This window comes from Cynocephalus volans, chromosome 2, assembly GCF_027409185.1.
Source record: "Cynocephalus volans isolate mCynVol1 chromosome 2, mCynVol1.pri, whole genome shotgun sequence".
In the NCBI taxonomy this organism is placed as follows: domain Eukaryota; kingdom Metazoa; phylum Chordata; class Mammalia; order Dermoptera; family Cynocephalidae; genus Cynocephalus; species Cynocephalus volans.
The window spans coordinates 16354514-16426602 of record NC_084461.1 but is presented as its reverse complement, the minus strand read 5'-3'; positions in this window follow the sequence as shown (position 1 = coordinate 16426602).

Genomic DNA, 72089 nt, shown 5'->3' with positions numbered 1-72089 from the left:
ACCATACTGTTTTGGTTATTATAGCTTTGTAGTATAGCTTAAAGTCAGGTAGTGTTATGCCTCCAGCTTTATTTTTTTTGCTGAGCATTGCTTTGGCTATTCGTGGTCTTTTATTGTTCCATATAAATGTCTGAATAGTTTTTTCCATTTCTGAGAAAAATGTCTTTGGAATTTTGATGGGGATTGCATTGAATTTGTATATCACTTTGGGTAGTATGGACATTTTCACTATGTTGATTCTTCCAATCCAAGAGCATGGGATATCTTTCCATCTTCTTGTATCCTCTCTAATTTCTCTCAGCAGTGGTTTGTAGTTCTCATTATAGAGATTTTTCACCTCCTTGGTTAAGTCAATTCCTAAGTATTTTATTTTTTTGGTGGCTATTGTAAATGGGCAGGCTTTCTTGATTTCTCCTTCTGCATGTTCACTATTGGAGAAAAGAAATGCTACTGATTTTTGTGTGTTGATTTTGTATCCTGCTACTGTGCTGAAATCATTTATCAATTCCAACAGTTTTTTTGTAGAGGTTTTAGGCTGTTCGATATATAGGATCATGTCATCTGCAAACAGGGACAGTTTGACTTCATCTTTTCCAATCTGGATGCCCTTTATTTCCTTCTCTTCTCTGATTGCTCTGGCTAGTACTTCCAACACTATGTTGAATAGGAGTGGTGAGAGTGGGCATCCTTGTCTAGTGCCTGTTCTTAAAGGAAAAGCTTTCAGCTTTTCCCCATTCAGGATGATATTGGCAGTGGGTTTGGCATATATGGCTTTAATTATGTTGAGATACTTTCCCTCTATACCTAACTTATAGAGGGTCTTTGTCATGAATGAGTGCTGAACTTTATCAAATGCTTTTTCAGCATCTATAGAGATGATCATATGGTCCTTGTGTTTGAGTTTATTAATATGGTGTATCACATTTATTGATTTGCGTATGTTGAACCAACCTTGCATCCCTGGGATGAATCCCACTTGATCGTGATGAATAATTTTTCGTATGTGTTGCTGTATTCTGTTTGCTAGTATTTTAGTGAGGATTTTTGCATCTATATTCATCAAGGATATCGGCCTGTAGTTTTCTTTTTTGGTTATATCTTTACCTGGTTTTGGTATCAGGATGATGTTTGCTTCATAGAATGAGTTTGGGAGATTTGCGTCCGTTTCAATCTTTTGGAATAGTTTGTAAAGAATCGGTGTCAATTCCTCTTTGAATGTTTGGTAAAATTCTGCTGTGAATCCATCTGGTCCTGGGCTTTTCTTTGTTGGGAGCCTTCTGATAACAGCTTCAATCTCCTTTATTGTTATTGGTCTGTTCAAATTTTCTACGTCTTCACGGTTCAGTTTTGGGAGCTTGTGTGTGTCCAGAAATTTATCCATTTCCTCCAGATTTTCAAATTTGTTGGCGTATAGTTGTTTATAGTAGTCTCGAATGATTCCTTGTATTTCAGATGAATCAGTTGTAATATCGCCTTTTTCATTTCTAATTTTTGTTATTTGAGTCTTCTCTCTTCTTTTTTTTGTTAGCCATGCTAATGGTTTGTCAATTTTATTTATCTTTTCAAAAAACCAACTTTTTGATTCGTTGATCTTTTGAATTGTTTTTTGGTTTTCAATTTCATTCAGTTCTGCTCTGATCTTAATGATTTCTTTCCGTCTGCTAACTTTAGGATTGGATTGTTCTTGTTTTTCTAGTTCTTTAAGGTGAAGTGTTAGGTTGTTCACTTGCCATCTTTCCATTCTTCTGAAGTGAGCATTTAATGCAATAAATTTTCCCTTCAATACTGCTTTTGCAGTATCCCACAGGTTTTGGTATGATGTATCATTGTTTTCATTAGTTTCAATAAACTTTTTGATTTCCTGCTTGATTTCTTCTTGGACCCATATGTCATTAAGTAGAATGCTGTTTAATTTCCATGTGTTTGTATAGTTTCCAGAGTTTTGTTTGTTATTAATTTCTAGTTTTAATCCATTGTGGTCTGAGAAGATACATGGGATAATTCCAATTTTTTTGAATTTATTGAGACTTGATTTGTGACCTAATATGTGATCTATCTTGGAGAATGATCCATGTGCTGATGAGAAGAATGAATATTCTGAGGTTGTTGGGTGGAATGTTCTGTAGATATCTGCCAATTCCAATTGGTCTAGAGTCTTGTTTAGATCTTGTGTTTCTCTACTGATTCTTTGCCTAGATGATCTGTCTAATATTGACAGTGGAGTGTTCAGGTCCCCTGCTATTATGGTATTAGTGTCTATTTCCTTCTTTAGGTCTAATAGAGTTTGTTTTATAAATCTGGCTGCTCCAACATTGGGTGCGTACATATTTATGATTGTTATGTCTTCTTGATGGATCAGTCCTTTTATCATTAAGTAGTGTCCCTCATTGTCTCTTTTTATGGTTTTTAGTTTAAAGTCTATTTTGTCAGATATAAGAATAGCCACTCCAGCTCGTTTTTCTTTTCTGTTTGCATGGTAAATCTTTTTCCATCCTTTCACTCTTAGTCTGTGTGAATCTTTATGGGTGAGGTGGGTCTCTTGTAGGCAGCATATAGTTGGGTCCTGCTTTTTGATCCAGTCAGCCAGTCTGTGTCTTTTAATTGGGGAATTTAAGCCTTTAACATTAAGAGTTGTTATTGAAAGGTGTTGATTTATTCTTAGCATTTTATTGGTTGTTTGGTTGTCTTAGGTGTCTTTTGTTCCTTGCTTTCTGATTTACTGTTTGGTTTCTTTGTTTGTTGGTTCCTTAAGTTGTAGATAGTGTTTTTGTTAGCTTGTTTTCTCTTCATGAATGCCATTTTTATTGTACTAGCGGGTTTAGATTTTTCTTAGGTTTTTATGGCAGTGGTAGTTATTTTTCAGGAACCAAACCCAGTACTCCCTTGAGGATTTCTTGTAAGGGTGGTCTTGTGGTAGTGAACTCCCGCAGTTTTTGTTTGTCTGAGAAATATACTATTTGCCCCTCATTTCGGAAGGATAGCCTTGCAGGGTAGAGTATTCTTGGCTGGCAATCTTTGTCTTTTAGTATTTTGAAAATATCATCCCATTCCTTTCTAGCTTTTAGGGTTTGTGATGAAAAGTCTGATGTTAACCTGATTGGGGCTCCCTTATAGGTGATTTGACGCTTCTCTCTTGCAGCTTTTAAGATTCTCTCTTTGTCTCTGAGTTTTGCCAATTTGACTATGACATGTCTTGGAGAAGGCCTTTTTGGGTTGAATACGTTTGGAGATCGTTGAGCTTCCTGGATCTGAAGATCTGTGATTTTTCCTATACCTGGGAAGTTTTCTGCCACTATTTTGTTGAATATGTTTTCAATGGAATCTCCATTTTCCTCCCCTTCTGGAATACCCATGACTCGGATATTTGAGCGCTTGAGGTTGTCTGATATCTCTCTCAGATTTTCTTCAATGTCCTTGATTCTTTTTTCTTTCTTTTTGTCTGCTTGTGTTATTTCAAACAGCCCATCTTCAAGTTCAGAGGTTCTCTCTTCAACTTCGACAAGCCTGCTGGTTAAACTCTCCGTTGTGTTTTTTATTTCGCTGAATAACTTCTTCAGTTCAGCAAGTTCTGCTACATTTTTTTTCAGGACATTGATTTCCTTGTATATTTCCTCTTTCAGATCCTGTATACTTTTCCTCATTTCATCATGATGTCTAGCTGAGTTTTCTTGTATCTCATTTAGTTTCCTTAGAATTATCACTCGAAATTCCTTGTCAGTTATTTCAAGGGCTTCTTGTTCTATAGGATCTAGAGTATGAGATTTATTAACTTTTGGTGGTGTACTTTCTTGATTTTTTGTATTTCTGGTGTCTTTTTTTTGGTGTTTATTCATTGTGGCAGGGGGTTTCACAGTCCACCGGTTTAAGACTAATGACTAACTAGGATGTTGCTGTGGTTGCCAATTTGGTATGGCTCCCGCCGTGACTGCTCAGTTGGCCTCTAGTGTCTTGTGTGTGTGGTTGCCTCGGGTCTTGGGCTTCTCTGGGGATCCACCTTTCTGGTCAGCTTGTACTCTGCTGGGCTGGTGGATCACGTACCACAGGGTGTGTGATCTCTGTTGAGCTTTCACTTTCTGTACAGGACTTCTCCCCGTTCCGTGTGCTCTGGCCCAGGCTGTTAGATCGTGCAGTGGCGACCCCACCAGGTGTGTGGTTTCTGTCGAGTCTCCGCCTCCCTGGCCGCACGTCTCCCCCCTCTGTGCACACTGTGCTGGGTTGGGGCGTGTCTTCTGCACCCCTCGTCTATCAGCTGGGCCTTCAAGACCCTGCTCAGCACCGCCTCGCCCACGAAGTCTACCAGGTTTCTGCTAGGCACAGACGACCGGTCTCTCTGGGTGCCTTTGTAGCACTGTGTAGATCTTTCTCGGGTCTTGTTCACCTTTGTATCCCCCCGGTATAAACCGAGTCTAGTGCCCGCCTGCAGCCTGCTCTCCGGCAGGTTCAAGCGGACCTGGGAACTCCCCTACCACACTATTCCCAACCAGAAATTCGTTAGGCTTTTTTCCAAACTGGTGGTCGCAGAGATGGTATCTGCCTCCCAGTAACAGGAAGTTTACCGGGGCGGAGTCCAGGGTGTGGTGGAGTGACAGTCGGCCCGCCCGTACTTCCTAGCACTCCCAAAACTGGTCGGGATGCCCCACACCCCCAACCCTGCCAGAGAACCGTGGAGGGAGTGGGAGAGGAGGTCGGCCCGCAGGGTCCGGAAAGCCCCGCGCCAGGCCAAGCAAATGGGCTCAGTGATGGCCGAGCAGGGCGGAGCTGCCCGCACCTGGGAAAATGGAGGCAGCACCGGGGCAGTGAGTGGCCTGGTGATGCAGGCGGGGAGCCGCGCGGGCATCCACCCCCCGAACAGAGCTGTGCCAGGGATCACTCACAGTGCTGTGCCAGGTCGGGCGCTCGCTCTGTCTCTGGTTTGTTGCCTTCCGTGTTCTCGGCGCTGCCGCCTCGGGCTGTTCAGTCGCGGCGCCGCTCGGGCGCTCCCAGGAGTCTTCTTTAATGCCGGCCTGAAACCTCGAATCCTGGATAGGGCAGCTGGCCGCCTTCAGTGCGGCCCCAGCCTCCGGGATCCTGGCTGCATCCACAGCAGCCCTGGCGCCGTGTTCCCTGTTTCAAGACTCACTTTTGCAGCTAAGAATCAGTTCTTTTCCTGCTCCACACTTCAAAGCTGTTGCCTGTAAATGAGGCAGCCTCTCCTGCCGGGGGGCAAAGTGGCGTTGAGCCCCCACGACCGGCCAGCAGCAGCAGTCCTCCCTTAAGAGATGGCCAGAGGAAGGTCCACAAGTTTCCCGGCTGCCCGAGGCCCAGTGGCCACCTTTTCCACCTCAGCTACTCCGCGCCAGCCGCCGCAGCCGCCGCCATCTTGAAACTCCAATATGAATGATTTTTAAGGCTTAAAAAAGAAAAGATACTAAACGTGAAGTGCTCGACATCGCTGCTGCCCCCCGCTCCGTCACCCTCTCTGCAGGTTTCCACGGCCTCCGCACCAACACCCCTCCCTACCCCACTCCATTCTTCTGGCTAAGATTCTGCATTTGCCAACGTATATAGGATAATTTACATTTAGAAAGTGGAGCCCTTGTGGAAAAAGAGAAAAAGGAAAAGCCGAGGAAGATAAAGCAGGGTTAAAGCAGCCCCTTGAACGTGTTATTCCAGTCACTGCAAACCCTCTGCAGCATCAGCTTCTAACCTTTCAGTCTCTGACCACCATCCATTAACTTTCCACCTCACTGTCTCTAGTGCTTCAATGTCATCCTGCCAAGGACTCACGCTCCCTCATGCCCCTGGCTTCATGTCCTCCGCTTCCTTCTCAACTCCAACCCTGCTCAGACATTATACCCCTCTCCTGCAGATGTCCTCTGTGACATTTGTCTCAGTAAACCACACCCACTTACTCCATGTTTGCCCCTGAGAAGCTGAACGTGGATGAAGAAAAAACACAGTGATTTTAGCCAGTATAGATTTAAATGTATAATCACTAACCCCTAAGTGAGCCCTGAATGCTGGGTTTTCTTAAAGGGGTGCTAAGAGGCTGGTCCCCACTTACTAATAACACAGAAGTTTCTCTTAAAGGAATGTGGCACCCCTCCTCTTCCAGACAGTTGTCTGATCCCTGTGCCCCATCCCTTCAAGTAATCTCTCCTCAGCCAGAAGAGCTCCTGCCTCGGCCTTTGGCTGCCTTGTCAATCACAGAGGACTTTGAACCTGTTAATAAACTTGTCCATGGCATTGCATGTGGGTGATGATGATGCAGAGCAGGCCTCATCATTGCATTGATCTTAAAGATCTGTCATGACCTTGTCTGTGCTGAGCACAGGAGGCAGTAACACAGAGACTAGGCCTCCCGCAGGATCTCATGATTAAAGGGGACCTCCAGCATCAGAGGCCTTGACATACTCCAAGATATGCTTGATGCAGCTACTATATTTCCCTAGAACAAAGTCCTCTGATATCCTGGATGACCATTTTTCTCTTATCAAACTTCCAAAACTGCCTAACGATCCTTCCCCTCAATCTACAACTTTGCTTCCTACCTCTGAGAAACATAAGAGGAACGCGAGACAATTTCACAGGCTCCCACCATCGCACATACCTGCCTACCTGCATCTGAGTTCTAACCCTGCCCCTGTCTTCCTCATGGTGGTGGGGCCCCTTGTGCTCCCAGCCGAGGCCTACCCCTCACCTGTGCATGAGATCCCAGCCCTACTCGAGGTCATTGCTCTAGCATTCTCTCTTCAGAGTCATCATTTTCCTCCTCTTTACTGGGTCAATCCTGTTAGCCTGTGAGCATTTCTCCCAGGACTGAATGAATGGAGTGAATGAGTAGAGAAAAACACTCTCTCGACCTGCTTCCCTTTCTAGCTGTTGCTCCCTTTCTCTCTTCCCCTTGATAGCAAAACTCCTGGAAAATGGCCTTTTATCACTCACTGTCTCCAGTTTTTCTCCTCCTTTTCCACCAAACTTCTTCCAGTCATGATTTGTCTCCATCACGCCATTGAAACTGCTCTTCTCAAAGGCACTAATGGTCTCCATATCATTAAACCCAATGCTCATTTTCCTGTCCTCATCGAACCCGACCTATCGGAAGCATCAACCCAGCTCATCACACTCATGTCCTGGAAACACGTCCTTCCTTTGGTCTCCAGATCAGTAACCTCACCTTGTTTTCTGTCTCTCTGGGTATTTCTTCTTGTCTCTTCTATGTTCCTCCCTTTCATGCCATGTCTGAATATTGGAAAGCCCAGGCTTCAATCTTTGAGCTTCTCTATGCCATCTTCACTGACTCCCTCAGGAATCTCAGCTAGTCCCAAGGCATGAAATACCACCTATATTCTTACGACTCCCAAATGAAAATTTCCTGCTCAGACGTCTCTCCAAAATCCAGATCCAAACCCAAATATGCAGCTTCCTACTTGACCTATCCGATTGAGTAGATAGGAAGCTTCTCAAACGTAAGCAGTTCCTAACTGAGTTTCTCATATTCCTCCTCCCACCAACTCATCCCCAGCTCTTTCTGTCATCCATAACAGCAACTCCATTCTCTCTTCTTTTCTCCCTCCGTATGGTCTATTAGAAAGCAATCTCATTGGTGCTACCTTCAAAATACATGCAAGATTCTGCCACTTCAAGTCACCCCATTGCCATCACTCTGATCCAATGTCTCTCCCCCAAAATTATTTTAAAAGTCTCTCAATTGAATTTCCTGCCTCTGCCCTTGCCTCTCTTCAGTCTCTTCTTAACTCAGAGCCTGTTATAACACGATCAGATTAAGTCGCTCCTCTCCAGACATTCCCAGTGGCTTCCATCTTGTGCAGAATAAGGAGAGAACTCTTTCCTTTACACGTAAAGCCGTACATATTCTCTGACCACTTCCCCTACTAACTTGCCCCTTGTACTTTCTTCCTCAGCCACACAGGCTGTCTTTCCCACCCTTGAACCTGCCAGAATTCCCCCACGCGCAGGCTTTGTACTTGCTGTTCCTTCAGCCAGGAATGCTCCCCGTGTATCTGCATGGCTCGCTTCTTGACCACCTTCAAGTTTCTGTTCAAAATCCCCTCCCGGGGGAAGACTTCACTGGCCACTACCACCTTGTTAGACTCACCATCAGTGCTTTTGGTTCTTACCATTTGTAGCCATCTGACATATTTCATATCTTACTTATGTGCCTTTATTATTGTTTATTTCCTTCCAAGAGCTCTATTTTATCCACACATGTGTCCTCATCATTCAGAATGATGCTTAACAGATTGAAGATGTTCAATAAATATCAGTTGCTATTTGTTGGATTTAGAGATGGTTTGGGATGGGATTGGAGATTGGGATAGGGATGGGGGTTGACTTGGGTTTGGAGAGAGAGGGATAGGGGGAATGAGATCTCAACAGTCCCAGGAGATGAGAGATATTGGCAGAGAACGGAACAGAAAGGAGGTTTTACAGATGTGTTACTGCAGTTTAAGAGTTAGCTCCCCTCCAACATTTTTAGCAATATCAATTTGATTGCTTTTAACTGAGTTTTATAACTAAAATGTGTGTTTCTGTCCATGTTATCTATATAGACAGCATACCACTTAGGGCCAGGTTTTTTAATTAAATAAAAACTAATTTTAACATTTTACTTTTGTGTATTAAAGGTAACAGTTTTTATCATTGAAAGAAATTTTAAACAATTCTTGGGGCTGAGCTTAATTCCTTTTTGACCTCTGTGCCAACATAACTCAGAATTCAGCCCCTTCACCAGCTTCTGTAAGAAATGCAGTGGCGCTGAGAATATAGTGCTTTGGGTACGACTCATGAAGGTGTTCAACTGATCCCTAGGATTCCACTAAAAAGAAATTGTCATCTACTGTCTCTTTTCCCAAGAGCAAGCTTCTCATCCCCAGCCATCGGCTGTCCTCCCCCCATGCAACACCACACCCCATTCTTGCTCCCTTTCTCTTCTTTATTATGACAAGGAATCTCCTTCCTCCCGCCGAAACCTGGACTTAGAACATGTCTTTTCAGCAAAGTCCTGACCATGGAGCCGGGGGAAGCCGAATCCAGCTGCAACCAGGTAAAGAGCACACCAAAAACAACATTTTCACACAGGTAGCCCTCTATAACCACCACAATGGCCATGGCTACTGCTAAAGTGGCTAGTCTCTATAGCAGCAGTCACAGCCACCATGTGGATGGCATGCCAGACGCTCAACTTCACTGACACAAGGCGAGGCACCAGCGGAGACCCCAAAAATCAAGAGGTCCTCTGTACCCACAAAGCACACTCCAGAGTAACAGAAGAAGCATCTGACTTACGATTATAGGGGAGGATTTAATCACACCTGTCTCCGTACTGGACACATCATCCAGGCAACAGACCAACAGAGGAACAGTTAACCTATCAGATGGAGAGAACAAATGTATGGTTATTAGAGGGGGGAGCGGGAAGGGTGGAAAGTGGAGAAGGGGCATAAAGAGTAAGTATGATTTGTAACAATTAATATGCTAATAAAAAATAAAAATAAATAAAAATTTTTAAAAAGAAAGTGTCTTTTCAGCAAAGTCAATTCTCCCCTACAATGAATATTCTTAAGAACTGCTAAAAATAGTTTTTCTCCATATTCTTGCACTAAGAACAGGGCAAGAAAATTAGAAAAAAAAATTATCAATTGGAAAAAGAAAAAGACAAAAAACATGAACTTGTCATAAAATGAACAACAAAATTTGCAATTCCTCCACCTCAAAAGGTGCATTTTTCCGTGGAGTATGCATAAAGCAAATGTACTTCACAGAGCCTGGTTTTCCAAAGACTTGAGGTTTCAAATATTGACCTTGCAAAGGACAGGAAATATTCCCCAGGCTATAGTCTCTGTTGTAAGATAAAGAATTGTAACACAGCATGGTTGCTGGCTCAAAAACAGACAAGTTACTAATTGATATGTAAACATACTGGGAAATTGCTGTAAGAAGAGAATGTTTGCTAAGATCAAGCTTTTGTTGGTGGATCAACCTAACTTCTTGAAAATTGCATTATAGAAGGTCACCTTGCTTGTCTTACTGAATGTTACCAGCTTCTATTGTTAAACTTGTTAAACTATACTTAGCAAAAACCCCACCTATGTTCTCTTCCTGTAACTTCCTGGTCTGGAGAATAAATGCAGGAAGAGAACCCCAATTTGAGGTTAATTTCCCAGATGGAAGGAATGCCTCTCTCTTGAGTGTTCTGGGAGATTAACCCCTTTTTGGGGCTTCTCACTGCTCAGAAGAGATGGGCTTTGAGTAATCTTTGGCGGCTCCATCACCCAGGGGAAAAGGGGTGACAAATCTGTGGGAGGCAAAGCAACATTTTTCTGTGTGTCTCTCAAAAGAACAGCCCTACTTTATGGATCTTATTACTGTCTTCTTTCAACATTTGCCTCTATCTCCCCTCTTATGCTGTCTGGACTTTAACCATAATGTCTGGATGTAGCACTAATTTGTTTGCATATATTTGTAAACCATATAAAGTTCAGAAGCCATCACAAAATAAAAAAACTTACAAAAACATTTTTACTACTATTAAAATGGATTTAAAAGCTTGGCACTGAAACCCCCAAATTTGGGATTTATAGAAATGCATTAGGATGCTCAGGATTTTTTGAAGTAATGTAAAATTCATTAAAATGGCATTATTCACAGGCAGAGTGCATTGAAGGATTAAATTAAAGCACAGATTTGTGTTTAGGAATAATCCATCACAGGAAAAAAACATACTGGTCTCTCAGCCAAAAATGTAATCCAATGTGCAAAAATTAAATAAATGTCACTAATTGTCATAGTAAACTATCTCTGGGAATATGCACTAGTTTCCTTAGTTTAAAATTTAAGTTCCTTAAATTCATGAAAGCTACAAATCTGAAATTCTAACATAAAAGCCGAAGTAAAATTAGCTAAGTTTCCTAAGAATAACCAACCTAACAGGTTGCAATCAAAGTCATTGTTTTTCAATAAGAAAAGAAATGAAGATGTATTACATTGCAGATTCTTTCTTTCTTTTTTTTCTTCTTCTTCTTGCTGGCTAGTACAGGATTGAACCCCAGACCTTGGTGTTATCCGCTTCATGCTCTAACCAACTGAGCAACTGGCCCTTAAGATGATTTCTTAATTAAAGGTAAAATATCATTTCCTCTCTATTAACTTCATTCCCAACTCAGTCAAGCCACTTTAAAAATAGGAGATGTCAACATAGGACTTCGGGCTCTTTAGGTCCATTCTGTGGTCTTTTATGGTGTAATTCATGTATGGGTTCTAAAATAATGGTATTGTTTCCCACAATTTAGAGACAATGTGATCTGTGCTCTCTAGGATTTTAAATCTTAAAGTAACTTACTCGGAAAACAAATAAATAAATATGCATTCAACAAAATTCATATATTCGGGTCATGTGTCAAAAAACTCCTTGCAGGATTCAGAGCCAATAGGCTGACAAGTGCGCTTGCCTGCCCGCCCCCCACCCCAACACTCACTCATGCTCACATTGCTACATCTCAATCTACAAGTAGAAGATTTCAGGGATAATGAGTGTGGCCTGTAATTTGAACTTAAGAGCCCAAATTCAATAACGTAGGTAGCAAATCTGAGCAGAACAGTTTTCAAGAAGTAACCAGATCTCTCCCTGAAGAAGTGCTGGTCTTACTGTGTTGCTGCTGCCAAGCAGACCCTGTGAGTCCAAGCCAGCCCTCAGCCAAAATGAGTGAGTGCAAAACCTTTTCAGTTTTACCCTAGAAAGCTTGACTAATGAATCTCATGAAAGTGTCAAGACCAACGTAAAGGAGAACTTACCTTTCCAACCCTGAGCCTGAGTTACTCAGAAACCAGGAAGCCTGAATCTCTTGGTGGAAATAAGGTGGCTCTTTCTCTGCACAGTCATGTAGTTGCTCTGTAGCACACAGACATGCCATTAAACCCTGCGGTCTTCCTCTGACTTCTGTCCAATTAAAAAATTCCTTTCTTCTCTTTTCAGCACAGCAATTTAGCTTCCTCTTGCCTCAATCTTGCCTAAGCAGACTAGCCTGGACATACTCTCTTTATTAACTAAAACCCCACAGTGATGAGTAATTTCAAAAGAAGCTGCTTTTTCCCTGGGATGGAGTTTGCCCCTCCCCTGGGCTGAGGAGCAGCTACAGTCAGTATCCATTTTTGGCCATTAGCTAGCAATTTTAATTTCTGCCACTCAGCTAGGCAGTGTTCTCTAGGTCTCAGTGGTCCCTCTTTATATGGCGATCCAACCAGTAGAAGCATCAGAAGACTCACTCCGAAGTGTGCTGAAAGAATATGCTAGAGTTTGAGGAGGAAAACCCTCAGTGTGGAATAAACAGATAGCTACTTGTAGTGGGAGAGTTGCCTCCGGCAGAAACTGAAGCAGCTTGAGCCAAAATAGAAATATATTGGCTCATGGAATTGATGGAGCACATAAAACAGCAACCCTGGAGTGGAATTGGAAGTGCAGATGGGAGTTCTATGGGGCCGTAGAGCACAGGATCTCCCTTCCCCTTATTTCGGCATTTTTGTGTACAGTAGTTCTCCCTTATCTGCAATTTCACTTTCCATGGTTTCAACTACCCACAGTCAACCATGGTCTGAAAATGTGAAATGGAAAGTTCCAGAAATAAGCAACTCATAAGTTCTAAATTGCATGCCATTCTGAGTAGTGCCGTACCACTCTGTCCCACCCACATTGTGAACGATCCCTTTGTCCAGTGTCTCAGCGCTGTCAACGCACTTAATGTCAATCCCTTTGTCCAGCTCATCAGCACTGTCGGTGCCCACCTAGGTTGACACATCAACTGTCTCAGTATCACAGTGCTGCTGTTCAAATCACACTTCTTTTACTTAAGAATGGTCCCAAAGCACAAGAGTAGTGATGCTGGCAATTCGCATATGCCAAAGAGAAGTCATAAAGAGCTTTCTCTAAGTGAAAAGGCAAAAGTTCTCGACTAATAAGGAAAGAAAACAAATTGCGTGCTGAGGTTGCTAAGATCTATGGTAAGAATGAATCTTCTATCCTTGAAATTGTGACAAAGTGAAAAGAAATTTGTGCTAGTTTTGCTGTTGCACTTCAAACTGTGAAAGTTACAGCCACGGTACATGACAAGTGTTCAGCTAAGATGGAAAAAGCATTAAATTTGGGGGTGGAATATGTGAACAGAAACGTGTTCTGATTGATGGAAATAGGATTGAGTGTTCATGGTTTCAGGCATCCATTGGGGCTCTTGGATCGTATCCCCCAGGATAAGAGGGGACCACTGTATATATTAGCTTCTTTCTTTTTTTTTTAACTTTTTAAAATTTATCAATTTACAATGTAGTTGATTTTCGTGTCCCTTTACCAATTCCTCTTTCCCCCCTCTCTCTCTACCTCCCCCCCATCAACTGCAAACTTGCTGCCTTCACACAGCAAGAATTGTAACCCTGACAGCTCGTGATTTCAACTTCTTTCTCCTGACTACCTAATACAAGCTTAAGTAATAGGCCTCTAATGCCAACCCTGAATCATAGAGGTTGCTTCACCAAGTTTGGCTCGGATGTCTCTAGAGCATTTGCTTGGCATCTCTCATCAGATTTCTGGTGCACCATGCATTTCATGTCATTGTCCTTATTTGGCTGTTAGGCAAGTTAGTAAAAGAGCAGAAACCATTCTCATACATTGAATTTTACGTATTTTTTTACCCCCTTTTGCCCTTTCACAATAAAGAGCATAAAATTTCATGGCATCAGACGTTTGATTAAAAGTCAAATGTTTTTAATTTTGTTAACTTTATATATAGATAAACAAATAACAGCTTATTCATCTTTCCATAATATTGTGTTTTTTTATTTTACATGATCATACACTATGTATTTATTTTTTAACTGAAGGACTTAGTTAGAGAATGTGAGAGTCCAATATCGCGTGACGTTTCTTTTTTCTAGGGTCATCGCAAATCAATAAATTATTAAAGATAAGTTTAACAGAAACTAAATAATACATGAAATCAGTGCTTCAGCTTATATTTTCAATAGTAAAACATACTTTTTACAATGCCTGTGATCTGGTTTCCTTTTTTGCTGATGTGTCTCAGGTTAAATTTAAGCCAATGGAAACTTTGGAGGTTGGTGTTAAACTGACTTGGTTGTATTCTTGAATTTTTGCATTCCAAATAACAGATACTGGCAATCATGGTCACACGAAAAGGTTTATTCATTTGATCTAAGTCAATAAGTGTGCTCCTCAAGTTTACCCTTCAAGGCCTCCACATTCCCAAAATATCTACTAACTCACTCGTCTGTGGTCTAACTTTGCAGAAACCCATCAAAAAGCCTGCAAATCATTATATGCCCACCTATAATTCCTAGGGAAAAACAATGCGGATTTGTTACTATTCGTAAAGGAATTGCTCTATATTGGTTACTTTACTATTTTTTTCTTGAGAAACTGGAGAGATCCAGCCTCCCATCTGTATTAAGGTTCCGAGAAATTCATGTTATATATATTTAGAATTAAATCAATTAATTTCACAAATATTTCAATAAATTGTGGTTTGCAAGAATGCTCTCAAATCATATTTGAGACTGAGTATATTTTGATCTCTTGAAAAAGTCAAGGGGCACTTGAGGACCATAAATAGAGAGGGTATTCCTCACCTCAGAGCTTGGGATGATTTTACTGCAAGGAAGGAAGGAAGGAAGGGAAGGAGGGAGGGACAGAGGAAGGGAGGAAAACCGCTGGCAAAACTCAGGTAAAGATCCAAGCATAGGCATCATTTTTTTAATGCATAGAATGTATTTTCTCCTTGAATTCCATCTACGACCCTCATACATGGATGCTTCTCTATTAATTCTTGGGGGAACATACAAGTATGTACACTTCACAGGAAATAATTGGAATAAAACACCATTGATTTTGAAAAACGAAATTCAAAAAATGTAACTCTCAGGTTTTTTTCAAGTTAATCTTACTTGGCTGGTACTATCCATTACCTCTGAGTCGAGTCAAGCCAACATGCATACATTAGGCACCATTTGTATATCTAGAACTGGGAGAAATAAGAGGAGGAGCCCTGCTTTCAGAAGGAGAATCTACAAAGCTAAAAATAAAACCTTCGTAGGTGCCCAAAGATTATCTTACAGATTCATTCTCCAGTTGTGAAATGTTTAGCATTATTCTGAAAGACAATTTTCTAGATTAAAATCTGTTTTAATAAAACATATGGACAAATAAAATTTATGCTCAAGAAGTTATTGTAAAATAACTCGTAAAAATTTTAAGGAATGATGGTGATGGTGATGGCAACAATGACTTGGAAAAAGATAGAGTTGGTTCTTGTTCTGAATGCTTATTTTAATGTGGAAATTTGTTCCAACACCATTGATATATTAGGAAAAAATTTGAGCATAACATAAATTTCAGATTTCACAGTTATTTAGTTATTTCATCTGTAAGCAACACCAGGTGACTTCAGTAAATGGCATTCAGCTAAACAGAGCCTCCAAGAAGCAGACAAAATGCACAAACACCAGCTAGCTACCAATTATCTCAGTTGACTTATGAGGAAGACCCATCTGGTGTCACAATTTTCCAATGACTTCAAAAGAACTATCATTCTACTACTTCACAGTGTCATGAACTACAGCCCTTCTACAAGCAAACTTCAGGTCTTTCTGTACAAAAAGTGCCATATTTATTGTAGTATTTATTTCTTAACCACCTAACATGTATAAGACATGCTACACATTTTATTAGTTTCCTTTCTTATTTTTTTTATATGTCAGTGACTTTGTTTTGGGGTATTATACCCCTACCCTTATTTTTCCCACAAGCCCTGTCATTTATGTTATGTGATTTTGCATAGCAGGGTAATTATAGGAACACACATGTCATGTTATAACAGAACTGTCTGTACTTATACTTTTTATATTTATAAAAAATTCACCAAAACAAAAAACAACAAAACAACCCAACAACATACTGCAAAGTTCTGTGTAATGTAAGGAAATCTATTCTTGGAACAAATCAATGGCCATACATTTTTTTAAGAGAATTTGTTATAAAATGAATGTCTTTAAAAGAGATCCATACCTTAAGCCTAACCTGTATTATAGCAGGACTCTTAAGCAGCCCTAAATGTTGTGGTGTTCACTATTAAGGTAATTCCACATCCATCGTTTACTTTTCTAAAGTACCACCTTGAGAATCAAAATGTATTATAAACAGCAAGGTGGGAGGGGAAAGGTGGACTCTTGAAAACAAAGGGCTTAAAATCATTTTAATGCTGTTTAAATGGATTAAATAACCTTTTAACAGATTAAGCAACTTTGATCATAACAGAGCTATTTGCAAATATCCATTCTTATATATTTGCAAAATAGTTCTTGTAGTTACATGGTATTCAACACAGCACTAGCAAAAGGGCTCATGCATTGGTGCAATTTATATCACTGTAAAAATGTTTGCTTTTTTATCTTGGAAGGAGAGGGGAAACTACTGGTTTATTTCTTTTCTTATCTAAGAATTTAATAATGTCTTGCTTTAAATTTACAAGGCAATAGTTAAATACGACTATAGGACAAAGTTCAGATTTGTTAATGAGTTCTATCCAAAATCAATGGCATCACCTCTCCAAAAGGTTTTGGGGTTTTGCCATTGTTGTTGTGTTCAGGGGTGAAGGGGAGAGGCAGGCCACTCTGTAAAATAAATTAATTTTTGTCCTAACAGTCAGAATAAGACAGTAAGAAGGAAAACAAAAAAAGAGTAGGAGCATGGCTACTAATCAAGATGTTAGTCAAACCTATAAAAAACATATTTGCAGGCTCCAATGCTCTCCCATTCTATCAGAGGGGAGGGCAGACTAGGCAACAAGAAGCAAACTGAGAATTGCACCTTCTCTGCTTGCTCCATCAACCAGGACAGAGCTGGATTTTTCAGAAAGGATTACCAAAGCCATTGGCAGCATTCTCTGCCTTTTCTCCGAGCCTTACGCATCCATGGATTTAGTCTATGCAAGGTCTGGCTTATGCCATCTTGTCCTGACCAGAGCAGACCCATCAGTTACTTGTATTTGTGTTTGTCTTGTGCACTGTCCTAGGTTTAGGCACTAATGTGCATCGAGGTAAGCTCTTTGCACCAGTAGGTCAGCGCCCCACGACCATCCCTTGTGAATCAACACAAGAGATTTTTTCCTTAAGTTTTCCCACTCCAAACTCAAGTTGTTTTCTCCCACAACTGGAAACCTCTCCCAATTCCCAATGTCCTTTTTGAAGATCTCATCACTCTCAACCAAACTCCTTAATAATATTACCACACCCCTACTACAAAGCAATGGCTAGGATTTTCTCCTTATTTGCCCCAGGATAAAATTAAGTAAAGGTCGTTGAAGCTGAGAAAGAAGAAAATAAGACTGATTCTAAAAAGTCATCACATTTCACACAGTCCTATTATGGACATAAGCCTACAGGATCTAACTAGGTTTGGATGGAGTTTGTTAACATATCTAAAGAATATGTTGATCCAAAGTGCACCTGATGAGTTAAGGAAGATTTTAAAGGACAGTCAGAAAGATACATGTGAGACTCTTATCAAAGTATTTTGAATACACAACAGGCCTAGCCAGTGGACACAATACTGTAGTCCACTGTCAAGATCTTTCTTTTTGTGGAAGTGAAAACAGGCTAATTTAGCCTGTTGCCAAGAAATACTGCAGTTCATCAAACTAACACTATGTTCTTTTGCCACCCTGGCAAGTCTTCGGATTAGAATTTGGCTTCCCTTACAGGATGACCTATAAAGAGAGGATGTCCTGGTGCTGAAGACTTGAGTATTCCAGTTCCTATGACAGTTAGAGCTTTTACTGCAAATTAATAAATTTGCATTCTATGTCTATATATCAGCTTCAAACTCAATTGATATGAATCTGAACCTTAGATGATTTTCAATTGCCTGATAAACTCAAGCTTCCAAATCTGTAAGACTAAGCACTTTGAAAACTAAGGTGGACTGGCCGGTTGGCTCAGTTGGTTAGAGTGCAGCACTGTAACACCAAGGTCAAGGGTTCAGTTCCCCATGCTATGGCAGGTGTCTTGGGGAAAAGAGCTGACAACAAAAAAGGTGTTTGGGGGGAAAAAGACAACATTGTGTATTGTTTAAATGAGTGAATTGTTCTTATTTAAATTCCTAAATTCCCAACCAATTCGTGTGTTGGATCCACATAGCTACTTGACCCAATTGACTTTATACAGGATAGGCCATTTGGATTTTCTGCTGTGGGAACGCCCACTCACTATCATTACCAACATCACCATGTGTGATCTCTCAGATATCAGCATCTTCTGAATATAAACTTAACCACATTTGTTGGTATAACAAAAATTTATTCCTGTTTGAAAGTTACTCTTCCAACAAAAAGGTTGTTTCTTTCTTTGTCACCTGATCCCAACTTCCTCCCCTTCCAACGAAACTCTACATAATATGTCCATAAAGAAATAAACACTTCAACATGAAATTCTCCAAAATGTTCTGCCTACCTGCCTTAGCCCATTCTAGCCATCAAAATATTGACTTTATTAATCATAGTTTGCACCCCATCAGATATCTGTATACACAGTATCTACATGATATTGTGAATACGGCAAATAATTAGATGGAAAGATGGAAACCATATACTATCATGGAAACAGTATAAACTTCAATATGCATAATGACTATGGTAATAGAATAAATCCTGAGTACATATATCAGACTCAAGTTCCTTCCAAGAAACTGGTGATTACTCGTAGCCTGCATGGGTAACAGAAATGTTGTGGAACAGCCTGCACATTTCCAGTATGTTTCCCCATTGTACTTATCCCATGATCCCTACATTGCAATGCTGCCACTTGTTTCAGGAAGCATATTAAAAAGTCAGACTTACTAAGGTACCTGATCAAAACACCACTTTTTAGAAGAAAATATTAATCGACAGGTTTTAATAGAAGGCTTTGCCCTCAAACACACTCAGCCCACACTAGCTTTGGGTTTGCCAGGCTACAGGAACCTGTCTCTAAAACCCAAACATTTTTTGTTCCTTTTTTAAATTCTCTTTAACATAAAGGTTTTCTCTAACTCAATGAATTCTTTTCTTTAGGATCACCATCCTTCCTGCTCTACAGACACAGTGCTGGGCTGGTGTGATGGTAAAAACACAAGTCCTGTCCTCAGTGAGCTTCCAGTATATGGGGGCATCAGGATAGTCATACAAAACAATCATACACAGAAAGAGGAAATAAGCCAGTGCAAAGTGACTAGCGATAGGAAAACACACCTGCAGCAGAAGAGGTTGTTTTGAGTCAGGATGGTCTTTAAGATTTCTTTTTTTTTTTTTTTTTTTTTTTATTTATTTCGGATGTTCCTGAGATACAAAGCTGATTGTCCCCCCTCCTGCCCATGATGTGGGGGTCAGATTCATTTTGGGGACATACACATTACCAGAAATTACTTTTGTACCCTTTGCCCTCTTCCTATTATCCCCCCAACCTCCCTCCCCCGCCCCCCCTCCCCTCAACTCCAATTTGTAGCCCTAGGAATGTTCCCTCCCTCTGTTGGATCACAGGACAACTATGGTCTTTCTTTCCTGCCTTCCTTTCTCTTTGCTTCCACATATGAGAGAGCACATGAGCTATTTATCCCTCTGTGCTTTGCTTGATTCACTCAACATAAGTTTCTCCAGGTTCATCCATGTTGTTGCAAATGGGAGAATTTCATTCTTTTTTATGGCAGAGTAGTATTCAATAGTGTATATATACCACAGTTTCCTTATCCAATCATCTATTAATGGACATTTAGGTTGGTTCCATATCTTGGCTATTGTAAACAGAGCTGCAATAAACATAGGAATGCAGGTATCTCTTCAACATGATGATTTCTATTCCTCTGGATATATACCCAGAAGAGGGATTGCTGGATCATATGGAAGATCTATGTGTAGTTGTTTGAGAAACCTCCAAATTGTTTTCCAAAGTGGTTGTACTAATTTACATTCCCACCAACAGTGCAGTAGTGTTCCCTTCTCTCCACACCCTCACCAGCATTTGTTACTCACCATCTTTTTGATCATAGCCAGCCTAACTGGAGTGAGGTGGTATCTCAATGTGGTTTTAATTTGAATTTCCCTGATGACCAGTGATGTTGAGAATTTTTTCATGTATCTGTTGGCCATTTGTATGTCTTCCTTTGAAAAATGTCAGCTCCTTTGCCCATTTTTTAATTGGGTCATTTATTTTTTTACTGTATAATTGCTTCAGTTCTATGTATATTCTGGATATTAGTCCCTTGTCGGATGCATAGTTGGCAAAAATTTTCTCCCACTCTGTAGGTTGTCTTTTCACTCTGTTGATTGTTTCTTTTGCTGTGCAGAAACTTTTTAGTTTGATATAGTCCCATTTGTTTATTTTTTTCTTTTGCTGCTTATGCTTTTGGGCTCATGTTCATAAAGCCTGTGCCCTGACCTAACTGCTGAAGTGTTTGGCCTATATTTTCCTTTAGTATTTTTACAGTTTCGGGTCTTATACCTAGGTTTTAAATCCATTTTGAGTTGATTTTAGTGTATGGTGATAGATGCATACCTAATTTCATTCTTCTACATATAGATATCCAGTTTTCCCAGCACCACTTGTTGAAGAGGCAATCTTTTTCCCAATGTAGATTTTTGTTGCCTTTGTCTAATATTAGATGGCTATAAGCCTGAGGAGTGATTTCTGGGTTCTCTATTCTACTCCACTGGTCTGAATATCTATTTTTATACTAGTACCATGCTGTTTTGGTTACAACAGCTTTGTAGTATAGTTTGAAGTCAGGCATAGTCATGCCTCCGGTTTCGTTTTTTTTTGCTCAGGATCGCTTTGGCTATTCGAGCTCTTTTGTTTTTCCATATGAAAGGTAAGATTGTTTTTTTCCATTTCTGTGAAGAATGTCATTGGTATTTTGATGGGGATTGCGCTGAATCTGTAGATCACTATGAGTAGTATAGAAATTTTCACAATGTTAATTCTTCCAATCCAAGAGCATGGAATATCTTTCCATCTTTTTGTGTCTTCTTTAATTTCTTTCAGAAGTGGTTTGTAATTCTCATTGTAGAGGTCTTTAACCTCCTTGGTTAAATTGATCTCTATGTATTGTATTTTTTTGGCGACAAGTGTAAATGGGCTTACTTACTTTATTTCTCTTTCTGTTAATTAATTACTTAAGTATATAAATGCTACTGATTTCTGGGCATTTATTTTGTATCCTGCAATGTTACTGAAGTCATTAACCAGCTCTAGGAGTTTTTTGATAGTGTCTTTAGGTTTTTCTATATATATAGTATCATGTCATCAGCAAATAGGGAAAGTTCAACTTCATCATCTCCAATCTGGATTCCCTTTATTTCTTTCTCTTGCCCGATTGCTCTAGCTAGTACCTCCAGTATTATGTTGAACAGAAGTGGTGAGAGTAGACATCCTTGTCTTCTTCCTGTCCTTAAGGGGAAGGCCTTCAATTTTTCCCCATTCAGAGTAATACTGGCAGTGGGCTTGTCATTAATGGCTTTTATTGTGTTAGGATATTTTCCTTCTAAACCTAATTTGTTGAGAGGCTTTATCATGAAGGAATTTTGAATTTTGTCAAATGCTTTTTCAGCATCTATTGAGATTATCATATGGTCTTTGTCCTTGAGCTTGTTGATGTGATGTACCACATTTATTGACTTTAATATGTTGAACCATCCTTGCATCCCTGGGATGAATCCCACTTGATTATAGTGTATAATTTTTTAATATGTTGCTGTATTCTAATTGCTAATATTTTGTTGAGGATTTTAGCATCTAGGTTCATCAAGGATATTGGTCTGTTATTTTCTTTTTTTGTTGTGTCTTTATCTGGTTTTGGTATCAGAGTTATGTTGGCCTCGTAGAATGAGTTTGGGAGTGTAGAGTCTGTTTCAATTGTTTGGAACAGTTTCATGAGAATTAGTATTAACTCCTCTTTAAAAGTTTGATAGAATTCAGCTGTAAAGCCATCCAGACCCAGACATTTTTTGTTGGAAGATTGCTAATTATCGCTTCAATCACCTTGCTTGTTATTGTTCTGTTCAGGTTTTCTATCTCTTCTTGGTTAAGTCTTGGTAATTTATATGTGTCTAGAAACTTATCCATATCGTCCAGATTTTCAAATTTGTTGTCATACAGTTGTGTATAATAGCCTCTAATGATTCTTTGTATTTCTGTGGTGTCAGTTGTAATGTCCCCCTTTTCATTTCTGATTTTTGTTATTTGGGTCTTTTCTCTTTTTTTTTTTTCCATTAATCTAGCTAATGGTGTGTCTATTTTGTTTATCTTCTCAAAAAAACAACTTTTAGTTTTGTTAATCTTTTCTATTGTTTTTTGGGTCTCTATTTCATTCAGTTCTGCTCTGATCTTAATTATTTCTTTCTGTCTACTGCCTTTAGGTTTGGATTGTTGTTGTTTTTCAAGTTCTTTGAGGCATAGCGTTAGGTTGTTTATTTGGAGTCTTTCCATTTTTTTCATATAAGCATTTACTGCAATAAATTTCCCTCTTAGTACTGCTTTTGCAGTATCCCACAAGTTTTTGGTATGATGTATCTTTATTTTCATCAGTTTCTAGAAATTTTTTGATTTCCTGTTTAATTTCTTCTTGGACCCATAGGTCATTCAGGAGCCTATTATTTATTTTCTATGTATTTGTATATCTTCCAGCAATTTGCTTATTGTTTATCTCCAGTTTTAGTCCATTGTGGTCTGAAAAGATTGTTGGAATGATTTCAATTTTTTAAAATTTGCCGAGACTATATTTGTGGCCTAATATGTGGTCTATCCTGGAGAATGTACCATGAGTTGATGAGAAGAAAGTATATTCTTTAGCTGTTGGGTGAAATGTTCTGTATATATCTGCCAAGTCCAGTTGGTCTAGGGTGTAGATTAAATCCTGTGTCTCTTTGTTGACTTGTTGCTTGGAAGTCCTGTCCCATATGGAGAGAGGGGTGTTAAAATCACTCACTAATTTTTTTTTGGGGGGGGACCAGTAAGGGGATCACAACCCTTGGCATGGTGTGGTCCTCACCACACTCAGCCAGTGAGCACACCAGCCATCCCTATATAGGATCTGAGCCCGCAGCCTTGGCACTCCCAGCACTGCACACTCCCAAGTGAGCCGTGGGGCTGGCCCCAGATAACTCACTGTTAATGTATTAGGACCTATCTCCTTCTTTAGGTCTAAGAGTGTTTGCTTGATATATCTGGGTGCTCTGGTTATTGGGTGCATACATTTTTATGATTGTTATGTCTTCTAGCTGGGTAGTTCCCTTTATCATTATATAATATCCTTCTTTGTCTTTTTTAATGTTTTTTGGTTTAAAGTCTATTTTGTTCAATATAAGAATAGCTACTCCTGCTCATTTTTGGTTTCCATTTGCATGGCATATCTTTTTCCATCCCTTCACTTTTAGTATATGAGTGTCATTACAGGTGAGGTGGGTCTCTTGAAAACAGCATATACTTGGGTCTGTCTTTTTAATCCAGTTAGTTAGTCTGTGTCTTTTGAATGGGGAGTTTAGTCCTTTCACATTTAGAGTAGTTATTGACAAGTGTTACTTAATTCCTGTCATTTAATTGCTATTTAGGTGGTTTAAATATCTTTTGATCATTATTTCCCCTTTTATTTCTCTTCTTCAATGTGAGTTGGGGATTTAAGGCAGAATGGTTCAGCTTCTTTCTCTTTCTTGCTGGCATTTTTGTTTTAACTGTGGGTTTTGCTCTAGCTTGTGTATTCATGATGATGAACACCATTATTCAGATTCCAGATGAATGACTGCCTTGAGAATTTCTTGCAGGGCTGGTCGTGTGGTGGTGAACTCCCACAACTTTTGTTTGTCTGCGAAATACACTATTTCTCCCTCATTTCTGAAGGAGAGCCTTGCTGGGTAAAGAATTCATGGCTGGCAATTTTTTTCTTTTGGTATTTTGAATATGCATTCCACTTTCTTCTGGCCTGTAGGGTTTTGGTTGAGAAACCTGCTGTTGGTTTGATGGGGATTCCCCTATAAGTGACCTGACACTTATCTCTTGCTGCTTGTAGAATTGCGCTTTGTCTTTGAGCTTTGTGAATTTAACTATAATATGTCTTGGGGAGGATCTTTTTGGTTTGAATCTGTTTGGGGACCTATGAGCTTCCTGGATCTGAAGGTCTGTATCTTACCCTACACCTGGGAAGTTCTCTGTTACTATTTTCTTGAGTAGGTTTTTGATACCTTTTCCCTTCTCCAGCCCTTCAGGAATACCCACAATTCAGATGTTAGAGCACTTGAGGTTGTCTGCTATCTCTCTTAGGTTTTCCTCATTATTTTTAATTCTTTTTTCCTTTTTTTTTTTTTGTCTGCCTGACTTATTTCAAAAAGACCATCTTCAAGCTCTGAAATTCTTTCTTCTTCTTGCTCTACCCCACTGCTCAAGCTCTCAGTCATTTTTTTTATTTCATTGAGTGACCATTTCGAGAAGTTTTGCTATGCTCTTTTTTATGGTTTTAATCTCTTTGTAGATTTCTTCCTTCATATTCTGGATGTTTTTTCTTGTTTCATTGTGTCCTGTGATTGAGTCTTCCTTTATTTCTTCAAGTTTTCTTAAGATCATTACTCGAAATTCTTTTTCAGACATTTCAAGGATTCCCTGTTCCATGGAGTCTGACTTTGGGGCATTACTGTATCCTTTTGCTGGTGTCATTTCTTCTTTATTGTCTGTACTTTGAGTGTTCTTTTGCTGATGCTCAGTCATTTGGTAGGGGGTTTGCTCCTTACACTGAGGTTGGCTGTGGAGTGGCCTTGGTTGCTACTGTGGGGGTTGAACTGTCTTACTTGACAGTAGGTGTGGTGGTGATTATGTTAAACCAACTTGGTTCCTGTTCGAGACTCTGTGGTCATAGAATAAGCCCCTAACACGTGGAGTTCTGCTAGGACAAACTCGGTGGGTCAGACCGGTAGGCTGGTTCTCCCCTCTGGATCTGAGGCAGGGTGAGGGGCCGCATGGAGCCACATGGTTCCACTGGCTGGCTGGCACCAGTGGGCTCACCTGTGCAGTGCCGGTTCAGGACAGCAGGGTGGGTCCTGGAGCTCTCCCCACCACCACTTGGTTCCAAGGCAGTGGGGTGGGGGAGCTACGTGGAGCCATGAAGTTCTGCTGGCTGGCTGGCACTGGCAGGTTCACCTGCCTTAAGATTTCTTAAAGAAAGAAAAGTTTTATTTGAGCCTGATAAAAGGTATAGGTTTAAAATAAGCAAAGGACAAAGAGGAAGGAATATGTGGGAGAGGGGGTAGGTTGAAGGGCAGCAGGGAAATGGTGTATCAGACATGTTCAGGAAAGAGTGAAACAACCAGCAGAGTCCATGTGTCGGCATTCCCCTCATGAGGTCACTGATCTTGTAACATGCCAATCCTTATACAGACTCCAAATTTCTATGCTAAATGCATTGAGCATGGTGGAGTTAGCTGATTTTGTAGAGAAGATAGAGGAAGGTTTTGCAAGATATAATCACCAGCACACAAATAGATGCCTCCACTCCACTGAATTTTTCTTTGGGAAATCTTACTGCAGGAGAAGTCAAGTCTTTCTTCCTGAGATTGTGCCCACTGGTGCTGTCACCCATCTGGTCTCCTCTTCTCTACTTCCTTTGTTATGCAGAGAGCTCCGTCTTCCTCTTGCTACCTGAGGATCTTCCTGAGGATCACTTTTGTCTTTGGGGGACTCACCAAGAGCTCTTCTTCTTTCATCCTGCCATTCTGCTACCAGATGCTAGAAAAATGAATATTTTTTTCTCTGTATTATTCCATTAGTTAGGCAGGAAGAGCATTTGCTTAGGGAAAGCATGAAAAGTCAGATTTCAGCCGAAAGATGGAGGGTTCTTGGAGTTTAAACACTACTGGGGACCATTTAAAAACTTCTAAGTAGAGGAGTGACATGATGAAAAGAGTGTTATGTGAAAATTAATCCAGGGGCCCAGGTCGGCTTCATGGACTTGTGACCTATGCAGTCAGTCATACAGGGTCCTGGGCTCAGAAGAGCCCTACGCATGGTTTAATTCTCTGTTCTTACCAACTTGAAATTCTTAATATTTGAGCAAGAGCCTCTGCATCTTCATTTTGCAGTGAGTCCCTCAAAGTTTGTAGCTTTTTCTACAGGGGCAGACTTTTGCCCAGCCCCTAGGAAAACACCTGGTATAGCTGTTTTTTTTAATAAGTGGTACAGAGGAATCCAGAGGCCTTTTGCAGACATCCCAATATTAGGTTTGGAGGCTTGACCTATGCAGGGTAGTGATCAAACATAGGACTGAGAGTCAGAAGGTGTGGATTCTAGCCCCAAATGTCTCACTACAACCAAAGTCAACTTCCCGAGGTTAATTTTCTCACGGGAAACTAAGATGACCTCCAGCCTCATTGGGGACTTGTGTCATAACACTTTAGCATATTCTTCAGGAAGAGAAACATAACTGTGGGAGATATTGCAAAGAAAAAAATACAGTCACTTGAAAAAACATGGAATTTGAGAAATAAAGAGTGAGGCCAACAAAAAAGGGGAGGGGAGATGAATTTGCCCACAAGGGAATCAATAAAGATTGGGGACAGGAGCAAATACTGCCTAAAGAGCAAATGACCCAATGCAAGAAAAACATCCAGCAGAAAAGAGGCACTCTCACTAAATAGTCTACTGAATCAAATGGTTCTTTCTTCAAACATTTAATAGAAACTACAGTTACAGTGTCTGGTCTCATTTTACCACCTACTTTCCCCCTTCATTTATAAGTCCAAATGGATCTATTATTGATGGTTTTGGCTTATTTACTTTCAACTCATCAAAACGTTGTTTGTGAAGAGATATTTGATGCTAAAGAAGATGTGTGAGCCTTTTTATAGACCATTTATCATTAGAAGACCAGAAAGAGCATGATGCCAAATCCATAAACACCGCAGACCCATAGTCTAAACTTAGCACCAGCCTTTCCATTTCAAATGGCCTTGAAGTTGGCAGAGAGTCTGTTTCTCCCCTGAATCCTTGTTAAGGTCCAAAATGCCTTGAAAGGAATAATAAATATTAATACACATTTGGTAAAAATGAATAACAGAGTAGATCTTGAATTTTGTCTGTGGGATTGGAGCCACATTCCCTCTTAAACCACACTGATTATCGACTTGCCTTTGCTCCTCTCTTCAGAGGAAGTTTTCTGGCCATGTCAAATACACTGTTGATGGCAGAAACTCAAATGTAAACATACGGCTTCTAACCTGGCAGTTTAATCAAATCCTGGTTTTTGCATATTTTATTGGTCTCAAAATATGTAATTGCAATTACCAATATATTGTTGATATTGCTGATCTTGTTAGTGTGTTTTGTGGCTGTTTCAGAAATCACCGCCAAGTTTTATTTACAATATTTTAACCTATCAGTAACAAAATCCACTAAAATAAAGGTTATTTGTTTTCTATAATCTTAAATCAAACCTCCAAAGTGCAAGAGTGCCCGTAGTCAATTAAGCCATCAATTAGGAAATGTCCTAAGTAGCCAATTATTATTTTTTCTGCATCCCAATGAAAAGCCATTTCCAATTTAAAAAAAAAAAAAAAAAAACTCTGTGTTCATTCTAGAGCCTCAGTCTAGTATTAAATATCAGGCCATCTATGAACTGTTAATGTTTGTCTATTTCTAATGAGCCTACTACTTTAGTTACCTATTCATGTCCATTTCTGTCTATTATTTATTTGATTTTCAAATATTCTCTATTTTGGTACCATTTCAAAATGTTCTAATTAATTCTATTTATTTCTATATCTTTATCATTAAAATGAATGTAAATGTGAGGTTCAAGATCAGAATTAGAGAATGCAATTTGGCAGATTATTTTCCCAAAATTACAATTTTCTTTGTCCACCCCTGCAAGAGAAATGTTGGTCCTCCTCCAATATCGTCCTTCCTCTTTTGCTTGCCATACATACTTAGCACTTCTCAAAGGAAGTCGTGTATTACTTTGGTTTTATTGACAACACTACCTTTTGTGACAGTGTTCTCCCAGGGATAAAATCTAGTTTGGCAAATCTGTCTCTTTCAAATAACTGAGAAAGTATTTACTGGCTGGGAATAGATGAGTATGTCAACAAAGAGGGTGACATGGAAGGACCAGGAAGCTTTCCAACCTTTGCTTCTGTCACTGCCTCATCACCAGTGTTTGCAGTTCCTTGATTCAAGGGAAACCCCTTTACTCAACGTTTAGACAAGAGCTACATTCAGCTGTCCCAGAAAGGGATATCGCAGGGCCCTCAATTCACATGGGAGAGATTATTAGATACATGCATGGTGCTAGGTCTCTTCACCATGGTACAAAATAAATTGTGCCCACCACAAAGGGTGGAATAAAAAATATTAATCTCCCTCAAAACCGGCCGGTTTAGCCCTCAGAATGAAGATGAAGTTCAGTTTGTACCACAATAAAGGACATGGCATAGTGGTGTTTTCACTGTAACACACAACTCTGTGGCCTGTTCCTCACACACCGGCTGCATCAGCCCAACTGTGTCCCAGAAACAACCTACTTCATCATGGAGATTGCCAGATGCATCAGGTTCATCATAGGCTACAAACTGAAAAGAATATTCTATATGTTCTATATGCTTCATTCTGTATCCTCATGCCCTAAAGGAAAACGATGTGATCCAGTGTTCCACATACTACTGTAAGCATGAAGCCATGAAACAACAAAAACTTAGGGAGGCAAAAAGCAGATGGCCTTGAATCTCAGCCTTAAGAGCCAATAGAACGTCTGATTAAGTCACATCTTTGGAAAACAGCCACATAATTTGATGAAATGTGATTTTTTAAATGTGTTTTGTGCCACTGTGTAATTCTATACTCCATGATGACATGCTGGTGTATATATGACTTTTTTTTTTGTCATGTTTGGGCACATACTCATAGATGGAACCATCTTTCATCCCATTTCATCATTTGTGCAGGATTTAAACTAGTAATTGGTAAATTATAGTTCATGGGCCAAATATGGCCTTCCACCTGTTTTAGGACAGCCCATGAGCTAAGAATGGTTTTTACATTTTTAAACAATTGAAAAAATAGATACCATGATACTTGAAAATTATTTGAAATTCAAATTTCAGTGTCCATAAATAAAGTTTTATTGAAACACAGCCATGGCCATTTCTTTACATAGTCTCGATGGATGCTTTCACATAATGGCAAAGTTGAATAGCTGTAACAGTCCTATTGCCCCAAAAGCCTAAAATATTTACAGTCTGGCTCTTTACATTTAATGCCTACTGACCCCTAATATAAATGAACCAAAATATGGGAATACCATTTTTCTCCTTTTGTTTAAAAGTAGACAATACTTGCCTGCATAAATCTATTTGATTCTTTCAGTAATTTTTTTAAAAAGATAAATTCTGAATGGTTTTACTATGATTAGGCAGGAAAAGAAAGGCAGATTTATCTTATGTATCTAGAACTAGTCTAATTGTCTGCATGGATCATTTGTTCTAATGCCTGTCTTTACCTTAATGAATTTTAATTAAGTAGGTAATTAAGGTGGCTAATTCATTACACAATTGTACCATCCTCTGCAGCACTTTATCTGAATAGATACAGACACAGTCGCATCCAAGCCAGACCTGCTGACTTAAGTCTTATCAAAATGAGCTTAAGGATATGTTTAAATGGAATTAGGCTGGCAAAGGAGGTGTGTTGTACCCCCTCTAAATGCTGGATTCCTCCTCTTTCCTAAACAGTGTGCACCTAATGGCTTTCTCATGGCAGTCGGAGATCGAGTAGTATTTTCAGAAATACAACTAGCATGAAATTATTCCAGAAACACAACTCTTCACATTAAAGATGATATAATGGGACAGCTGACTATTACACAGCAACTTCATCTCTTTTTAAAAAAAATCACAAAGGACATAAAATGACAACAAAACAAATAAGATGTGATAGGACAAGTAGTTAGAACAGGCTTGAGATTTGAGCCTCTTCTTTTTCTTGTGATTTTTCTTTCACCTTTGATTTTTCTTTTCCTGGAATGTCCTCTTCCTCTTTTTTTTCCTGGCCAATTGCTACTTCAGGTCTGAGCTCACATCACTACCATAATTGTGTCTTTTCTCTGTTATTCCAACGCACTTTGCATAATGTCATTATTAAAACACTTGTCACATTAGATTACAGCTACTTTTTTGTTTGGTTTTGTTTTTAAGATATCTGTATCTTTAGTCAGTTGACTAGCTTCCTAGAGAAAGAACCCATGTGCTTTGCATTTGGGGACCTCAGTACCAGCTCAGTGTTGGGTGCATAGTAAGTGCTCAATAAAAAATAGTTGAAGTAGGGCCGGCCCGTGGCTCACTCGGGAGAGTGCGGTGCTGATAACACCAAGGCCATGGGTTTGGATCCCTATATAGGGATGGCCGGTTCGCTCACTTAGGAGATCCTGGTGCTGACAACACCAAGTCAAGGGTTAAGATCCCCTTACCGGTCATCTTAAAAAAAAAAAAAAAAATAGACGAAGTGAATTTCCTTTTTTTTTTCTGTTTTACCATTTTAAGTGTCTTTACATAATCAGTCATTTCTCGTTATCATTCCCACTGGTGACATGCAGACTGACTTTACTCAAAACAAATACTCAGGCATAAAATAGAAAGACATATCTATCTCAGTGAAGTCAGTTATCATTAAAAAGAATAAAATTTGGGCCGAGCCTGTGGCGCACTCAGGAGAGTGCAGCGCTGGGAGCGCAGCGATGCTCCCGCAGCGGGTTCGGATCCTATATAGGAATGGCCGGTGCACTCACTGGTTGAGTGCCGGAAACAAAAAAGACAAAAAAAAAAAAAAAAGAATAAAATTTTACTTGTAGTACCATAGTTTTTAATTATGGAAAAGCCCATCTTCTCTCTCTCTCTCCTCCCCCCACCCACCCCTAGTAAATACTCAGGTAGGAGAGTAGAGGAGACATCCACAGCGCTTTGGTTGCCCACCACTCAGACCAAACCTCCTCATGACACTACACAGTTTTGTGGTGACACTACACAGCTGTGCAGTTCTGGCAAGAGGTTGTGCCTGCCCACCACTGAGTCCAAAGAGGCCAGTCCTCTGCCACCAGCCCCATGAAGTTGGAGGACACTGAGCAGAACCCTCTTCTGGGCCCTTGACTTCCCAGGTAGTAGCTCAGGGTGTGAGGACCTGATGGAAGCTCTTCACCATGGTGACGGTGGTGACAGCATGCTGTCCAAGCTGCTCCTGCTGTGTGGCTCCTGATGCAGCTCCTGATCCCGGACTTTTGGCTTCCCTTGGTGTCTGCTCACTTTCCAGACTCAGACCTCCAGGCTTGCTCTGATTCCCCAGCAGTATTTTTCTAATTTATTTCTGTCTAAGATGACAAGTATTGTTTTCTCTGGCAAAACTCCTGACTGATAAAGGTAATATTAGACAAGGTTATTGAGGCTTAGCTCAAATTTAGCTGAGTCTAGAAAAAATACCAATGTATTTAGTGAATAATAATTATTATCGTCATCATTGTCATGTTAGTATTATTATTACAGTTTACATATGGTGACTCTTTACTATGTGGCATTTAATCTCCAAAACAATTGTATGAGGTGAGGCAGGTACCGTCGTTAGCTTCTTCTTATGGATAAGAAAACAAAGGCAGAGAAGATGAATCAGTGCTGAGTTGTCACACGGCTGGCAAGTGATTGGCCCCAAATCTGGGTGGTCTGTCTTTATATTCTTCACTCTTAATGATGATAACAATATGATTTGATTGTTCTTGTTACCAATAACAATAACACCTAGTATTTGTGTGTTTATTGTGTACCAAGCCCTGATCATTTATTCTTCACAACGGTATGTACCTCATAAAGTAACTTATAACCCTATAAAGTATAATTTTTACTTTACAGATATGAAAACTGAAAAATAATGGTATTCAATGACTGTCCCAATTGCCTATAGCTAGTAATCAATAGGACCAAGCAGTCCGAGCCACACACGCCCCACTGCCCATTGTGGCTTCCCTGACAGGAGCTCTGTGATTGCAAGAGACTCGGGCTCTAAATCAATCACTTACATGAACTAGATATATGATGTTAATTGTGACTTGGTTTCTTTGTCTGTAGCATAGTAATAACATCAATGAACAATTAACATTACTTACAACGCTTTTATGAAGGGAAAAGGTAGATTCAATTTTAAGGTGCTTTGAAATGGCTATTCATGTGAACAGTTTTTAGATTTTTTAACCTGTCCTTTCAGAAATTTGAAAGGCTTTGCTATCCTGTTTATTGTTGTTGGGTTAGGGTACCTAAAGAAGTACATGCATGGACGAGACCCACTTATGAAACATCACTGAGTGCATTTTATAGAGCTAAAACATAGATTACCTTTTCCCCAACATGTCAGTAGTATGTTTCAAAAGGGTGCTTCTAAAATGCAAAAAACTGCAGAGTAATTTGAAGTATAGAATGCGTAATTAGATCAGGAGTTCTCATCTGGGGGTGATTTTGCCTCACAGAGAACATTTGACAATATCTGGAACATTTTTGGTATTGCGGTACGACTGGCATTTAGTGGGTAGAGGTCAGAGAAGCTGCTGAACATTCTAGAATGCACAGGACAACCCCCACAACAAAGAACTATCCAGCCCAAAATGTTAATAGTGCTGAGATGGAGAATCCCTGGTTCAGCCCTTGCGTCATTGTTATCTAGGACTTTGTTCCAAAAGAGGCTTTTGGCTGAGAGCAGTATATTTTTGTTATGCTTTGTGCTTTTTCCTGAATTGGCATCTGGAGATTTTAAAGGACACAGATCCACTTGGGCCGCATGTGGATAATTGGGAATTACCCAATATAATTGCTTTCAAGCAGGGCTTCTTGCCCAAATGACTAGATAGAAATGCTACAGATGAGTCACTTGATACATGATATCAAATTTCAATTACGCAAAATTAAAGGAAAGTCAAATGGGAAAATTATTGTTTCTTTCTCAAACATCAGAGAAAATATCAAAATATTAGGAATGACCCCAAGATGTAGGGAAAAAGTGAGATGAAGGGAGAAGAATAAAAATATTTTCCACTTTTAGCCCTGAAAAGCAATTTACAGGAAAATAAATCTCAGTCTGAAACAAAATTTCTCTCCCAACCCAGGAACAATCTTCTTTATTCTAACCCCCAATTTATTTTCTAGTACATACATTTCAAATGACCAATTTTGTGACTGAAGCTCAGAGACCGGGCATCAGATTGATTTTCTATTTCCTGCCCTCGCATCCAATGTATAACCAGTGTAAGGGGTGTGTGGGATTTCACTGCTGCTCTTGGTCTCGAGCTTGTTTTCCCTTCCTCATCCCCAGTGACAGGGTTGGTCCTAACGTCTCTTTTTTCCCTAGGGTGCCTTGATGCTATGTTAACACCCGCAACTATTAGACCATCAGCTGATACCTCCTAAGGATGGACTCCCCGAAAAATTTCTGAATACAGATAGGATGACTTCACAGTTCACTTAGATGCACACACCTCCATGGAAACATACTGGAATAAAATAAATTCTATTTCAGTGCCTTAAAATCTACAACTGTATCATGTAAGTGTGAAGGTAAGTAGCAACATAATTTGGAAGCTGTATCAGAGATGAAAATTGTAAAATGAGCTTTGTCGTTATCCTTTCGTATTGTAATAGCTGTAAAATGGGTTGAAATATTCTGAAGACTTCCTTGAGAGAAAAACATATTTTCTTGAAGAAATTAAGTACTAATACTAAAAACATTTACAGTAAGAAAAATATAGTATAATTCAAATATTTCAAACTTTATATGTTTTAAAACAAGATTGTAAAACTGGACCACGTTTTTTTTAATAAAATTCTGCCTGATTTATTGCCTGACATTAGCTCTCATGTAACTATTCCCCAGCTTTGTGGAATTGTTTTGTAGAATAATATGGTGTTTAGAAACACAAGCTCTGCATGCAGACTGCTCAGCTTTGGGGGACTGGCTCTGTCATTTCTTTGCGATGTGATCTCAGACATTACATAATCTTCTGCATTTTAGTTATTCTGCAAAGTGGGGATAATAATAGTAACTCATAAGGTGCTGTGAGAATCTAATGTGATCATTCATAAACGGTGCTTAGAACAATGCCAGGCACATAGCCCTTAACAATTGTATTCAATCATCATCATTACTACCATTACCATTATTAGCATTATTAGCATTCACATTAGCATTTCTGTTTTCCATCCAAAGCATCTTATCTTTCTGCCAGAACTTTGCCTCTGCTGCTGATACTTCTGATAATATTATGCTCTTTGGACACTGCTATCTCTACCCAGTGATTGCCATAGGAATCCTATCTCTAGTCTGGGAATAGGACATTTCCCACTTTGGTTTCAACCTTTTTAATTCCCTACATACAAAAAAAAAAATCAGGTAACAACTTTTAATAGGCTGTACTGGAAGTGAGAAGCCCTGGATGGGTTATAGTGAAAAACATAATTTATGTCTCTTGCACAAGCTCAAACCTGTCTCTTATAGACATGGGTTTCTCTCTTACACCTGGCAGCTGCCTCCGCTTTAATAAAGTCATAGCATAGGATAAGTCAAAGTCATATTCGTGTGCCCAACACTCTCTTCTCTGGGTTGACTGCAGACATCTTCATGCTTTAAAGTCTAGAAGCAAATAACCTCAGAGTGAGAAGATGCTTTTTACCCTACTCTTGAAAATGTCCTTTTCCCAAACCAGTCTTTATAGTTAGAGAAAATTATATTAAGTGAAATAAGCCAGGCACAGAAAGAGAAATACCACATGTTCTCACTTATTTGTGGGAGCTAAAAATAAATAATAAAGAAACGAACCGGAGGAGGGCGGGCAAGAAGACACAACAATCACAACAACTCCTTGATTTTGTTAATACGTGAACAGATATAGCGTTGATGGGAGGAGAGGGCAAGGGGAGGGAGAAAAAGGAGGAATTGATAAAGGGACACCAAAATCAACTGTACTGTATATTGATAAATTAAAATTTTTTAAAAAGAAGATTGATAAAAAAAAAAAAAAAAAACTCAGTGTCCATGGGAAGCCCAGTAATGGAGCAGCCTAAACTTATAGCCTCAAAAAGACAAGTAATATTTCTTATTAAAACTCTCACTCTCCAAATTTAGTAACAGATAGACTCAGATAAAGTGGGTGAGATAGATCTGTTCAGAGGAAAGGTATGAATCAGTTTTCAAACTCTTACTACTTGGTATTCAAAATTAAGGACCTGAATAGGTTCAGGTGCGTCAGAATGCTCCTTGTTATTTAAACTTACTATTAGAACTCACTATCCCAACTTAGAGAGGGAATAAGTTTAAATAGCAAGGGATAGGGTACACAACATGGTTCAAAGTTGGCATATTTCCTGGAATCTGGATTATTCTCTCTTCTGTAGTCTCTTCATTAAGGTAGAAGAGAGGAAATACAGGTTTATTTTATGAAGCTAGATTACTCCAATATCAAAATCTGGAAAAGAGAGCATACCAAAAAAAGAAAAAGAGAGAGAGAGAAATATTTAAAAAATAGGTCCCTAATGCTGATTGTCTAGAGTTAAATATGCATAATTTGGGATTGCTACTTCCCTGCAAATAAAAGCTGAAGATAATCTAATGTGATATCTCATAATATATGCTCCTGTTTTTCCAAAAGCCTCATTTTTTTTTTTATTTCCTTAGAGGATAAAGATTAAAAAGTCATCATAACATCTGAGGCCAAAAAATTCTTAATTAAAAAATATCTAGTTAAATTTATTTTTCAGATTATATCTTTGATCAGACTGTTTCAAAATTAAGGTTTGGATTTATGCCTGGTTTTGAATTTTTTTAGCATGATGGGGAGAATGTATTGATCTCAGAATGAATATGGAAAGGACCCCTTTTATTGAGACTAGCAAAAATACACCCCACTTCGATACCCTTTTAAAATAACGTTTTTCAAAGGTTACATAGTAGAACTAATGTGTATCCATGTGTGCAGGAGCTATGGAGCATGCATAATTAGTAGTACCAGCAGAAACCACGGCTCCTGCAAACCTTCTGCTCTTCTCCTCTGAGCCGAGTGATTCTTAAGAGTCTGTCCCTTAAGCAAGTGGGTAGATTGGCCAGCTCAGAGGTAGTGAGTCAGATGGGAAATAAGGATTCAAATCCCTGGCAAGGAGCACAAAACATGTAGAACAGATGCCCACACAGATGGAGGAATAGGGGACGGCCAGGGACCAAAGCATTTAAAGGGCTTTCAGGTTTCTTGGACGTGAGAAGCTAACTCAATACAACGTTAGGGAAAGGAGCAGAAGAAAAGCATAAGAGGCGTGTAACCATGGACAAGTCAAACAGCTTATACAAGCCTCACTTTCTCAAACATCAGGTAACAAAGTTGGAGTAGAGGCACTTTAAATCCTTTTAGTTCTAAAACTTAAGCATTTTACATAAATCACCTCCTTTTATTCATTTGCACTTGAAAACTGTCAACTATATTGGTTAGCAGAGGAAAAGAGTGAAATACAAAGATAAAATCTCTAATGAGCTTCAGCTATCGTCATGTGGTACATTTATGGCAGTAACTTCATTTTATGTTTTAATTATTCTATTTTTTAAATTAACAATTCTACTTAAGGTTCAGTTTTTAAACATAGAAGGTGAACCAGAGGGAAAACAGTAAAAGAAACTAAAAGGAATAAACAAATAGGTGTTTGTATCACAGTCTTCCCATAGGGCATTACAAAAATCCACAAACCATGAGCTGATTTATCTCTGGAGCCCGGACCTGCAGATGTTGCCCATTCTGTGTTAATTTTTTAAAAGTTCCTTCAATTATGAGTCAGCCCCTCTTTTTTGAAGTGTTTTGCCATTAACACTTCATTTGTTAAAAGGCTTTGTATTAAAAGCAATGTATAAGATTTTCTACTTCCCACAATTTCAGTCTAAAGATACAGCTTCAAGATCATAAAGTAAAAGTCAAAATGACATCATTTTATGTAGAAGAAAATTATAAAATCAGATTCATTTATTTGAACTTGATTTGTTATTTAACCAATATTTTATTAATCTAGCTGTCTTCTATCCTGGGGTTATAGAACTTACTTAAATTTGCACCACTGAAAGAACAAAGAATAGTTTTTCCACTTTCATAATGGTTCCTGTAGAATTTTTTTTTTTCTCTGAGTCTGAATTTGGTACAAATTATTCAGAGCAATTTAGATTCTACCAACTGTTGGTTTTTATTGGCCATATCCAATCCAAGCTAGTCATGTAGAACTTGGGCTTCTTAAAGTACATTACAGCAAAAAGAATTGTTGTCTTCTTCCTACCTTTTTGGTGGAAATTTGCATATTACTACTTGAACTCCTTTGACATTGAACTTTATGTTATTTAAACTTATATTGTTTGGCACGTGGTTTTCTCCTAAGCTGGCTGACTGATCCCACTACTTCATTTTTATGAATGTCAGAATATCATTCATTAAATAAAATCTCATTTTTATGAGATTTTGGTCCCAACAAATGAAGTGGTTGCAAATGTGTTATGCGCAAGCTATAGGCACTGATAAAAATTCATTTTCTGGAAGGAATGAAAGTACACATAATAAGTCATTTCATCTTTACTGATATCAGAGCATGAGCTGTATACTCAAGCAAGGGAAAAGAATATTGTAAGGCAAATCGTTTCCTGGAAACTCAAAGTGTGCCCCCATCAAAATGCAAACAAAAGCGCAAGAGTTCTGAAAAGACAAATATATTTCAATCAAACCATTCTTTTCTATTCTCTTTTCAGTGGCTTTATTACTTAATAAGTTTGCTTTCTTGATCTGTTCCTCTAGTGTTCCTATAGCATTAATCTCAGAGAAACTATAAGTGAAATGTTCAGGTTTTCGTGTAAGTCTGCAAAATGTCATTTTATTGTATCACCAAGTAAATGTACATCATGTATATTTAGATTCCAGAGAAGTTTATAGATAATTTTTTGGTTTTGATTTTTTTTTGGGGGGGGGGGAGTTAGTCTGGAATGCCTCTGACCCAGCCATTTTGACACTGTACATGTATATGTACATGCAGAACCATAAACTACAAGACCTGGGTCACTAAAGAACCATGACTATGAGATTCCCAGACAACTTTAATAAAGAGTAACTAATATCTGTTAGTGATCATGGAGGGTTATCCAAGTTCCACTTCAACAGGAGATGAAAGTAACCAGGACAACCCCAATGGCCACGTAATATTTGTAAATATATACGAGGTACAATGTGGTGTTTGGATACCTGTACACAATGTGCAATGGTCAAATCAAAGTAATTAGTATATTCATCACCTTAAACACTTGTCATTTCTTTGTGCTGGGAACATTCAACTTTCTCTCTTGTAGCTATTTGAAATTATACTATAAAGTGTTGTTAACTATAGTCATCCTACAGTGTTATAAAAAACTAAAATTTATAGTTGGTCAATGGATACAAAAATGCCGCTGAATAAGGTTTTTGAACATGTCCTTTACCACTTACATAGGTGTGGCGGAAATCTATTTCCCATCCTTTGTTTGACCTCCGTTTTAGGACTAGGCTTCTTCCATAAAGAACCGCTTTATAAACTGTGAATGTTTCTTTTAATCACTGCAACAGAATTTTCTTTCAAAATACCCTTCTCTGACATTGCTCCCAGAGAAAAAGTTGTCATTACAGATGAAGCATAAAAAGAAAAATTCTTTTGAAAAATTCTTCAAACACTAATTACCTTTTAGAAGTCCCACCTCAAGGTAAAGAAAAAATAACTAGATATATACCCCCTCATGTTCTCCAGTCGTCTTTCTCCTAATTAGCAAAGTCTTTCTCCTCCAGCACTACTCAAGGAGAAAATTCCGTTAAGTATTTGTTGACACAGCAAACACACCAGTGGGAGCTGAACGGAAGCCATTCGTGAATGTAAGATTCTTTTCTTGGTAGACAATTCTGGCCACCAGCAGAAAGCGGTGGATGAGGGCTACAGGGTATCTCTCTCACAATTTTACAACCATGGGTAGTTTACAACAGAAGAATGAACTCGTCCAGCAGAATTCAGCCATTCATACAAAAAGGCAAGAATAGTGATATGTACAGTCACATACACAGTCACATAGCTCTTCTGAAAATCAAGTGAAGTCTTTACTTGCTGACCTTGGGGACACGTGGATCCCACTTTCCTAATAGGTTCATCTGAAACAGATTGGACAGTATCTTTGCAATGGGATTCAGCTAATGCGCTCGACAGAATTAACAGCAAAATCCATGCAGCTGCCCACAGAACTAATGGGAATGCTAGCCTACAGCACTATCCAGAAAGGTTACTAAGCTCTCTAGAGTCTTACACCCTGTTCAAATACTGCATGCACAGTATTTGCAGCCAATTCACATGTCCTGGACATGAATTATTTCACCAACATCCACTATGTAAAATTTTTAACTTTCTGGGATTGATCAGAAAAGTAGTTAGCTGTGCCCTATTATCAGCCACCTCTGGTGACTTACTGGGCTTTAATTAGTTTTTCAAATGCTAACCAATGACTTCTGGAGTGTGTATATCTGATTAGAGTATTACAAATGTGTATTAACTGATCTCAAGATATGCAGAATATTCTGTACATGTGTGTCTTCGTGTATATATGTGTGTGTGTTTGTGTACATTCCACCAACTATGACAAAGTATTTCAAAACAAATCACAATCAATATAGTCATTTTCAAGAAAGATCTCCCTGTGAGATGTGACTTGAGGGTTACTGAATCAGTCCCCTTACTCCCCAAAAATCTACCACCCCAATTATTGTAAATAACAGATGGGAATAACTGTTAAACATTTCTTGAATTGAATTGAATTGACTGAATTCAATTGAATTCAATTGAACTGACTTGTCTGGACTCAGGAAGAGCCAGGTCCTCTCACAGTCTTATAAGCTCCAACGCCAGCATGGCCAGCAACCACAGTGAAGCCAGATTCATTGTTAAAACAGTTCACTGACAAGGCCCACAACCCCAAAGTCAGGTTCAGATACGAGTCAACTTACCCCTGGGGGGACTGTAAAGATAGCCCTTATCCCAAGCTGCTGACTTTCCTTTAAATAAGATTCAGTTTTAGAAAATATCATCAAACACTTTATAATCATAAGCATTCATATACCATATATTTCCTCTGCCGTAATTTTTTCTCTGCTCCTTGAAAAAAAAAAATGTTTTTAAAAATTGTCAGAGTTCTGCTCAAGAGAAAAAAAAAGATGATTTTTGAGGAGAGAAAAATTATTCACATTTGATAGCTCTTGCTGTAAGGATGTTCAGGAGTCTGGAACAACCTCTCTCTACAGCTCATTGACTTCTAGTGCTGGCAGACAATCCAATGGTGACGTGTCCTTAGTGTTCAGCTTGGTGGGACATTTCTGCTCTGCTCCCAAACTACGCAACTACTGGGAAGTCTGCCAATCTTGAGTGCTCCCTACCAGGTCTAATCTATCTCACAACTAATCTCTTTTTAGTTGGAGCTCTATTTCTCATATCTAACTGTTAAGAAGGGCCGTGGTTGGGGACATACATTTCTTTTTTTTTTTTTTTTTTTTTTTTTTTTCTTTCTAGTATGTTTTATTTTTTTTATTTTTTTTTTTTTTAGTATTTTCTTTTTTTTTTTTTTATTTTTTTTTTTATTTTTTTTTTTTACTTTTTTTTTTTATTTTTTATTTTTTAAATTTTATTTTGTCGATATACATTGTAGCTGATTAATGCTCCCCATCACCAAAACCTCCCTCCCTTCTCCCTCCCCCCCCCTCCCCCCCAACAATGTCCTTTCTGTTTGTTTGTTGTATCAACTTCAAATAATTGTGGTTGTTATATCTTCTTCCTCCCCCCCCCCCCGGTTTCTGTGTGTATGTGTGTATGTGTGTGTGTGAATTTATATATTAATTTTTAGCTCCCTCCAATAAGTGAGAACATGTGGTATTTCTCTTTCTGTGCCTGACTTGTTTCACTTAATATAATTCTCTCAAGGTCCATCCATGTTGTTGCAAATGGCAGTATTTCATTCGTTTTTATAGCTGAGTAGTATTCCATTGTGTAGATGTACCACATTTTCCATATCCACTCATCTGATGATGGGCATTTGGGCTGGTTCCAACTCTTGGCTATTGTAAAGAGTGCTGCGATGAACATCGGGGAACAGGTATACCTTCGACTTGATGATTTCCATTCCTCTGGGTATATTCCCAACAGTGGGATGGCTGGGTCGTATGGTAGATCTATTTGCAATTGTTTAAGGAACCTCCATACCATTTTCCATAGAGGCTGCACCATTTTGCAGTCCCACCAACAATGTATGAGAGTTCCTTTTTCTCCGCAGCCTCGCCAGCATTTATCGTTCATAGTCTTTTGGATTTTAGCCATCCTAACTGGGGTTAGATGGTATCTCAATGTGGTTTTGATTTGCATTTCCCGGATGCTGAGTGATGTTGAGCATTTTTTCATATGTCTGTTGGCCATTTGGATATCTTCCTTAGAGAAATGCCTACTTAGCTCTTTTGCCCATTTTTTAATTGGGTTGCTTGTTTTCTTCTTGTAAAGTTGTTTGAGTTCCTTATATATTCTGGATATTAATCCTTTGTCAGATGTATATTTTGCAAATATTTTCTCCCACTCTGTTGGTTGTCTTTTAACTCTTTTAATTGTTTCTTTTGCTGTGCAGAAGCTTTTTAGTTTGATATAATCCCATTTGTTTATTTTTCCTTTGGTTGCCCGTGCTTTTGGGGTCGTATTCATGAAGTCTGTGCCCAGTCCTATTTGCTGAAGTGTTTCCCCTATGTTTTCTTTAAGAAGTTTTATTGTCTCAGGGTGTATATTTAAATCCTTAATCCATTTTGAGTTGATTTTAGTATACGGTGAGAGGTATGGATCTAGTTTCATTCTCCTGCATATCGATATCCAGTTATCCCAGCACCACTTGCTGAAGAGGCAGTCCCTTCCCCAGTGAATAGGCTTGGTGCCTTTGTCAAAGATCAGATGGCAGTAAGTGTGTGGGTTGATTTCTGGATTCTCTATTCTATTCCATTGGTCAGTGTGTCTGTTTTTATGCCAGTACCATACTGTTTTGGTTATTATAGCTTTGTAGTATAGCTTAAAGTCAGGTAGTGTTATGCCTCCAGCTTTATTTTTTTTGCTGAGCATTGCTTTGGCTATTCGTGGTCTTTTATTGTTCCATATAAATGTCTGAATAGTTTTTTCCATTTCTGAGAAAAATGTCTTTGGAATTTTGATGGGGATTGCATTGAATTTGTATATCACTTTGGGTAGTATGGACATTTTCACTATGTTGATTCTTCCAATCCAAGAGCATGGAATATCTTTCCATCTTCTTGTATCCTCTCTAATTTCTCTCAGCAGTGGTTTGTAGTTCTCATTATAGAGATTTTTCACCTCCTTGGTTAACTCAATTCCTAAGTATTTTATTTTTTTGGTGGCTATTGTAAATGGGCAGGCTTTCTTGATTTCTCGTTCTGCATGTTCACTATTGGAGAAAAGAAATGCTACTGATTTTTGTGTGTTGATTTTGTATCCTGCTACTGTGCTGAAATCATTTATCAATTCCAACAGTTTTTTTGCAGAGGTTTTAGGCTGTTCGATATATAGGATCATGTCATCTGCAAACAGGGACAGTTTGACTTCATCTTTTCCAATCTGGATGCCCTTTATTTCCTTCTCTTCTCTGATTGCTCTGGCTAGTACTTCCAACACTATGTTGAATAGGAGTGGTGAGAGTGGGCATCCTTGTCTAGTGCCTGTTCTTAAAGGAAAAGCTTTCAGCTTTTCCCCATTCAGGATGATATTGGCAGTGGGTTTGTCATATATGGCTTTAATTATGTTGAGATACTTTCCCTCTATACCTAACTTATAGAGGGTCTTTGTCATGAATGAGTGCTGAACTTTATCAAATGCTTTTTCAGCATCTATAGAGATGATCATATGGTCCTTGTGTTTGAGTTTATTAATATGGTGTATCACATTTATTGATTTGCGTATGTTGAACCAACCTTGCATCCCTGGGATGAATCCCACTTGATCATGATGAATAATTTTTCGTATGTGTTGCTGTATTCTGTTTGCTAGTATTTTAGTGAGGAAATCCTCACTAAAAATCCTCATACATTTCTTTGGTTGCTTGTATTCAGGAGGAATTGAGATTAAATTCATGCCATCCTCTTGGTACTTAGCAGCCAAAGCAATTTGATATCAAAATTGACATTGCCATGATGTTTAGATATGAACCAAGGAACACCTAACGGTACTATGTGATCTTTCAACCACACCATTGGTCTGTCCTGCCCTGAGCTTCTTTCCTACCTTGCTTGAAAAGATCTCCTTTAACCCCTACTTTAGATCACATAATTCTCTCTGCACAACACTAGCATTAAATAACAACATTGGAGTAAAATTATTTGTACGTGCTTACCACAACCAAGCAAACCCTTTATTTTTTTGTGAATTCTTTTTATTGAAACATAGTTGCTTATACATATTTGTGGGGTACACAGTTGACTATCAGTATTTGTGCACAATATGTGATGATCAATCCAAACCCTTTAAAACCAAAGGATTCCCAATTGTATCCTTAGCATTGTGCCTGGCAAGTTGTCAGAATCCTTGGTCCCAGGGGTCTTCAAACATCATGCACTGATTCCTATTTCTGCTCGTCAAGTTCTGAATCCACTAACTCTACCAATGACTCCATAGGCTCAAAGGATATGAAATCTAGGCTATGGATTTATCAGGAGCAGGAAAAGAATGGCTTCTCTCCTATGATTTCAACAGCAAAGAAGATGAGCATGACAAAGGGGTGGCTGTTTCCAGTGTCCTGTATTTAGGTGGCAGGAACGAGCTGAGGAAGACTAGAAATGGTGTACATCCTACCAGGCAGAAAAAGTCCCTGACAATTGGGCAAGAGGATCTGCCAGAGGAGAGATGGCACCAAGACAAGCTTCACCAAATTCACCACCAAGTTCCCCATGTGTTGGCACTGGTGTTAAATAACATTAAGAAAATTTAAGAGCAAAGGAAATTACCAATTCCACAACAAAAGGGAGGGTGGAAAATATAATAAAATAGCATTTCCATGTTGTAAGCAGAAAGTATAAATCACTGTGGTTAACCCAAGACCATTTTCTTAACTCTTTCACTGTTTGAACACTGGATTAACTATTAGCCATCCAATTAATCATATGACAAATATTAAATATAATATACTTAAGGGTTGATGGCTAGATAGATAGAGCTGCCTAAACTTCAGAACACATGGTAAGATCAGTATATGATGTGAACTAGAAAAGAAAGGTTGCTTGAAATAAAGGACTTAATTACATTCTGATGCCATGCATAAGAAAGCAAGCAACATTGGATGTGATGTGGGTGCCTCATCTCATATTTTGGTCTCACATGCCTTCCCTTTCAGTTCTTAACTGTCAGAAGAATGAGATGAAAAGGCAAAGGCTGACGTCTGCTACCCTAATCTTTGTGGGGTACAGAGTTGACTATCAGTATTTGTGTACAATATACGATGATCAATGTGCTGAGAGTCCAAAGAGGAAAAAGAATTACAATATTAAAAGAACAAAAAAAAGAGGAGCACACCCAACTAAAAGAAGCTATTTTGGTCAAAAACATAAAAGTCACATATACATAAATTTACTGTTAGAAAAATCACTTAACATTTGAGGGATTAAAATATGATTGTCGTTTACATGATGGGGTCTATTCATTGCAACAATGACAACAAAGACAAAAGATGGGAATTAACTTTTCCTAAACCATTGCAATTGCACAGGACATAGAGTTGTCAGATAAAATACCAGACACTCACTTAAATTTGAATTTCAGATGAATAATACTTTTTTTTACTATAAATCTATCCCAAATATTTCACAGAGTATACTTAAACTAAAATATTATTTGTTGTTTCTCTAAAATTCAGATTGAACTGGATATTCCTTATTTTTATTTACTATATCCAGCAATCCTACCTGGGTGTCAAGCCACATCTGAATTTCTACACATACAAAAGTATCATTCAGCTCACAGTCAAATATCCAAATTCTGACAGATATTCAGAGGCTAATACACAGTTTCCTGCCATTTGTAGCAAAAACTGAACCAAGAGCACTTCCTGCGTTTTTTTTCTTGTTCACAATTTTTTTTCAATTTCATTTTTATTTATTTTTATGGGGTACACTGTGCTGTTTCAGTACATGTATATCTTGCATAGTGATTCGCTTAGGGTACATAGCATAGTTTTGTCCCTTATTAGTTCACCCCTAGTCTTCCCACCGACCTTCACCGCTCCCAGCCTCTGGTAACCATTTTTCTATTCCTTTTTTTTTTTTTAACACACAAAGATTAACATCCTTATTACAAAAAGAACTCTTAAATATGAATGAGAAAAATCTAAGCTGAAATTTGCTGAAGGACATGAGCAAATAAGTCACACACCCAAAGAAATACATGTGGTTAACAAGTACATGCTAGGATCTGGTTGCTGGCATGGGTGGGGCTGTCCTGGCCCCAGTCTCTCAGGATCCCGAGCATTGGGCTGGCCCTGTCACTGTTCTGGATATGCAGAGGTGGCAGCAGGGGTGGGGCTAGGGCCCATGGGCCCTGTCTCCCAGTACCCCTGGGTGTCACTTTCTGTATGTTAAATTCATGATAACAAAGAGCATTAGGAACAGTAATCAGGATTCTCTCTTTCTCCAAGGCCTGAAGTCCTGGCTATGCTCTCTACCTTGCTTTTTATAGTGAATCAGCAGTTGCAAGTATAGAGTTGCCTGATGAAGTTCCAGGGCAGTTAGTAGGGTGAAGTGATAGGGCTCCTTATGCGTAAAATTTAGGGTAGGGTATCCAAAAGTTCAGTAAACAAAATTAATACCACTTCAATGCAATATTTTAATAAACATTATTTTTTAGAGCAATATTGAACAGAAAGTATAGAGACTTCACCTACCCCTGCCCCCATGCAGGAACAGCCTCCCCTATTTTCAACATCCCCCACCCGAGTATACATTTGTTACCTACATTGATACACCATGAGCGTCATCAGTCCAGAGTTTACATTAGGGTTCACTCTTGGTGTTGTATATTCCATGGGTTTGGACAAATGTATAATAACATGTAATCCACCATCATAGTACCATACAGAATAGATTCCCTGCCTTAAGATTCCTCTGTACTCTTCCTATTCATCCCTCCCTCCCCCTGATTCCTGAAACCACTGATCATTTTACTGTTTCCATAGTTTTGCCTTTTTCCAGAATATCATATAGTTCAAATCATACATACGTAGCTATTTCGGGTTTGCTTCTTTCACTTAGTAATTTGCATTTGTTTTCTCCATGTCTTTTTATGCCTGCTAGCTCATTTCTTTTTAGCACTGAATAATATTCCATTGTCCGAATGTACTATCATTCATTTACGCATTCATCTACTGAAAGACATCTTGTGTGCTTCCAAGTTTGGGCAATTATGAATAAAGCTGCTGAAGCATCCATGTGCAGGTTGGTGTCTGGACTTAAATTTTCAACTTCTTTGGGTAAATACCAAATATATTTCAACATCAAAATTAATGCAAAAAAAAATCCATGATGAACAAAATACCAAAAATGAGAATGAAGACAGGATCGCCCCCAGAATTCACCTCCCCCTAATCCCAGCCCTAGCTGTTGACGTTCAAGAGCTGATGAATCCCTGTGTTTACCTTGAAGTTTCGCCTGCGTGCTCCCCTGCGTAGTGGTATCTCCTTCCTCAGTCCTGTGTTACAGCTACTGTTTGTGGTTATCTTTGTAAAGGGGACTGAGACTCCCTGAAACCAGCCCAGGGCCACCCCACACATCATCAGGCCATACAGTACAGAGCAGAACCATATCTAACAAGACCATTTCCACTGCAGTCATCATAGATTAGGACAATTTTCTGACAGATGGAAACAAAGTGTCTCCTTGAAGGAATGCTTTTTCCTAATTGATATTACAATGCTCTACAGACAAGCAATGACGTCATGACTTCTAAGACTGTATCTTAAATGTACAAATAACTTCTCTTACTCAGAAGGTTCTGTCTTTCAAGATGAAAATATGGGATGTTTGCTTACCTCATTTAAAGTACAGATAGTCCTCTTTGCATGATAGTACTGGACAGTATGAATAAACATGCAAGCTGTGCTTAATAATCAATAGGAAAAAATATAATTGTTCCATGACTTTTAAATTTTTTGTTAAAATATTTAAAACTTTCTTACTGTTGGCTATAAATATATATGAAAATGAAAAATTAGTAAAATTACTATTTATTTAAAGCATTAGAAACATGGAGGATTAAAATGTTTTATTTCTTCATAAATAAAAACATCACCAAAATTACCCAGCAATTGTACTTCTGGGTACATATTCAAAGAAAACTGTCAGCACTTTGTAGAGATATTTTCTCTCCCGTGTTCACTGCAGCATTATCAACAATAGCCAACATGTGGAAACAAACCTAAGTGTCCCTTGATGGATGAATAGATAAAGAAATTGTGGAACATATATGCTCATATAATGAAATATTATTATCTTTAAAAAAAGGAGATCCAGTCATTTCACACAACATGAATGGACTTGGAGGACATTATGATAAGTGACATAAGCCAGACACAAAAATATAAACACTGCACAATCCCCATTATATGTGGAATCTAAAAAAAAAAAAAAGTTGAATGCATAGAAACAGAAACAATGGTAAGGGCGATGGGGAGCTGTGGGTCAAAGGGCGCAAAGTTGCAGTTAAGTAGAATGAGTAAGTATAGAGATCTAACATAGGGCAGGAGGACGATACTTCGTGGTGTGGGAGACTGGAAATTTGCTGAGAGCATAGATTTCACGTGCTCTTACCGCCTACGCAAAAAGTTAACTACGCGAGATGACGGATATGTTAATTTTCTTGACTGTAGTAATCATTTCACTTTGTATATTAAAGCATCCTGTTGTACACCTACATAAAAACAATTTTAAAAAGTGAAGAAAAACGACTTACGATCTCCCCACGCATTAAAGCAAACAAACAAAACCTACCAAGAGTAGTTTGGACAGTGCCTGGCTTCTGCTCACGCGCTGGTTTACAGCTCGCAGTGAGCACCTTTTCTATGTGCTGCTAAGGTGACATGCTCCTTTCTAAATCTGAATCGTCCTTCAACATTTTATCCTGTGCACTTTCAGTATCATGAAATACCTCCAAGACTTCCGCCAATGTGAAGTTTTGCCAGCATCACTTCCTCTGGGACATCATCTTCTTCCTCGCAACCACTTTCCTCATTGACCTCTATAAGGTCTCCTGGTTGCACGGCTCACACGGTGGACAAATGCTGGTTGTGTCTACATTTCCAGTCAGCTATTCCTTCCGTAATTCCATTTACTTTCTTTTCTTTTCTTTTTTTTTTTTTTTTTTTCAATTTTAGAACTTTTTATTTATTTTAATTTTTTTTTTATTTTATTATGTCGATATACATTGTGGCTGATTATTGTTCCCCATCACCAAAACCTCCCTCCCTCCTCCCTCCCTCCCTCCCCAACAACAATGTCCTTTCTGTTTGCTTGTCGTATCAACTTCAAGTAATTGTGGTTGTTATATCTTCTCCCCCTCCCCCGGTTTTTTTTGTGTGTGTGTGTGTGTGTGAATTATATATTAATTTTTAGCTCCCACCAATAAGTGAGAACATGTGGTATTTCTCTTTCTGTGCCTGACTTGTTTCACTTAATATAATTCTCTCAAGGTCCATCCATGTTGTTGCAAATGGCAGTATTTCATTCGTTTTTATAGCTGAGTAGTATTCCATTGTGTAGATGTACCACATTTTCCGTATCCACTCATCTGATGATGGACATTTGGGCTAGTTCCAACTCTGACAAAGGATTAATATCCAGAATATATAAGGAACTCAAACAACTTTATAAGAAAAAAACAAGCAACCCAATTAAAAAATGGGCAAAAGAGCTAAGTAGGCATTTCTCTAAGGAAGATATACAAATGGCAAACAAACATATGAAAAAATGCTCAACATCACTCAGCATCCGGGAAATGCAAATCAAAACTACACTGAGATACCATCTAACCCCAATTAGGATGGCTAAAATCCAAAAGACTCTGAACGATAAACGCTGGCGAGGTTGTGGAGAAAAAGGAACTCTCATACATTGTTGGTGGGACTGCAAAATGGTGCAGCCTCTATGGAAAACGGTATGGAGGTTCCTCAAACAATTGCAGATAGATCTACCATACGACCCAGCTATCCCACTGTTGGGAATATACCCAGAGGAATGGAAATCATCAAGTTGAAAGTATACCTGTTCCCCAATGTTCATCGCAGCTCTCTTTACAATATCCATTTACTTTCAATGCACATTTCACTCTCAGCCTTATCACTTTTTGTTCTCCACCGGTCTTTCATCTCCGTTGGCCAATTTCCTCTTCCTGTTATCTAGTTTTTGTGAAAGGTCTTGTGGATTTATCATTGAAGACAAGGAGGCAACACAACAACACACTTAGCTCTTTGGGTGTGAACCAAATAAACAATGCATGGTGACTGATCGCCAGCAGATTTTGAAAGAAGTGATATGATTGGTCATTGATGATAATGTACATCTGTTATTAACATAGTGATTTGTGGACTAAAGAGCTAGCGGTGAAGTTTGTACTTTATACAATTCACATGGAGTTAATATACTGCGACAAGTGAAATTTGAACCATACTGTGAGTGTTATTTAACTGGACTGTGATAACTGAAATTTATGCGTATTGGAACTATGCAAAGTAAGAACTGCCTGTATTCTAATCTCACTCAATACTCCTAGTATTAAATTAGAATTAGTTAAATATAAACCAACTTACATAATTGAATTTAGCAGATTTTTCTCCTATTCTCATTCAAAATACGTTTTATACAAATTATACTTTCTTGTGTTCTCAGTCCCTTTCCCCTTACAAAATAATATTAATATACTAATAAACTTATCCATGCTAACATAAAGAAGGATAAAAGAGATTCCTAGGCCCGTGTTCTTTCTGAGACATTATGTCCATGTTATTGTCTAACCCCTGAGCAACCATGCTAAGATCAATACCATTTCAACCTCTTTGCAGAATGTCTCCCTAGAGATCAGAGCCTGGAAAGTTCAGACTGCCTTTCATAGTCTCCCCTGAAGCAAGGATTATGCATGTGAGCTAACATCTACTAAGCAGACACAACCACTGAAACTTAGAAGATGGAAGTCAACACCACAAGCCTGAAGCTCTTCTGTGGTCTCCTGTGGTAGTGGTGGCAGAAGAGGTTTTTTAAGATTCAGTCCCTAGTTCTGTGGGTGCCAAGAAGCAGGCACAGCAGCAGCACTGGAATTCCATGGAGAAGTTTCATATTGTGGCATAGCACACAAGCTTGGTTATCTGACACTCCTGGAAATTACATAAGCAGCCTTATATCCCATAATAAATCCCTTTCTGCTTTAACTAGCTTGAAAGGAAGTTAATATTTTCAACAAGCACCCTAAGACATACAGGTGTTAATTTGCAGATCAGCTCAAATGATGCTCCATAGTCAACTGTTTTTTTTTTTTCTCTCTCTCTTTTGCAGATTTTTCTATAAATAAAAACAATTTAAATGAAAAAGAAATTATCTTAGATGCCAAATTTTTTTTTAAAAAGTCCAAACCCAGTGAAGCATGCAGGCCCTAGCTTCAGCTCATCAAACATCTTTGAAGTTCAAATATGTTTTGATTTTCCCATTTGATTAAAAATTGGCTTACCAAGCACCTAGATTTCCAGTTCCTTATATCTGCCCATAATGATTACCTCTTAAAATTAGAACCTATGTATTCTACTAATTGCTATGCCTAACAAAGCAAGCAGCACAAAACAGAGGATAGAGAGTTGAAAGAGAGTAACTATACAAAAACAGTAAGAAACCAACAGGCCACTTTATCCCTTCAAAAGAGGTGGAGCACAGTTATTCCCAAAAAAGAAGAAGAAAAAAGAAAGTCTTTAAAAAGTTATGGGGACATTTATCTCCAGTAAAAGCTGAAGTTTATTTTCCAGTCTAAAATGTTGAAATCACAGTTGGTTGAACTCCCTGTTGCTATGATAACTAATGTTTAGAGTTAAAGGTAGGCAGGAGAAAGACCTACGTTTTTATCCACATTCTGATACCAACTACTTCTGTGAATTTAGGTCAGTTATTGAAATCTCAGTCTCTATTTCCCAACCTATAAAATGAAGACTGTGATCTAAATGGTCTCTAAAATGTCTTCCAGTGCTTATCTGCTTCCTTTTTATGATTTCCAACGTAAAATTTATATATGACAGAACCAAAACTTGCTATCAGGATTATGATCTCATTGTATGGCTCCACGTGAGAAAATAGCCACCACGAGAATGGACGCATTCAGTTCTCTGCAGGATTTCTAAATAATAAAGTATTTTATCATTCTTGGTTATAAAGGTAATTGTGTTCTCTCTACTAAGGGTATGCTTTCAGCTAAGTAAGTTATTTTAAGCTAATATTTGTTGAGGAATTACTATGTATTAAACATTGCCAACGCTTCATGTGTGTGGTCTCATTTGTCACAACGAGGCTATGAGATATTGTCCCTTTTTTACAGATGAAACAACTTTCTCTGAAAGCAGAGAAAGGATGACGAACTTGATCCAGGAAACAGAACTACTGAATGGAAATGTAATACACATATCCCTCACTAGCCAATCTTAATTTATTCCTGAAAACCCTGCCACCAAGTAAAAAATATTAAATAAAAATATTTCCATCTATCTTAACGGGAAGCATCATAATATAGTTCCTCCAACATAAGATATTCAAACAATTTTAAAATAGAAGAATAAAATTGAACAATGAGAACAAGCTTGTGTAAGTAATAAAAAAGCAACAAAAATTGGGAAAAAATTAATTTAGTATGTGCATAAAAGATTGAAAGAAAATACAGGATACCTGACACGTGGTATCATCCAAGTTTACTGCAGTCACCAAAAGAGGCTGTGGGTAATGGCTGCTGAGGCCACAAGCTTTGGAAGGTGTCTTCTTCCTTCTGCACTATTTCATTCACCAGAATTTTTTATTTGAGGAGGGTGTTCGTTACTACATCTTGCATTCAAGTTACACTTAAAGTTATAGCACAAAAAAAAAAAATTTTTTTAGGAAAAATGAAAGCAAAGCATAGTGTTTAAAAACACATAGAACAGTGCATGTGTACAATAAATTGAATAGTCAGAGAGAATTTGCTTTCTTCAACTTCCTCATTTGGCCACATACACAAGGGGAAACTTACTAGGTGCTGTAATGGCACATATTTCAAATACATTTCATATGTTATTATAAGCTAGTGCCTGTTGTCGTGAGTAGCTGGTGAGTATGTCTTTGCTTGATATATTAATGTTGAAGTTATGTTGCTTATAGCATATTTGTTGAGTGCGTTTGGGGGTAAAAAATTCATACACTAACAAAATAAAAGGAGTTGTCTGAAAAGTGGTATAGCTATTTAATAACTGCTATGGCAAAACTAGTTCATTAAAAGGCGATTACGCGCTGAAAGTCTGCATGACCTACAGCTAACATAGAACCTCATAGCTCCCAGGTTAGATGTCACGCGCCTGGTAGGTAGCTATCTGTTGGAAGTAACAGAGTGTGATAGCTATGTGATGTGTTCACTTAGCTAAGCCGAACTGCAGGCCCCAGACTTCCCTTTCTAGCATGTTTCTGGTTGAGATGAGCTACGGGGATGTTCTCTCACAAGAGCTGGAGGATTGAAGGGAAGCAACAGTATTTTAGCACACACCTTTTCTCAGGTGTTCAAACACTAATTCAGGTGCTGCTGTGAATAGATTTTGCAGATGTACTTCAAGTCCCTAATTGGTTGACTTAAAGTTCTTTATTTTTGGTGATCTTGACTTAGTCAGAACAACATGGCTTAGATCTTCCCTGAGTCCAGAGGCCGGAACCAGCACATGGGTCTACAACTGCTCCACCTTTCCCCTGGATCTTTCTTCCTGTGTACCTGGGGACAGCAAGCTTTATGACCTGCCCATGAGGTTCCAGCCTGCTCGTGATCTTCCCCTCTGACTACCTGCGCTGTGGTCTTTGGGGTTTGCTTAGCCATTTGTGCAATTATATAAGTTAATTCCTCATAATAATTCCCTTAAAATATGTGTCTACTGGTTCTGCTTCTTGGTTGAACTCTGACTAACACAGAGTATAGTTGTAATTTGAAAATTACAGATGGAAAAACTGTTGCATCAGTGGGCACACACATTATAGAAAGTTGAACAAATTGGTTTATACAGTATGGGAATAGAATATTAGACTATCAACTTCTATTTACTTTTTATCTCGAAGAGAGAGAGAAAATAAAAAATTAAGTTTGACCAGTATCTCTAATACGGATTAAATCTCATATCCTTACTTTGCCCCTATGTCAGAGGGTCACTTGTCACCTCCAATATGTGAGGCATCCTGAGGGAAGGTTACAGAATTCCATAACATGTCAGGGCTGACAGCAGGACCCTGTTCGTTCACTATCAGGAAATTACAATACATTGGCACTGTCGGTTATATAGTAACCATAATTATGAATGTATAGCTTTATGAAATACATCCACATGGATTTATAAAATACTAAATTTAACTATATTAGTATTAAAAATAGATATGTAGTTTAAAAAACTGTAGCAAATAAGTTGAACTGAGTAAACAGCAATATTTCAAGCAAAAGTGAAACATGGGAAAGTGGCAAAATCAAGTCTTCCACTCCTGACACAGGTTCTTCCTAAGCCACAAATCCAGGTAAAAACAGTGGTGACCTAAGAGATATGATATACAATTGGTGAGAAAAAAATAATTATTAATAAGACTATTGGAAATATAATATATATGTATGTATATACACACACATGCAAAATAGTCATTTTTGTTATAAGTATATATTTTTGAGCTATTATAAAGTCACCATAATCAAAAATATTTCTTACTATTGTTTATTCAGTTCTAGCTAATCTTAATTAATTTTTGATGAATATTTTATAATGTATACAATATGCTAATAACATTTGAAACAATCCAAAGATAAGTAAATAAAAATTGTAGATGCATGCATGCATAATTTTTAAATATTTTTTGGCATAAAAGATTAACATCTTTCAAAAATTCTAAAATATTAGCTTTTCTCCTTTTTTCTCTTATTATCCCTTTGAACATCTAATAAAAGATAGAAAGCGACTGAATCAAATCAGATAATGTCTGACATTTCCTCTAGCTTTAAATGTCCCTGGTCTATGAATAGTTAATAGCTTGTTTTACTTATTATTTTTCAAATTCTATGTCCCACCTCCTGTTAGAGAACCCTTCATATTTAGCAAGTAATGATCTTTTCTTCAGCATCCTCCATAGTGACTGAGTCATGTTTTTCTTTTGCAAAATGGCAACTTTTAAATTCCCAAGTGACATAATCAACCCTCTTCATGAACACTACAAGTTCCTCACTGTGCTGCCTGAAACAAAGACTCCACAAAGGTTAAAATCACCCAAGACCAAGCTACAGGAGAGAAGCTCTCACTGCCCCAGCCTTGGATTCCCTCTCTGGACATTGCATAACAGAAGAACAAAGTTTATCTTGCTTATGGCACTATAATTTGAGATTTGGGGTCATATGCAGTTTAACTTAGTCTTAACTATTTACACAAATATTTATACAGAATGTTTTAAAATACATAAGTAGTATTGTAATATATTGTCCTGAGGAACAATAACACATCTTGACAATCTTTCCAGGACTGGAAATACAGAGCTAGTTTATGCTTTTTAATGGCTACATCTGTTTAATTAAAACACCATCTATTCAGTGTGTTTTATTTAACCATTCCCCATGGGTTAAGCTTGTTTCCCAGCTTTGGTTATTATAAATAAAAATCCCAATCAACATTCACGACTGTGTCTCTTTTTACACGTATGAAAGCATTTCTCTAGATTTCACAGTGCAATTTTGAGTTCGAAAGTATTCACATTTCCATTAAACTCCAAGTTGCCTTTCTAAATATTTCCTAGTTTATTCTCCAACCAGTAGTATGCCAGTTGTGAGTGAAAATGATCAATTAAACCTGTCATTTTTATTTTATAAGCCCCTTAAAACTGCTCTTTTCTGGACTAAAATTTTCCTGTACTTTTTCTTTTCTGTGTGGCATCATTTTCAGACTTTTCCTGATCATCGTAGCTCACTCCAACTTATTAATATTTTTTAAGTATGCCAACCAAAACTGTTCATATTACTACAAATCAAGAGTTTGGAAACTTTTTCTATAAAAATTAGGAAGTAAATATTTTAGGCTTTGTGGGCTAGATCAACTCTGTCATAACTGTTTAACTCGGGCATGATAGCACAAAAACAGTCCTAAGACACTATGTAAAGAAATGCATGTGGCTATGCTCCAATAAAACTTTATTGGCCAAAACAGATAGTGGACCAAATTTGGACCATTTGTAATAAATTATAGTCTTAGATAATTTACCTTAGTTTGAAAAATAGAACTCATGGTCAGTGTGGGATTAGCTGTGTTTGAAGAGAAATTAAGTCTAATTTATGTCTGGCATACAGTGGGTGCACACCAAATGCTTGTTGAATTAATAAATTGGAAAGCTATGTGTAAGTTCTGTGAATAATTTCACACCTAACTGAAAAGGAGAATATATCTGAAAAAAAATTATAATTGGAAAAAATTAATAAAAGAATATCTTCTCAGTGTTCTCACTCAGATGCAAGAATAGATGTGTTATAGAAAACAGGAGTGGGGATTCAAAGAAGAAAACATGTTGGTATGAATGTAAGGATTAAAAGGGGTCTGGCTGAGTAAATCCAAACTGCAATAACAAAGTCTGTCTATTTTCAAGGCAATGAGGTACAGAAGTCGATCGCATCATTTTGAATTTTCTGATTACAAATGAGGTTGGTTATTTTCTTTCTAATTCAACATTCATTTGGCAATTTACAAAGATTAATATTCACTCAAATAAGCTTAAATTGAGTGCCTACCAAATGCCAAAAAGTGGATAAGACACTCTCCATCATTGCTTCATTCCACCATGACAACCATATGAATTCAGTAGGGTTTTTCCTCCCATTTTCCATATCACAACACGAGAGCTGAGAGCAGTTAAGCAACCGTACCAAGGTCACAAAGCAGATGTATTGCTTAGTGTAGTGTTCACTGCTCAAGAAATGAGCTCAAATGGTACCTGGCCTTAATGCATAAAATATATAAAATACCTGGCTATTTCAGTGCATATTAACAACCACTTTATATTCTTTCATGATTCTGCGGGTAAATTGGTGGGTTCTCCTGTTACCCATGATCGCTGCTGGGGCTGCAGTTATCTGAGGGCTTGCTTGGGTTGGCTCCTTAACATGCTGGAAAATTGCCCTGGCTGTTGGCTGAAAGGTCAGCTGAGCTACCAACCAGAGAGCCTCAGTTCTCTTCCATGTGGACTCTCCATGTAACATGGACCTCTCACAGCATGACAGCTGAGTTCCAAGGAGCAGAAAGTAAAAGAGGTCAGACCTCTTGCGTCCTGAGCTAGAATATCTTTTCTACTGCATTCTATTAGTCAAATCCAGTCAAGACTAGCACAGATTCAGGAAGAGACAAATAGGTCCTACCCCTGGATGTGAGGAGTGACAAATGTGTACCAAGAGTGAAGAAATTATTGGCAGCCATCTTTGGAGCTAACCATCACACCATAATTCATTGTAATATATGAGCAAGAAATAAACACAAGCTATTTCTCACTAATAAATGACAATCTGAGGTGAACAATTCCTGGTCATCAGGCAGCTCTCCATGAACTGATCCAGAGACCAAGGCCCTTTCCACAATTTACAGGCTCCTAATCATTTTCTTCTAGCAAAGAGAGGGAAGGAAAGCATAGAGAAGGCACCCCTCCTCTTCAAAAGCCTCTGAGGAAGTGATACACATTAATCCCTCTGACAACCCATAACCCAATAATCACATAACCACACCAAAATACGTGCAGGGCTAGGAAACCTTCTTAGTCACTGTCTGAACAACGACTCCATCCATCTCCATCTTTCCTCCAATAAAACCAATTGGCTGATCATTTCTGCCAAGGCTGATAAAAGGAAAAGCCAGGACTGGAATCTATATCTGTATGATTCTGGAACACATATTCTCTTCATTATGCCTGCAGGAAAGAAGAGGGCCTACTATAAAGACCTTACAGGAGGAAAACAAATAAACCAAGTAAATAATGTGGTGTAATAATCACCACAGTTAAGACACACATTAGATACTGCAGTAGAAGAATTTGGCATGAAAGAATTTAGAGAATGGCAGAAGATGCGATCAGAGAAATAAGAAGGAGGCTCTTATGAGGAGTGACTCTACGCAATGATAAAGTGTGGAAAACCAATGAAGTATTTTAATGAGGCAATGACATTGTAAGACTTTAGAAATATTATCCTATCTATATGATCCAATGTAAAGATTAAACAATGGGTCTTCAATAATATCTTGAATTCTTTTATCATGACAAAGGTAATTTATCCGAGTGAGAAGATATTCTCATGAAAAGAATTCAAATTATCTCTATTATTGACACCTTGTACATCATTTCTCTCATAACCCGTCTAAGCTATGCTTTCCAGCATGAAGATCATTCTTCTTAGTAGAAAAGACAAAAGTAAAATAGGATTTGAAAAGTTTTTTCTCTTATAAAACGATAGCTTGTTCTTTTTCTTTCAGACTTAGATTTACCTTCTTAAATATCCATAGCACTTTAAGCATTAATTACAACTGAAAGAACCATCACAAAATATCACAAAGCACTTGAGATAAAGTTTAAAGATGAAGCTAATGTTCTGACCGTGAAGGGAAGGGCATGCAATCATGAAATTCCATGGGATCTTGTATTAGTCCATTTTGTGTTGCTATAACAGAAGTACTTGAAACTGGGTCATTTATAAAGAACAGAGGTTTATTTGGCTTACGATTCTGGGACAGATGCATCTGGCACGGGCCTCAGGCTGCTTCTACTGATGGCGGAAAGTGGCAGGCAGCCGGCGGGTACAAGCAGATCATATGGCGAGAGGAAGCAAGAGAGAGAAGCAAGAGAGAGAAGGTGCCAGGGTCTTTTTAAGCAATGAGCTCTCGCGGGAATTAATAGAGCAAGAACTCACTCATTAATCCTCCCTCCCCAGGGAGAGCATTAATCCATTCATGAGGGATCCGCCCCATGCTCTATCAATTTCCAACACTGCTACATTGGAGATCAAATTTACACATGAGTTTTGGAGGGGACAATACATCCAAATTCCATCAGATCTCTTTGGAAAAGATTATGAAACAGACTGGATTATAGGAACATAATTTAAAACAAGGTGAAGCTATTTTGAGGCCATAACTAGGAGTTCCTGAAATGACATACTTAGAAGTTCTACTTTATTCTTTTAAAAATGCAGAAGCACCAAAGGGCTTTGTGGAGGTTCATCTTCTCAAAGCTGTGTTTTCAGAGGGTAACTATAGAATGGTTTGGAAGAATAAGAGAACTAAAATCAAGGTGCCTAGGCCAGTTAAGAGTTAATTGCAGCCATTAAGGTGCATAACCCCATAACCTGGCGGGGGGACTAAGTGGTGTCAGGGGAGAATGGGAAGGAGTTGACAAGAGAAGTTGGGGAAGCTGAAGTCAGTGCCGAGGTTTCTTATCGATGAAACCAATAGGATGGGAATGGTAATGCCAGGAACCCAGATAGGTCACATGAGCTTGGGAGGTTTAGGACGCAAATATTTTTTAACAATTTGAAATCAGGATATCAGAAAAGATTATCTAAGAGAAGATTGGAATTCACATCTGGTGACCAGGAAAGAGATCACAGTCACATAAATTTGAGGACAGGAATTGCTGATCCTGGTTTTCTAGCTACTGGTTCCTGGAAACTGTCTTATGGCACTACCTTCTGAGCACTAGTAAACAAGTTCATCACATATACCAGCAGTCTTCAAAAAGTTCATGGAAACATTCGTATTATCTATTATTTGTATCAATAATATTCATATTATTCTATTTTTCCACAAATCTTTTGATGTAGCCTCATATGTGGTTTTAGTTGCTTGGGATTTTAATGGTGAAGGCTGTGTGTGTGTGTGTGTGTGTGTGTGTGTGTGTGTGTGTGTGTGTGTGTGTGTCTGCACACACAAGCATGCACATGTGCATTCTTGACTAATAGAAGAAGATAAAGCAATCAAAAATTAAAATAATAATAATTATTGACTCCATACTTGACAAGTTAGCAGTTTGATGCACCAGGACACTCAGCACGGTAACAACTGAATTGTCCATGACAAAAATAATGTATTTTCTATCACAGTGAAAATTGCCACCTAACACAGATTCTTTCCTTTTGCTGTCATTTGACCTTTAGTTGTACTTTAAAGGATTACCGCACAGCAGAAAAAGCACATACTCACTTTATAAAATTAACTTTTCTAATGTCCCACAAATCACAAATTCCTACAGATCAAAGCACTGACTACTGGATAAAAGTAAAATTCAGATGCAATCATGAAACAAAACTCTTTAAAGTGATTATGAAATTTGAAGTTAATAAAAGTCACATGAGATAATCCCCTGAATATAGAAATCTATTGATTTTCATTTTAATGAAAACAGAACATTATTTAGAAAAAGGCAGACTTTTAAAAGCATATGAAAAGAAATTCATTTCAGAACACAGACCTGGAGTTCTGAAAACTCTTCTGGTCTTTTAAAACAGAAATCCTCAGAAATTCTTTAGAGACCTAGAATTTGTAGACATACTTCATTCTTTCTATCCCTGCCCCTTATCTCCCTTTTTTATTCTAATTTACAGCATTTGTCAAGCCCAGATAAGATGAAAATAATGTAAACAGGCAGCTATGGGCAGATTTTGTTGTAAATATAGAATCTAAAGCTTGGAGCAATATCTGGATGCTGTTTGCTTGGCAGTGATGTAGATGTTCAGACAGGACAAACTTTCACTGGGAGGTATAGCTATAAATAAAAATGTTCCCAAAGAGAAGGTAACAAGATGGCATCTCTTTCTAGATGAGCCCAAAATTGGGTCCTCCATCCATTCTGTTCAACGGACTTGAGATGGTCCCCTCATCTTTAGATGAGAGACATTTAAAGTCCTAGTTATACGCTGGAGCAAAACCCCTCAATATTAATGTGGATTAAGCCATTTTATAACTAAGTAGTCAGAGGAACTTAAAGACTATTGTGTTAAGTCCATTTCTGTTGCTTATAACAAAATACTTGATAATGGGTGGTTTATAAAGAAAAACGAAATTTGTTGCTTACAGTTTCTGATCCTGGGAAGTTTAAAGTCCATCTAGGGGTGGCAACCGTGACCCAGGGGCCTCACACTGCAAGACGGTAGAAGCAGAGACAGCAGAGAAACAGAGCAAGACAGATTCGCCTCTTCTTTTAAAGCCCTCAAAACCATGTCCCTGACCACCATTTTTAACCTATTCCCTAAGGCAGCAGTCAGATGACAGACCAAAATTCACATCATCTAGATAAAGAGCACATTGAACCAGCCTAGTGGGGAAGAAGTTCATTGAGAAATAAAGACCGTGCTTCCATCCTGAGAGCTCTGTAAGTGATCTGAAACAAGCTCCCTAGCTCTAAAGCATCTTTCCCAGGCTTCTATAAGGCATACCCCTTTTCTACAAGCATTGAAATCTTATATCCTCTGTTTATGGCAGAGATTATGGTGATGGTTTCACAGTTGTATACGTATCTCCAAACTCATCCGATTGCACATATTAAATATGTACAGCTTTTTGTATGCCAATCATACCTCAGTAAACTGGTTTTATTAAACAAAAATTATTAATAAAATCTCATACCCTCTTTTAATATAAGGTTGTATGAAAATATAGGTATTTCTTTTTTTGAAATATAAAAATATGTATTAAATGTAATGTTTCAAACTTCACACACACCATATGCAGATAATGTACTTTGCCCTACTATGAACATCTTCTAAAATCTAATAGTCAATGGGTGTGTCCGTACAGGTGATTACAGGTGCTAATTTAATTAGCTGTTTTTGCACTGCATGCTAGAAAGAAATGTAGGTTGGATGGAAACTACACTTTGGAAGCCAGCCCTGTAGACATTGGTTTTCTGACCATGCTGATGCCAGAGTTCCCATCTCCCCCAAAAATAATTCTGATGGCCTCACATCCTCACTTTAAAAACCTCCACCTCCTTCCCATTGCCTTGAAGATGAATCTCAAACTTGACACAACAATATTGCATTACAATTGGCCCTTCCCAGTTGGCCCCAACTTGCCGTTTTGATCTCCACTTCCATCATCCACAACTTTCTTAGAAAACCTGAGCTCCAACCAAAATGACCCTCCCTTTTCACTCATGACTTTGTACAACTTATTATTTCTACCAGGAATAAAACAGCTCCTTGTGGCAAAATGCGCACTCCTCACAAATCTGCTCAAAGTTGACAACTGTTTTGGGGACCTCCACAACTCCTCTAAGCAAAAATGGTCAACCCATCCGTTGTGCCTCCACAATATCCTCCCATAACATCCACAAAATTCTGTTTCTAGATGATCCCTCACATATCTGTCTCTTCCATTGGACAGAGCTCTTTGAAGACAGAATTTCTTATTCATTTTTGTTTTCCCAAACAAGAACCCAACAAATGCTTGTAGAATAATAAATGGGTCAATGAACCAGTGAGAAGTGAGGTCCATATAGAGAAAGACATGTGTCTATGGGAGTGTGAGGTTATGTGATGTCATGTGCTAGCACATTCAACATTTATAAGAGCACTTGAAATCTAAATCAAAATGTTAAATCAAAATGTTTTCCATCTTGGGCCAACCCCATGGCTCACTCGGGAGAGTGCGGCGCTGGGAACAGGTTCCGACCCTATATAGGGATGGCCGGTGCGCTCACTGGCTGAGCGAGGTGCAGACGACACCAAGCCAAGGGTTGCGATCCCCTTACCGGTCACAAAAAAAGGACAAAAAAAATGTTTTCCATCTTACAAATGGATAAACTGAGGCACAAGATTCTTCAGTGAATTCTCTAAGGTCTCACAATTAGCAAGTAAGAAGCTAAGATTAGAACACACACCATTGGCATCAAAGTCCATGTGTTAACTACCAAAGTAAGCTGACAATGATTATGAAATCTAATAATCCAATTTAGTAAAATGGAAAGTCAAAGAGCAATTTACCAAAGGTATATATAGTACAGCTGATTCATTACAGAGTTGAAATTGACCTCCACATATCCTGACGTTTGGAGTTTAGAATCTTCTCACTTATCACGTACAGGGCCTTGTGTTGGACACGAAAAGAGAACCAGAACAAACAGACACAATCCATGCCCTCAAGATGCAAAGAAGTTTGTACATTGTATTAGTCCATTTCTGTTGCTTATAATGGAATACCTGAAACTTGGTAATTTATATAGAAACGATATTTATTTCTTATTCTGGGAAGTCCCCAGTCTAGAGAGGCCCCACCTTTCAAATATTGTAATCAGATTTCCTACCCTCTTAACACTGTTACAATGGCGATCGCATTTCCAATAAGTGAACTATTGGGGGACACATTTGACCCAGAGTATACATAAATAGCTATTAATTCCAAGCAAACTAAGGATCTCCAAAAGTTTAATTGATGTGTTATGGAAGTCCAAATGTGAGTATAATTACATCTCTGTATTAGTCTATTCTGTGTTGCTATAACAGAATACCTGAGACTGGATAATTTATAAAGAATAGAGGTTTATTTGGCTCATGATTCTGGGACAGCTGCATGTGGCACGGGCCTCAGGCTGCTTCTACTCATGGCAGAAAGCAGCAGACTGCCAGCAGGTACAAGCAGATCACATGGAGAGAGGAAATGAGGGGTGGGGAGGTGCCAGCTCCCCTGGAACAACCAGCTCTAGCTGGAACTAATAGAGCGAGATCTCACTCACTACCCCCACCCCCCAGGGAGAGCATTAATCCATTCATGAGGGATCTGCCCCCATGACTCAAACAGCTCTGGACACTGCCACATTGGGGGTCAGATTTCCACATGAGTTTTGGGGAAACAATACATCCAAACTCCACCAGTCTCACTGTGGAGATCAAAAAAGACTTACAAGAAGACATTGACTTTGAGGTGAGCCACAAAGCTCAAGTAAAATTACTTGAGAAGAGTGTTAGGTCAAGGGAATGCAGGACGTATGTTCGGGGAAACTGCAGTCCTCTGATTTGCCTGGAGCCTGGGAAAGTTGGCGATAGGGCAGGAAACTGTGGATGGGGTCTTCCTCTGAACTTCAGTTGTGCGTTCCTGACCGAAATGTATGTCTCGTTTCCATAGCAACCAGAAAGACTTCAAAGGCTTTGGAGCAAGGAAACATCAGGATCAGAGCTGCCCTAAATTCACCAAAAGGTCTCCATGAAACTTTCAGGGATTAGGAAACTTCTGTGGTAACTTTAAAAAGCTGAAACATAATATGAGCACCCATTTACACTGCTTGATTCTAATTAGTTTGTAGCTAATGAGAATGACTGTCCCCAAATGAATCCACAAACTTCAGCAGAGTATTAAGAAGAATATTTAAATTTCTTAAATCATACCACTTGGCCATTACAAGAGCACAAAAATAACATATGTGCATGTTTGAATTATGATAAACAGGGAAAGAGGCTGTTGCTATGTTATGCTGATATGAGCTGTATATTGAGTCTGCATGATCCAAAAGCTAGTTAAGTAAAAATGAATTAATCAAACCAATTAACAACAAGTAAGTGAAGCAACTAGTGCTGTGAAATTTTTTGTTATTCAAATTTTTGTTTTATTTTCAGTTGGAAACCAGGTTAGGGAATCTCTTCAAGCTCATAGTGTTGGAAATACAGCTAAATCCACATTAAGTTTACAAGCAAATTCTTGCTTTAACCGTTGAATCATTAAATTAAACTCTTACTCAAAACAATAGTTCCAAATAATATTTTAATATGTTCTTACTATGCAGAATTTAACATGGTAGTTTATTGTAATATACTTAAAAGAATAATCCCCTTCTCAAAAGGGCAAAGTAATGGTTTTTGAAGGTAATGGGAAACAATTTTTTTTATTGAGAAAAGAACAATTAGGCAGAAGGAAAAGAAATTTTTTATCCAAAGAAAAATAGAAGCCTGAAAGAATTATGAAAATTTCTAAGTAAGCAGGAAACATTTTAATTTTGCAAGTCTTAAACTAATGATTTTACTGATACCCAATAAGATACATTTAGTCACAGGGTTCTGGGAAATAATATATTTTTGCATTCAATTAATTACACTGCAAGCCTCTACTGACCTATTTTTAACAGTAACCACAGCTGCTTATGTTCATAATAAATCTAGAAATGAACCTAGTGCTCTCTCAGCTCTTTTGAGTTATAAACTTGGTTTCTGCTATCTACAAGGGAAAAATACTTTTATTAAATCATTGGTGCTAAAAAAGACAAAGCTAGAATTCTACTCATATTCTTCTTCCTAATTCCAGGAACATGTTAATCCTAATCCAGGATTAAACTAGAAAATTTTAAATTTAAGAAAATTCTTAAATTACATTACCCCTATTGGATTTTCTCAGGTTAAGAAGAGAAAAGTAACCATTAAGGGAGGAATATACATCTACTAAAGGCCTAAGTTAGCAGCCACTGCAAGCACAAATGCCATTAAGTCGGGAAAGAGTTTGCGGAAAGTATCTAGGGAAATACATGCATTCACATATAGACATATAAAAACCACATAAAAAGGCTCTAAACCACATACTCAGAATTTTAAAGAAGTCATGCACAACTGAAATGACCAAAAATGCAAAATTTAGTACTGCTTCTATGAGAGGTCTTTTTGGTATAATGCTTGCAACATTAGTTGGAACTATCATGCCAAAATCCTAATCAAAACAATTCCTGAATGGACTGTTTAACATGAAATCATGTAGATGCAGCAAAATGATTATTTGAGAGCTGAATAAAAGTATTGAGTGTATTATGCACACATCATTTAAGATATGCTGGCGTTTTCAATAATAAGTAACACATGAGAATAACTACAACGTGGTTCTTCTGTTAAATGACTAGTTCCTCTTGCCCATCCATGGTCAGTAGTCGGAGTCTTCTCCTGGAACAAGAGGGCATCATCTCAATGCCATCCTCTTCTTTCCACAGTATGGACCTGCTTGCTCTCTGCCTCTCTTTGCCTGCTTCTTCATCTTCAGCTCCTCCACAACAAACTAATCACTTCCTTGTATTAAACCAATATACTAACTGCAAGCTGTTATTATCTGAAACTGCTCAAAGTCCAATTTAAAGTATATGCTTTCTGCCTCAACCACTAATAGCTCTTGTTTTCTATTTCTGCTTCTTTTGATACTGCCTTTTTCTATTTCTATTTGCAATAATTAGAAAATCTGTATAATACTGGAACCACAGGAGGTCTGACAATCCTGAGTAACTTCCTTAGAATACACATGTGTCTTACTAACGCCCTCTACTATGACTGCCAAGGGAGAAATTCTGCATAGTTTCACAACTTTAAAATCAGAAAAAAATCAATAGTATCTTTTGGGACTAATAGGGAAGATATCTTTCCAATGGTCAAAAACTTTTTTCTCTCATTGGGTTATGTCTGAAGTCACAGAAGTGGCTAAAGTTAAAACCTAATCTTTATTTAAGATGTTGTTGTGTCGAATTTTCCAATCCATAGTGTGTAGATAACATATTAACTTGTTTTCACGGGAAAATGTTTGAAAGCACAGAAACTGTGTTTAGTAGATAACATCATTATTTGTTCTAGACATTACTCAACATATATGTATTGAACAACTGTTATACATTTAGCGACAATAATGTAGAAGTCATTGAGAGGTTACAGAAAGAAATACAAGGTAAGAGCTGTATCTCATGAGGTTGATAATCTGACATGAAGATAAGAAACAAAATTATTAAAAAATAAACAACATGAATGCCAAATGAAGGGTATCAAGCCTTATATCTACTTATCACTTTACAAAGTACTTTCATATCCATTATCATATTTAATACTCATATATTAACCTCATAAGATAGCTCCATATTACAAAGAAAAGTCTAAGGTTCGGAAAGGTGAAATTAGCTGCTCAAAGACATAGTTACTGAAGAACAAAGCTGAAATCGTTTTTTAAGTCCTTCCAATGCTAAATATAATTTTTTTCAAACTTAGATTACATAAGCTTCCCTTGGTAGCTCTTTCTAACATTAGTGCTAGGCTGTGACTATACACAGCTGAACTCAATTGAAAACTCATATTTATTTAGGAAATAAACTACTGTATATAGCTAGCCATGGGTGCCAGTATCTCATTTAAATACGTTCATTCATAAAAATAATGTACTCCCACCTTTGAATAAATAAATAAATATAATTTTTTCTGCTGTATCACTCTGTCAGTTAGGATCTTGTCAGGCAAACAGAGATCACTCCAAGAAATTCATAGAAGGAATTTGACTGGGGAAACTAATTACAAAGATGTTGGAAGAGCTTAATAGCCAAATAGGGAAAGGCAAGGCATGACAAAGATTAGCAACAGCCAATATTACCTCTAGGTCTTGAGGAGACCTACTGAAGGGAATATGCACTTGACAAGAGATGCCTGGTTAGGGCTGAGACCAAAAGAAATGGGCTGCCTGGAGAAAGCTAGAATCCCAGAGTAGTCATCGCCTAGATTAGGTGGGAGAGAATCCAGATGGAGTAAAAGGAAAGCAAGACTCTGGGACCAAAGAAGAATCAACACCTCTGATCCCTTTTTTATAGCTGAAAAGCATAAAATAATCTCTGTCCATACTAGGAAATCAAAATCCCCAAGAGCTAGGGATTGGATGATGATGTCTGGGCTAATTACTCAGGAATTGTATAAGCGCTGGGCTGGCCCTTGTGGTCTTTGCAGGAAGTGATCTTTCTTGTATACTCAAGATTATGGTTATGATGCCATTTGTCTTTGCTGTGAATGTGACATGCCAGATTCATGATGACTGCTTCAGTGGCTTTTCCAGCAGAAGTGATGTCTTCTCCAATGTCAGCAGGCTGGACACCCAACCATGAGGATTTGTCCCTGGATTCGCACCTCCGCTCACTTTCCAGTCTCCCTCCAATGCCTGCCATTGGCCTAATGAGGAGGGAAGTCATTTGTTGAGGGCATCTGGCAAACATGCTTTGCAAAGGCCAGCCCTTTGAGCTGAGTAAGAAAGGAACATGGATCTGTGAGTGGCCCAATTTCACTGGAATTGAAAAGAAAAATCAGAGCACTTGGAGTTTAGAGGAAGAAAAGGTTATTTTGTGCTAAGACAGGAATGGCTTTGACATAAGTCTTGAGTAGCATTTTAGAAACATATCGGAAAAAAGGGAGTTTACAGTAGGAAAGAAAAAGTCATAAAAGTCACAGAGTCCAAGAAAAAAAAAGTCTGGCGATAATGAATAGCCCAAGTCAATAAGTAAAGAAGTTGGTAGACGTGCTGGGAGCTACTGGGGAAAGAGATTAAGATGACGTTGGGGAAAGACTCAAAGTCTGAACCTAGAGGTGGATGTGAAGCCCATGCAATGTACAGATGCAATAGCAGAGAATCTGGTAATCTAGAAGGAGAAAGAGAAGGTGGAAATGACATGAAGCTCAAACAAGTGCATTAGATCAAGCGAAATTTTGAATTGCAGGTCAATTTGACCACTGACATCTCCTTAATTTATCCACTTGTTCCTGTCCCCACAGTGGAGACCCTGTCCAAAGTACCATCATCTAACACGTTATATTTGTAACTAGTCTCCCACAGCTTCTGTTATGCGCTGTCTACATTCTATCCCACAGAGCAGCCAACATGATCTTTTATGTTTTTAACTGAATCTGATCACTCCTCTGCTTTAAATGCTTCACTGGCCCCCTGTTCATGAACACCAGAATCCTTACCATGATCTGATCCTGCTTCTCTCTCTACCTCTTCCCATGGCACTTTTCTCTCGTTCCCTCTACTCCAGTCACACTGGAGTTCCTTTGATTTCTCAGCTATGCTGCCTGGCTCAACGCTGCACTTCACTTTCCTCTGCCAAGAACACCTTCCTCCTTCCCCATCTTCCCACATAACCCAGGAGCCCCACTCTTCTAACTTCAGGTCAAAAGCCATTTCTTCAGGGAAGCCTTACCTGACAGCCCTGACTAGGTAAATTCTCTCAATTATATACTTTTACAATACCTACATGAATGTTATTGCAGTTGAAATTGAATAATGGGTGAAAAGGGATGTCAAAGAAGAAGGAGTCAAAAATAATCCCCACATTTCTGACTGGCTTAGTAATCAAAGGGTAGAAAGGTCACAGAAAAAGGAAGAGAGGAAGGTCAGGAACTGAAGTTTGGATATGCAGAGTATGAGGTGTCTTTGTGACAAACAGATGATATTATCAGATAAGATGTTCAATGTCCTGGTCTGGAGCACAGAGGGGAGATTGGATTAGGAGTCCCCATGACATCTTAGTGGCTAAGCCAGTCATACCCAAGCTGAGATTCACTCATCCTCTACTGCAGCCTACATGATCCTCAAGCTATGTCATCAGCTCTAATGCCACTTGTACTTTCTCCCTAGATGATCTCTTCCTTTTCCCTGGTATGTCTTTACAATGATAATCCTAAATGTTATACTCCAGCCTGATTTCATCTCTGGGCATCAGGATCTGGAGGGAGTGTAGTATTTGGAAACACACTGATAAGAAGGAAGACTATTCTAGGAATGTGGTGGGGAATTTTTAATCAAAGCAATAGATAAAAATTAAGGCAACGAAAACAGCAATTATAGGTTATGTACTTAACAAATGATAATTTATATACTTCTAAATCATAAGTATTATAAGAAAAGCAAAAAGGAGAGAAAATAACAAGTAGAAACCTACTTTTTTTAGTTGCTTAAAGGGCCAAGGGAGGTCTTCCCGAAATTAAGCTGAGCTCGAGAGATAAGAAGGGGCAGATGTCCAAGGGTAATATGTTTGAACAAGGGCAAGAAGGAAGAACCAGGTGAAAAAAAAATATTTTAGACCAAAATGCAGCATGTACAATGGCTCCAAGGTGGGAAGGCCATGGTGAGCATGAGAGACTGGAAAAGTTCCTGTGTGGAGAGAACATGCGATGCACGGTGAGGCTGGAGACTCAAGCAGGGATGAGGTTATGAGGGTCCAAGATCACTGTCTCCTCGAACCCACTCACAACTTGGCCTAGCTGGTCCCACACCGTCTACCTGCATTTTCCTCTACGGGTTGATCTCCTCTCCCTCCACTACACACACCCTGTGCTGCAGCTCGACCAATCCTCTTTCCGTCTGCTGGAATGTCCTCTTCTCTTATCTCCCCTTTTTCTACCTTTTCATCTTTCATTCATTTCTCAAGCATCAATCCAAACAGCAAGCAGAGGTAGTTGTTTCATCCTCCGGTGTCTATAGTACAATACTTTGCTTTTTCTTCTGGGAGCATACTTCAAAAGGTTCGTGGAAAATGGAATTGAAAGATAACTCAAATCTTTCCACGAACTTTTAATGCTTGCTAATGTATAAGTAATTGACCTTTTATAGGCTACTAAAATATCATATCCTCTAGTTCCTTATTTAACCATACCTAGTCATTGCATCCTCAGGGCCTAATCTTGGCAAATAATCAATAAATTTAATAAATCGATTATTTATTAAAAAGAAACAGATCTGGAGGCAAGATATAAATATTAATGGACTAAAAGATTATTTATTTAGACAGATGTTAATTGGATGGATTACATCCAAAAGAATAATAATCAATTTCATGTTTAAAACTCCTTGCATGAGGGCTGACATAATTTGCATTTTTCGGAGCTGGAAGAATCTTGTGCTTTTTTGTTTGCCATGATTCCAAGACAATGACTGTATTCAAGCCGGTCTGCATCTTTGAGACATTAGCACAAACATCTTCTCTTGCCTCTTTTGATTCCTTCTTTCCGTTCCCCATCTCACACAGTCATTCACGTGCTTATTATTTAATTATTTGGATGATATTTAGTATATAGGGAGAGCTGGTGTGGTGTGGTGTGTAGACAGAGCAGAGACCACACAGACAAAAGGCAAGCCCCAGCCCAGCTGGACTACTTCCTCTGTCCTCGGCAAACTATGTGAAAAAGCAGTGGCTTCACCACTGTCCAGTTCCACCTAAATATGAGCATTAGAGGGTTCCTTTCTTTCTGTATCATGCCACCCCTCTGGGGTACCCGGTAGAGCTACCAAGTGTCCTGGCCATTGAAAAATAATACATTCACATAGGTCATTTTGGATGGAACTCAGAACAATAGAAGAGAAGGCACAAGCCTACAACAGTTCTGTAGAAAGGGCCATGTCAGCCAGCCGTGAAAGAAGAGCTATGTAGGTCCTTAACACAGCTGACATGCCTGACATGCAGGCTTCCCTTATGGGCAAGAGGGCCTCACAGTCATTGGCTGGGTGCTCCTACACTCACTCTCTGTTTTGGGTTACAGATAGCATAGAGAAGTCCCTCAGTGCTGACTCGATTCTCTAAGTGAGCCCCCAGGTACGGTCCACACAACCAAGGACACACCAACCTCCTCCAAGGGGCAAATCGCACCCAAGTTTCTTTCCCACTCTCAGCCAGGATGCTCTCACCCAGGATCCTAGCAAGTTGGACTCTTGAGAGTTTTCTATTCCCTTTCCAATCCATTGTTATGAAATAAGCTCTATATCCTGCCACCTTGGCAGATCTTCCTTTTTGATTTTCAAGAGCAATTCTTCTCTCAGTAAATCAAGTTCTTACAGAGGTTGACTGTTTCTTTCTCCTGTATTCCTGCATTGGATACAACAATCAGATCATCTCAAGGCAAAGTGGGTACCTCCCTGATAGGAGGAAGAGTCACATACAAGGAAGTGCAGAAGAGAAAAGCACGATGATTAAAAAGATAACATTTCAAAGCTTATCTCCCTGCACAGTAACTTCTCAGCTTTATTTAAACATCTTCAAAACAGAGATTATATCTCTTTTTCTTCTTCGTGGGATTGTTGTGACAGTCACACAAAATAATGCATAAAAATATGAAAGTGGAGTCTCATCTTAAGCAGGGGCTTGGCTCCTAAAGAGCAAGGAAAAAATCCTATATGGTTAAGAAAATTGCCCTTGAAAATTTCTTAAATTGTTAATAAAGAATAACATACAAGTTTTTGTGCCTAAAATCCTGTACCATCATTCTTAGCCACACAAAATGTTGAGAACCACCAAGTTAGACAGAAAAAAAAAGGATAATCTATATGCACATTTTCAGGCATTCAAACCATTTTATATGTAAGAAAACTACCAAACCCCAGAGAATGACTGGAAAATTGGTGGAGCATTTTAAATGATCTCTTATGCCTACCAGGTTTAGTCCATTTCAGTTAATGTTAAGCCACTATAATATCAATAGATCTGTTCGGGTAAATATTAAAGAAAATAGTATCACAACCCTTGCCTTCTATTGCGGCCACAAAGGTCAGGAGACACCATTGCAACATCTTCACATGGTGTGCCAACACAGTGTCACAGACACAGAGCCCAGTGACTGGGTTTATACTGAAGCTCAGCAAATTGATCCACTGTCAAGATCCTTTTGGCCTGAGCTACACTCCGTGCTACATAAAGACATTAGCCCCAAACATTTAACAACTTCTTACTCTTAAGATCTAATTTTCTTGTAGACTCAGACACCAATAATTCACTTCTTACCTAAGCGCCAGACCAATGGTGACAGCTAATAGGAGCTCCTCAAAGTATGGACAGAGCTGGCAGGTATTTTCCTCTAATCACAACCATCTGACACATAAACCCAACAGAGTATTCTGGTGCCTGTTATCTGGAA